This window comes from Dama dama, chromosome 23 (assembly GCF_033118175.1).
Source record: "Dama dama isolate Ldn47 chromosome 23, ASM3311817v1, whole genome shotgun sequence".
In the NCBI taxonomy this organism is placed as follows: Eukaryota; Metazoa; Chordata; class Mammalia; order Artiodactyla; family Cervidae; genus Dama; species Dama dama.
The window spans coordinates 79,708,137-79,780,225 of NC_083703.1; the positions used below are offsets into that span (position 1 = coordinate 79,708,137).

A 72,089-nucleotide genomic window follows, 5' to 3' on the forward strand; every position below is an offset into this window, starting at 1 on the left:
GGCCTCGGGTTTGCCCTCATCCTGCTCTTGGAGCTCGGCCGCCGTTCTGGAGCCCGAGGCGCCTGCTGGGGCCCGAGGGGCCCCGTGGTGGAGAGCTGAGCGCGCCAGCCCACGGCCAGCCTCCCGGCCGACTTGGTCACAGACTCTGCAGAGTCTCGGCAAACCCACCAAGCCTTTGGTCACCAGAACTTTCCAGGTACAACAGCCAGTTTGTAGGCTCGTGAACTGAATAAAAAATCTTTTAAACCACTGAGTTTGGGGGAGAGGTTGTTAGGCAACAGACGCTCACTGATGTGGTCAGTTAGGTTCTTGCCTGAAGAGAAACATTTTTAGAGTTCAATAGTCTGGGGACCAGTCTTTTTTCTCTTGTGTTGGTCTTACTTTAAGGCCCAGAAGCTTTAAAGTCCTCAAGTTCAGGCTGGGGTTTTTCCTTCCTTCGGTGCTCAAATATATGTCTAACATTTGCATTTTGATCAGTCTTTCTATATTTCCCTGCCAGATTTTCAATGGAGGAGGAGAGAGTGTTTTATAATTATTAGTATTATTTTATTGTCACATATATATCTCAGTTAATGCCGACATGATTGTTCTTGCTGTTGTAATCTGAATTAGGAATTTTCATGGCTGGGTATTGATCATTCATGTAATTGTACGACGCAGGAAAAGCAATTCCCTCTCTGCCTTTGAGAAATCAAAGCAGTGAGGAGAAAGGATGAGGCAAATAAAAAATCAAAACATACGTGGTATTTTAAGAGGCACCGTCTTTATTATTATTTTTTTCTCCTGAAAAAGAGAAGCTATTCTTGTTTAGGGAGTTTCTATTATAATAAATATCAATAAAACTGTTTGTTAGGGAGTTAAAAAAATACATGCTTATTTGAAATGATTTCCAGGTAAAGTTTTATAAAATTACTCTTGCTTTATTATATTAGGTACATTTTGTTATATTAAAATATAAATTATATTACACAGCATTATAAATTGTTATTAAAGTGATCTGTGGCATAACTAGCAGAGAACTTAAATATAACTGTAAAAACTGAAATAAAAATCTATTAATGCAATAAACCTACTTAATAAAAGTTACTTTCATATTCAAAAACAAAATATTAAGGCATGCTTCAGATCGGAAAGTCAAAAATGAGGGAATAAATTAGTGAAGGTTAAGAACCTTGTAGCAGCTGACTAACAAAGCTCTAGGGGATTATAAAATTTCATGCTCTTGTAATAAAAAGGATAAAGGATTGGCTAGAAGACCACTAAAAGTTAAAATAAATGAACATAAAGGAGATGAAAAAGTCTGACATGACTGAGACCACTAATGTGTAAAGACTAAAGAGATGGCATTAAAGTGTTAGAGGCTGAAATTAAATGTAAAATGAATTCTGGTAGTAGATTAATAGAAAATTATAAAGGTAAATGAGTTGGGTTTCATGGTTTCAGAAAACTTTATATATCTCATTATTTTTCTTAGCACTTGAGGAGAGGCAGAGTAAGACAAATTAAAACCTGGCATAAACCATATTGGAGTGGGTGGAAGTGCCAATTATCCCCCAATACTACTCCCTTCTTATTCCCTAATAATTGACTGTAATTGTTCAGTGGCACACATAAGCCCCCAATACAGCAAGATTTCCCAGTTCCCCATGCTTCTAGGTGGAACCGTGAAGCTGAGTTCTTTTCCGATTAATTGTAGGAGAAAGGATTTCTGAAAAATGCATTTAAAAGAAAATGATGGGTACCTCTTTGCCTCCCTCCTCCCCCTGTTTCTTCCTGATTGTGGGAATGTGGGTACAATGGCTGGTGCTCCAGCAACAATTTTGGACCATGAAGTGATTATGAGAGAGGCAACTGTTGGTAGGAGAGAAACAGAACAGAGGGAGCCCTATCATTATGTCAGCCCGCAGCCTCCTAGTGCTAGACTCAAGAAACTACCCCCCAGTGTTATTTAGGGTTTCCTATCCCTGTAGTCAGAAGCTCATCTTCACTAAGCTAGGGTAGTTTCCTGTTGTCTCCAGGTAAACCAGTGAGAGCTGGTACTGAGCTGTGCAGTCAGCAGATGCACAGGCCAGTGGCAGAAGCCAGCATGTGTGATACCAGCTGTTGGAGTTTGGTGGGGGGCCTCTGGGGGGGACCGCTGTTCTCATTGGCGCTGATGCTGGAAACGAATAGTATATCTCAGCCAGGGTCTGCTGGAAAATTCAGCAAAAGAGCCACCTGGTAACAGTGCTGGGATTTATCCCAAAGCTGGATTTGTACAGAAAGAACACTATGATTCTGCTTGCATTACAATTAATATGAATTTTGAAAAGTAGTCATATTTTCCTAAGATCAAGACAATGTCAATGAGTGAAAACAAATAAATTTCACTATTGTTTATTTGGGGTGACTTTTGAGGATAGTGGGCTGTGTGGGGGGAGGCCGTCTCACGCCGCCCGCGGCCCCCTCCCCGGTTCTGCCCCGGCCCCTCCTCTGCTGTGTAAGCGTATCTTCTCTTCCTCCTCTTTGCCTTGACCTTTCCCAGCCCAGTCTACCGTAACTGCGGAAATGGCACTCGTTGGCTCTTAAGGAAGACGCCCTGTACCTTTGCTATAAGGTAGCACATGCTCTTGACCCAGAGTAGACTTTCCAGACTATTAGAACAACTGCTGACCTGTGCAGAGATTCTTCTCACGGTCTGAAATGCATGAGGGCGGAGCTTTCCCAGAACCACTGGAGCAAAGTATCTTCTGGCCGTTGTTTTCTTGTGTTCTTCAGGAAGCCGTCACACTTCATGCCTCTCCGCTCTGTAACCCAGTTTTTACTCAGCATCTTAGGCTGCGCTGCACATTTTCTAGTCTGGGAAGATGGCAGTCAGCAGAGCACACAGAAGCAGTAACCAGTTCACAGTCTTGCAACTTGCCTGCCCCTGAAAGGTCCTCAGTGAACAGCCTTTTATAACCTTCACAGAGGTCTGCTTTCCATTTATTAAAGTAGATTCCCTGATAGCTCAGCTGGTAAAGAATCTGCCTGCAATGTGGGAGACCCCGGTTTGATTCCTGGGTGGGGAAGATCCCCTGGAGAAGGGAAAGGCTACCCACTCCAGTATTCTTGGTCTTCCCGTGTGGCTCAGCTGGTAAAGAATCTGCCTGCAATGTGGGAGACCTGGGTTCGGTCCCTGGGTTGGGAAGATCCCCTGGAGAAGGGAGAGGCTACCCACACCAGCATTCTGGCCTAGAGAATTCCATGGACAGTCAGTCCATGGGGTCACAACGAGTTGGACACAACTGAGTGACTTTCATTTTTCTTTTCCCCTGAAAGGTCCTTAATGAACAGTCATTTATAACCTTCACAGGGGTCTGTTTTCCATTTATTAAAGTAAATTCAGGTATAGAAGGGAGCCACATAGTTGCAGTCCAGGTTTCACATGAGTCTCTTGAGCTCTGCTCTTCTTACATACCTGGAAATGCTTGTGAAATTAACAGCAATAATTAAAAAAAAACCTACAGATTTGCTTCTGGGGACACATATGCTGTGGCCAAGAAAGCCCACAGCTGATGCATGTAGAAGGGCAACTGGAGAGAGAAAGAGGTGATTCTAGTTGGAAAATGGAATTTTTAAATAAACTGAAGAGTGGAGAAAAGAATTTGAATGATGGCTTGGATCTATGCCTTTGTTTCTATAAATGATCATAGAAAAATGATTTGGGAAACCTAGTCAGGGCAGAATTTATGTTCTAAAAAAGGGGACAGATTACTAAAAAGTCAAAGGATGGGGGATAAAGAGAGTATTTGGGAAATGGAAATTCACAAAGGAAATATTTTTCATCAATATAGGGTTGGTACCATTTGGGACAGGCTAGATTATGTGTGTTAGTTGCTCAGTCATGTCTGACTTTTTGCAACCCCACAGACTGTGGCTCACCAGGCTCCTCTGTCCATGGGATTCTCCAGGCAAGAATACTGGAGTGGGTTGCCATTCCCTTCTCCAGGCTATCTTCCTGACCCAGGGATCAAACCTGGGTCTCTGCATTGCAGGCAGATTCTTTTCCATCTGAGCCACCAGGAAAGTCCGTGTGTAATATCTAACAGCTCTCAAATATCAGTGATGTAACACAACAAAAGCTTCCTGTTCAGGCTGTAAATTCAGCAGGTTGTCTCGGGAGGGTGGGGAGGCTCTGCTCACAGTGTCGCCCATGGGCCTCAGTAGAAGGAAGCAAGACTTGTGATGCTCGTCACTGCAGCGGGGCGTCAGAGCATGTCTGTCTTAGTTTACCCTGTTGTAACCAAGTCCTATAGACTGAGTGGCTTATAACTGTATGTCTCATGGTTCCGGAAGTCGGAAGTCTGAGATCAGGGTGTCAGCATGGTCAGTTTCTAGTGAGAACTCTCTTTCAGGGTGCAGACTGCCCACTTCTCATCCCATCCTCACAGTGCAGAAACAGCAAGCAAGCTCTCTGGCCAGTAATCCTATTCACTCACCAGGGCTCGGGCCATCCTCAAGATCTAATCACCTCCCAAAAGACCCCACCTCCCATCAACAGTACCCTGGTGATTAGATTGTAACATAGGGATTTTTCGGGGACAGGAGTATTCAGTCCATAAGAATGGCCAGTCACTTAAGACCTCTTAAAGCTTCCACTTGGAGAAGGAAATGGCAACCCACTCCAGTATTCTTGCCTGGAAAATCCCACAGACAGAGGAGCCTGGCGGGCTACAGTCCACAGGGTGGCAAAGAGTGGGACAAGACTGAAGTGACTTAGCAAAGCTTCCACTTGCAAACATAGGTAACATTTGTAACATTTGTTTGGTAACTTAGGAAACATTTGTTCACGTTTCATTGGCTAAAGCAAGCCACCTGGTCCTCCCTGCCCCTGAGGGGTGGGGAATTGCCACCTTCCGGGGTGCCTGCAAAGCTGAGTGTCAGAGCTCAGAGGTGGGCAGCACCAGTGCCCACCGCCACCCGTGACTTGGCGCTCGGGGTATTGCTTCCCCCACGGCACAGGAAGCCACTTAAAAGGAGAAACTCCATACCCAGTCTTCTGAACCACTCACCTCCAGCCAAGTGCCTGGCACATAGTAGTTTTTCAGTAAATGTTTGTTGCCCTGAATTGATCTCCACTCTGCATACTTCCCGAAACCTCTCACGATTTATTGGTAAAATTTTCACCCTTAATTAGTGAAAAAAGGAACTCTTTCTATGAGTTTATAAATTATTTATCTTACAAAGCCCTTCTGAGCTCTTCAAGCACACTGTAAATAATTTACGTTCATACTTGTGTGATTTCAAGTTTGTTTACTAGTGTTATCTTGGAGATTAAAAAGCGACCTAAATGAAACCACGCTATCTTATTTTGCCGATCATTTGGATTAAGAAAAGAAAATGCCTTTCTCCTCCTGTGAAAATCTTTTGACTCGCCATTAGTATGGTATGAACATTTAGTTCTTTTCCAAAAGTAAGGAAATATTTCTGCTGATCTAAGTCACGACCCTTATGCATTTACCACTTACTGAATTCCTACTATATGCCAGGTGCAGACTAAGAGAGCCCATATTCCCCAGTATATTCACTGTGGACCTGCACTTCAGCATTATTTCTCGAATTTCCCCTTGGTATTTCCACGTAGATGGATAGGATACATTTCACAGACAGCTGAAACTTGACAGGTCCAAAAGGAACCCGTGATTGCCAGGCTTCCTCCTAACATTTCCAGAACTCTCTCCTCATCTCAGTAACTGGAAGCCCCATCTAGTCCATTGCTCAAGGCACATCTTTATGTATGTGTGCACGCGTGTGTGCTAAGCCGTTTTAGTCCTGTCCGACTCTGCAACTCTATGGACTGTGGCCCACCAGGCTCCTCCATTCACGGGTTTCTCCAGGCAAGAATACCTGAGTGGGTTGCCATGCCCTCCCCCAGGGGATCTTCCCAACCCAGGGATTGAACCCCCCATCTCTTATGTCTCCTGCATTGGCAGGCAGGTTCTTTACCTCTAGAGCACCTGGGAGGTCAACTTTAAGTATAGCCTTGGCTTATCTCATTCTCTGTATTTAGTGCTACCTTAAAAATACGTCCACAATCCAAAACCTGTCATCTCCACTGACACCACCAGAACCCAAGCTGCCATTATGGCTTGTCTGAGTATTTGTAGATCTAACTGGGCTTTCTGTTTTTGCCTTTGGCCCCTATACTCTATGCAGAGCATGCTAAAGTAGCCTTTAAAAATAAATCACTCCTCTTCTCAATACCCCCAGCGGTTTCCATCTCAGGCCAAGGAAAAGCCAAGGTCCTCCATGACCCACCTCCCATCCCCACAACTGCTCCTCTGATTCCACCTCCTACTGCTCTCTTCCCCGTTCACTCTGTTCCAGCCACAGGCAGCTCCTACCTTTTTCTCTGAATATTCCAGGCGGGCTCCTGCGCTTTGCACTTGCTTTTCCTCTAACTTGGACAATCTCCCTGGGAGATAACCTTGTGTCATATTCTTCCAGTCCTTTCATGTCTCTGCTAAAACGTCACCTGATCACTGAGGACTTCCTCAACCTTCCTACCTCATCAGATAACCCTGTTCCTGAATTCCCACCCACATGTCCTGCCTCCTTTACTTGGCTTCCTCTTTCTCTACCTCCCTATCATGGTTGCTTCGACTTTGTATTTCCTTATTTATTTATATGCCACCCATCTTTCCCCTTTCCAGAATATAAAATGCATTTGGGCAAAGACTTGGACTGTTTATTTCAATGCTATATAAACCCAGCCATCAAGTAAGAACAGCATATGGTGGATACTCCATGAAGATTTGTTGAACAAAAATGAGTTATAGATATTTTTGCAATTTTATTGTTCACTACTTATATCTCATCATTGGAGAAGGCAATGGCACCCCACTTCAGTACTCTCGCCTGGAAAATCCCATGGATGGAGGAGCCTGGTAGGCTGCAGTCCATGGGGTCTTGAAGAGTCGGACATGACTGAGTGACTTCACTTTCTTTTTTCACTTTCATGCATTGGAGAAGGAAATGGCAACCCACTCCAATGTTCCTGCCTGGAGAGTCCCAGGGCCGGCAGAGCCTTTTGGGCTGCTGTCTGTGGGGTCACACAGAGTCGGACATGACTGACGTGACTTAGCTTAGCTTATATCTCATCATTAAGAATTAGCTTCCCAAAGATACCACAGTGCCTTGAGGGCAGGGACCACTGTGGATTCTTTGACACTTTCCTTGTTTTCAACTGCAAAGATGGTCCTGGGATAGCTTATTGATAATAAGTTTGGTTGATTTCTTCAACTTTCCCCAGGGGGTTCCTGCAGAGCAAGCATCACCCAATAGGATCTTTGAACACTAGTGTTTGTGGCTTAGAGTCTTGTTCCTCAAAGGTATAGATGTAGCATCTCCGGCGTCATCCCAGATCTACTGAGTGAGAACCTGCACCTAAACATGGTGGAGGCCAGAGCTTCCTCTAGTTGAATAGTCTTATGAACTACCTGGGCACCTTGTTAGAATATGCAGATCCTGTGTTTCTCTCCAACTCCAAGTGAGGCTGGTGTTGCTGGATCCTGAGACACTTTGAGTCAGAGGGGCCTTGAGAGTTTGGGAAGAGCTCTGTGCTCTTTCAGTCTCTTAGAAATTCACAAGGCACATCCATGTCTCAGGCTCTGAGAAGTCCTGAAGTCGTGGCATTTAAAAAAGCATTGTCAAGTCTAGTGTCTCTTAAGCTTATTTTGGCAATCCCAGTGAACATCGTGAGGACCAGTATTTCGGGGCAGAGACCAGTATTTCGGGGCAGAATTTTGGAAATCCTTGCCCTAATCTCTACCCTTGGGTTTCTTTCCTTGGCTTCTCTCTAGATATCATATGATTAAAAAAATGTTTTAAAAATGATTCCAGTATAGCTTTTGTGCTAAAGCTGGAGACAAGGAGTCCAGTCTTTCCACCTTTCTCCTTTGATTCGAGGCTCACCTCGAATCAGTGGCTGTTTCCGGAATTGTTTCACATATACTCAATAGGTCTTACCTCTGTAGGGGGCCCTCCTCCCTTGACTTTTCCTGCTTTCTAAACATTCTTCAAGTCTCAGCTTGAGTGTCCCCTCTTCCAGGAAGCCTGCTCAGACTTCCAGGATGAATAAGCACTCCCCTACCCTCGGTCCACATCTTCTGGGAGGTGCAGAGTGTGGGATGGACTTCTGCCTAGCACTTATCCTGCACACTGTGATTGTCTATTTAGGTTTCTGTTCCCCCTCAGGATTCTGGGAGCTCCTTGAGGGCAGATCTGTATCCCCAGAACTTAAGATCTTCCAAAGTACGTATTAGGTGATTATCTGCATTGATCTTTAAAACCAAAGTTGAAAACATGAATCAAACCCATCCTCCACTAGGGAAGGAGAGGGTGGGATGATTTGAGAGAGTAGCATTGAAGCGTATTCATTACCATACGTGAAACAGGCCACCAGTGGGACTTTGATGTATGATGCAGGGAACCCAAAGCCGGTTCTCTGTGACGACCTAGAGGGATGGGATTCAGAGGGAGGGGTGTTCATGAGGGAGGGGAAACAAGTCTACCTATGGCTGATTCATGTTGATGTATGGCAAAACCCATCACAATATTGTAAAGTAATTACCCTCCAATTAAAAAAAAAAGAATCCCACACTAAAGGCAATACAAGTGAAAGTAAGTCAAAACACTGAGCAGGTTTATTTTTTAAAACAGCTGATGTGAAGAGCTCAGAGAAACATCAAAAGCCATTTTCTCAACAACATGCCACTCTTCAAGCCAGAAAATTTAATTTTAGGTAGAATAAAGCAGGGATGGATTGAGAACCATCAGAATGATTTGAATATAGAATATTTCACTTCAGGGGACAGAGAAAACAGGGAACAGACTCCAGAGTATAAAGTGTCTGGTATGTACTGAAGTCAAGGATGCAGAACACTGGGGACTTTATAAGGCACAAGGATATGCATTCTTAGTAATATGCATGTGTCTGAATGAATATTAGAAAGACATCTGATTTTCCTAGTTAAGTTCATACTATCATAATTTTCCTGATTTAGTGCTTTAAGGGGCAAAAAGTGAGTCTTGTCAAAGAAAAACTGTAAGAAAAATAGTACATGTGGTCTTTAGGTGGCTGGTATATTCATAATTGATGCTGGGAAAACATTATTTTAAGGACCTGGACCAGTGATTGAGAAACCAGTTCTCAAGCTTTTTGGATGAAGAGTTTGTACTATGGTACTTGCTTGGGAGAACTGCTCAGCTGACCATGGCCATCCTTCATGTTTGAATGTTTGTGAAGTTTGTGAAGTGGCCACCTCTGCAGAGCTGATTGGATCAAGGGTGTGCTCCTGACTTAAGCTGGGCCAATCAGATACTCCTTTAAAAGTTTAGGGATCCAGGGAGACCCAGTGAAGTTCTGAGTATGGTTTGGACTAAGAACGTGGATGCTTTGGAGTTGCTGTATTTTGCTATGGGATGGACAGGCTGGGTTAGTTGTAAGAGAGGAAGGCTGGGAGAAAAAATAATAGGAACACAGAGGAAAATAAAAATGAGAAGAAGGTCCTGGTCACTCTTGTTTTCCAGGTTCCCGTCCCTTCCCTGCCTGGCTGCGTTCTTGCCCTAGGGCTTTAGGAAAACTCTCGCAGCCTGATACTGAGCCTCCTGCCAGCCCATTTCACCTTCAGCACCATAGTTACAGGCTTGTTGGAATTATTACTGTTCTTTGTAACAAAGATCTTCTATCAGTGAATATCGAGCAGGTTGTTTACTTTCAATGGGCTGCAGTTGCTTCATCTGTAAAATGGGAGAAACTGGTGAGTATTTTCCAAAATGCAGGATATGAATCACTGGAGAATGATGAGATCTTAGGTATCATTTAGAGCCAATATCAAATAATATTGAATGACATAGTGATTCTTTTTCTAGTTGTCCTCCAATCCCCCTGACTATACGTCAAGAAGGAAGTCAGTTTGATTCTAGGATGTTTTTAGTACTTTTCTAATGCCTATTAGTCTCTCTTTTTAATGAAAAGAAAGAAGACATCAGATTGGAGCCTTCAAAAGCTGTAGTATCCAGCCAGAAAATGCTATCATTTTTTTTCTTGAGTTTATTTTTTAATGTTATTATTTATCATTATAACTCTTGTTTTAACCCTGGTTTTTCATTCATGGTAGTGAGACAAAACTTCCTTTAACAATAACTAAAAAGTGGAGTAAAAAGAACAGCTCTTCAATGCAACAGGATGATAATTATAAATGTAGAATGATGGAAATAGAAAATCACAGTTTGGCAAAACACCACAGTAATAATTATTGCAGGCAAATGTCATCAATGGACACTAAAATTAGTGGGCAAAAATAAGAGAAATTTGCATTGTCAGAGTCTCCCCACATGACGTTTATTAGGTACAAAGGAGAAGAAAGTAACTTGGCAGTGGGGAAGCTGCAAATGCTGCCTCGTACTCAGAGATCAAAGTTAATAGCATGTTACGTACCTCGTGATACAATGCATTGAGAAGGACACGATGCTATCTTCTCAAAAACGTGGAACTGAGAGAAACCTAAACTGAGGAAGGCTTTACAAAATAACCTACTGGTTGATGTTCTTCTAACATGTGAGGGTCATGAAAGAAAGAAAGTGAGATGCTTTCACATTGGAGGGAACTAGAGACCATGACAATTACATGGAATGTGTAATCCTGTGTTAGATCTTGGACCAAAAAAAAAAAAAAAAAAAAAAAAGATCTTGGACCAAGATGGACAGATGTTGGGGGGGGAGGACATTGATGATATTTGAAAGAGACATATACATTATTTAATAGTATTCTATCAATGTTAATTTTCTGCTTTTAGTAATTCGACTATAGTTGTGTAAAATGGAAGCATTTGGGGAAACTGGGTGAAGGGTACAGGTATACTATTTTTGCAACTTTTTTTCCTTAAGTCTGAAACGATTTCAACATTTCAGAAAATGTCGGAAATCCAAAACTCTAGAATTATACTTTCTCTAGATCAGTCATTCTCAGGTAGGAACAAATTTGTACCCAAGGGGTCATTTGGCAATGTCTGGAGACAATTTTGGTTGTCACCATTAGGGAAGGATTAACCGTCATCCAGTAGGTAGAGGTCAGGGATGCTATTAAGTATTCTACAATTCACAGGACAGGTGCTTACAGAAAAAATTTATCAGGTCCAAAATGTCATTAATTCTGAGCTTTATAAACCCTGTTCTAGAATGACTCCATTTTAAAATAATATAGAAAGACAGGAATGCTAAGAAAGTAGTAGTATAGGAGGTATGTGAATATTACTGTGCAGTTGGCATGCAAGCGTCTAGGTCTCATTAGAATCTGAGCTCTGCGTTTCTACTTGGGTCCAACACTTTGGATTCTGCGAGTTCAGGAGCAGTGCCATTCAAGGTCAGAGGTTTCAGGTGGGAAGTTTTGTGACCGCACACTGGGAGGGGTCATCGTTAGTAAACTTTTCTTCTGTTTCCCCGGTCCAAAATGAGCACATCAATCTGACCATTTCTAATGAGATGCATGTTGATACTGTGTGGACGACTCTTGCTGCCAGCCACTGCCTGGTGGGCTTAGCGAAAGAAACAATCCTTCATTAATTAACCTTCACTTTCTATGTAGATTCACTCATTGAGATGCAGGTAATTAAACCAAGGTCATTTCAAGGACTGACAGGGAAAAAAACAGCAGTTGGGAGGTGGTGGAGTTCTTCGGGTAGAGGACTTGGAATTCTATTTTTATCTTTGTGCAGAATTTCGGAATCCTCTCCTCTTGACTTTTAAATAATCTAACCTTTTTTTTGTGGAGTTCACTTAAGTGAAGTCTTAAGTTCACCTCAAAGCTATATCTCAAGAGTTTTAAAAGATTTAGGTTATTAGTACCTCTTGCTGGTTTAGAAATAAATATTAAGGTAAAGATTTAATTTTTAGGGGGGTTACAAACTGTGTAAAGGAAAGGTAGCAGAATTATGCTTAAGAGAAAACACACTTTTATGGAGTGCAATTGCTCCTGCCTCTTCATCTGAGTTACACACTTTGTGATTTTTTAAAAGAATTGCTTATAGTATTTGACCTGTATAGTACATTATAGTGGTTAGAAGAGTGGATTTAGAGTTAGGTAAGTGTACGTGTGTACTGTAGGTCTAGGTAAGTGTAGATTCATGTTGTAGTTCTTCCCTTAATTTTGACTTTTGGAAGTTTATTTCACTTATCTGACCTTTATTTCCGCATCTGCAAAATGGATTTGATGCTGGTTAGAGCCAACCTACTCCCAGTATTGTTGACAGGATTCAGTGAAATAGGACCAGTGCAGTAGCCAGCATCCTTGGGGTGTTCCTGTAGATGACAGCTCTCTCTAAGCAGTGCTTGTCATATTCCAGGGCTTTACTTGGACCAACTCATTTAAGCCTCCCATCAGCCTTCTGAGTTAGGTAGTATTATTGTGCCTGTTTTATAGACGAGAAAGCTGAGACAGAGAGGTCAAGTAATTTGCCCTAGCTAACAAAGCCACAAGTAGCAGAGCTGGAGTTTGAACCCAGGCAGTCTAGCTCTAGAGTTTGCCTTCTTACCGTGAACTGAACTGTCTTAGTAAATGGTTGGGTTTTGTTACCAATCTCATTCCCGGCCATGCCTAACAATACATTGATAAAGGGAACCCACTCAGGATTACTTTCTTCTTGGGAATAAAGGTAGTTCTTGAGGGTGCAGGCCTAGTGAACTCTTTCATGCCAACAAAGCAAAATCACAAATGCCAAGAAAATCCCATTTTTATTTTGTAAAAATATCTAGTTGCCGTTGAGAAGCATCGCCACCTGGTGGTAGGCTGAATCATGGCAAGACCACATTGCCGAGACATGTATGAAATCTACTGTGGATTCCCTTTTCTGTTCCGGCTCCTAAAATTCACTTAAAAAAAGATGTTTGCCATGTCATAGCTTCAAAGCCATTGCATATTCTGACATCAATGTATTTGGAATTGAGGTGTTATATTTAAAGTTTCAATATTATAATAGAAACCAATGATGTTCAGGCATATTCATACCTCTTAAAGTAGATGATAAAAATTTCTCAGCTTGCCTTGCTAAACACTTTATTTTTAGTTGTAATGATGTAATGCTTAATTTGTAAGACATATACAGCATCAGAAGTAGGGCCATTCAGTATATCTAATATTGCCTACAGTTATTAAAGTCAGTTTTTATCTGTCTAAACAGGTCATAAAAAAAGTAAAATCTGAAATAAAGGACTCTCTCCTTAGGATTATATTTAATACATGTTCAAAATTCTGATTAGAAATGAGTGCAAGCCATGAGTGAGAGGTAATAACTTAAAAGACAGAAAAAAGTTTTAGCCTGACTGGCATTTGTGTTCTAGTCAAGGTTGGTCAGCCTTTAAATGATGCAGTGTTTTTCATTAACTTACACCAAGACCGTAGCAAATTGAAATTTCTCCCCACACACCAGATCATACCTAGCTGTTTTCTAAACCTCGAGGCTCATTTCTGTCCCCTGACTACTCCCAGCTATATGTAAGCTGAGGAAATTAATCTTTATATACTACACTTTTATTTCTTTTATTTTTTCTGTTATTCTTACTTCTTTCTCTAATTCTTGCATTTTGTGACATCACAGGGTACAAACACAGCTGAAGGTTAGAAGTGTGAATAAATCCTTTGGCTCTTGTAACATAAATGTAAATTCCTTGCTTTGTGGGAGAAGTGATATTTTATCCTTCTAAAAATTATTTTATTAATTTGAACATTAATAAGGGTTAATAAATTAATAAGTTAATTAACTGTTTTGTAATAGGTAAGGTCATGGAGACATATTTAAAAGCCACTGTTTTCTTCATCATCAGTGCTGTGAGATCATCTGTGTATAAAGCTTGACAGTTTTGGGTCTGTTTGTGTCTGGGCTCATACAAATATACACAAACTTATGTACACATACGTAACTTCTCTGTGCCTTAGTTTCATTATCTGTAAAGCGGGGGACAGATAGATCTCCAGTTTCTTTTCTATAATTCTGGGCCTCAAAAGTTCTGAAAATAAAAAGATTTTCATCATTCATTTGGAAGCAAAATCTGCCCTATATTGATATGAGGCTATTTATGGTCATTATTTATACCATTTAGCATGAGTGTTCAAATGTTTTGATGCAGAAACACCAAGTTTTTAAAATTAAAAAGTGTTGTCCAAGACCCCTCTGCTGGTGTTAGGTAATTCATGATTGTGCTTCTGGGGGAGGCAACCTCCAAGAGGGTCCCTGGTCTCTGGGCTCATGGTGATCATGCCCTTGTGTAGGCTGGACTTAATGGACTTGCTTCTGACACGTGGCATTAGCAGAGGTGATGGACTGTCACTTCTGAGATTAGATTAGGTGGAATGTCACTTCCCTTTTGGGAAGCAGACCTCCTTTGCCTAGATTGTAGAGTTTTTAGGGTAAACAAATGAGATAAACTTGTGAAATACTTAGAATCATGCCTCGTTGAAGTGGTCAATAATAAATATTAGTTATCATTACTCTTCCCCAAATTTTTTTTCCTACTTATTTATTAAGTGAGATTAAACCACTGTTTCAGCTACTGATTGCTATCATTCCTTTTACGGGCATGTTAGTTGCAGCTTGCCTTTTGTCTTTCTTTCCGCCCTCCCCCCCCCAGTTTAACAGTGTTTTACATAGAGTGTTCCAGGTCAAGATATATAGATTTAAGTCATTGAAAAAAATCAATCAAATTCTCAACTGATCAATATTTGCACAGTTTCTAGGTCCTTTTTTTGGTTGTTGTTGCTATAGGCAATGCCTCAAAAAGCATCTTGAGAATGTTTTCAACTCAGCTGAGTAGAGAGAATCCAGTTCTTAAAAAAATTAGGTTTATAGGGAATAATTTACGTACAGTAAAATTCAGTTCTTTTCATGTTCAGTTCTACGTGTTTTGACAAATGTGTACAGTTGTGTAACTACCACTGTAAGCAAGCCCTGCGACAATTCTACCATTCCCCAAACAAACTCAATTTTGCCTAATATCTTTTGTTTAAAAAAGTAGCAACTAAAAAATAATATCAGTGCAACATTTATGCTCTAACCATGTAGACTGCCCTCCCCCACCCTAACATTAAAAGAAAGATCCTGCCAAACGGGAATGGCTCTTCAATTACTCTCAAGTTTTTAAACCTTTGCCAAAAGTGTTTGAGCTTAATTAAGTTAAAATATTTCAAAGGGAGCCCAGTTGTAATAATTTGTTTATAATACAAGCTTCCCTTTGATCATGGATGTTCACTTTTATAGAAACCCTGTTATCATTCTTGGGATAAGGGATAAAGTAAATTAACTTTGTGTTGGAAAAAATACAGGAAATTAAAGAAGTACCTGAGGTGAACTGCCTTATTAATAACAGAAAGATGTGACTTTACAGAGCCAGTGGGTCAATGGAGTAGAAACAGAGTCTGTGGGGGAATAGTGTGACTTACTTAGATATTATGGAGACAGTTTATTAAAAAGATCGCTTTAAAAAAATGTGCTTAATATCTCTCTCTCTGGTCTCAGTGTGAACCCTCCTAGTTCCTGCAAAAAGACAAACGCTGCCTTGAGAAAGTGAATTTAGTGAACAGTGGTGCAGTGCTCTCTCTTAATTTGGCTGGAAGGAGCAGGCGAGGACTTTACATCTGTGCTGGCGGGATCGCATGCCAGAGGAGATTCAGTGCCATTTTTCCAACTTTTCCTTTCAGAAGATCCTTATTTGCTTTGAAGAGTAGGCACATATTTAATCTAGTTGTGTTTAAAAGTCTGAGTTTCAGGCTCTCCCTGTCCTTCCTGCCAGTTTCTCCCTCTGGGGGGCTTAATTTTGTTTTCTTTTTGACAAATCATGAGCATTAAAAAAGATGGCTATATTACCGTTAACTAAAGAATAGTTGGAATGCTCAGAGCATTCTGGGCTGGAGTGAGCAAGGATTCGCATTACAGTATCAGCAAGGAGGTGTTTTAGAGAAAGCAGATTTTTTTTTTTTTTTTCACTTTTACTAGAGAACTTGGGCTTCTCTGGTGGCTCAGTAAAAGATCAGCCTGTAATGCAGGAGACCTGGGTTCAATTCCTGGGTCGGGAAGATCCCCTGGAGAAGGGAATGGCTACCCATTCTAGTATTCTTGCCTGGAGAATTCCATGGACAGAGGAGCCTGATTGGCTGCAGTCCACGGGATTGCAGAATTGATCGCAGCCGAGCGACTAACACTATCATAGCTTGAATAACAACTCCACCACTTAAAAGCTGTGAGCTCATCAGAATTTTCCTTATCCTCTCTATAACTTGGTTTTCACATATATAAAATGAGATTCATTTATTCTTCATAGGAATAATGAAAATATCAAGAGAATTAAGGTGAGGAAAGACTTCGAAAACCATAAAGCACCATGTAGATGGTAGAAGAAACATTTATGGAATTTTTTTTTTAAACTTAACATTTGTGGAATTTCAGTCCTGGGACTTGGGTTAGATCTGGGGTCTGTCCCTCATCTGCTATTTAACCTCCCCAAGTCTCATATTCTTTACAGATGAAATGGGGATAATACCATCTCATTAGATTATTGAGACTTTATTGGAGTTGAAAGTGAAAGTCACTCAGTCGTGTCCGACTCTTTGTGACCCCGTGGACTTTACAGTCCGTGGAATTCTCCAGACCAGAATACTGGAGTGGGTAGCCTTTCCCTTCTCGAGGGGATCTTCCCAAACCAGGAATCAAACCGGGGTCTCCTGCTTTGTAGGCAGATTCTTTACCAACGAAACTATCAGGGAAGCCCTCATTGGAGTTACTGTATGTTAAAGTGCTCTGTAAATTCTAAAGCAGGAGTTAGAAAACTTCTCCTGAAAGGGTCAGTTAGTAAATGTTTGAAACTTTGCAGATTTTATCTTCTCTGTTGCAACAACTCAATTTGGCATTTGTAGTACAAAAGCAGCCATAGAAACTACATAAATGAGCGTGGCTGTGTTCCAGTAAAACTTTACGAAATCAAGTGGAGGGCCATATGTAGCTCACTGGCCGTTGTTTGCCAGTTCCTGTTCTAAAGCATATGATGTGGCTTTGTTGAGCTCAAATAATGCATTGGAAGTGGTAGATAACTACCATTCATTTATGTAGCCCCTCAGATTGCTATAAGGGAATGAGGTGGGGTTATAGGTCAGTAAAATGTGATCACAAAGGGGAAGATGAACTACTAAATAAATGGTGTGGGGGCTTTGAAGGAAAAATTTAATTGGATCCACATCTCCAATTATAAATTACAAATGATTAAACATTTAAATGTAAAAAAAACCCACACACAAAGCTCTAGAAGATATCACGAGATAATTGCTTTGTGAACTTGGGCTAGAGGCAGAGCTTCTATATCCAGAACCCATAAAAAAAAGATAAATTAAGGATATTGCTAAATATGCATTATCAAAAATTCTAAGATAGAATGGCAACAAGTTCCTATTATATAGCACAGGGAACTATATTCAATATTCCATAATAAACTATAATGAAAAAATATGAAAAAGAATATATATATATAGTTGTTTATATGTGTGCACCTATGTATATGTGCAACTATATGTATATACACAACTATATATATGTATATATATATACAACTGAATCACTTTGCTATATACCAGAAACTAACACAGTATTATAAACCAAATATACTTAAATTAAAAAAAAGAAAAAAAATCCAAAGGCAAGGTAAAATGGTGAATATTTCAACTTAGGACACAGGCCAAAAGCTAACCTCCTAATATATGAAAAGCTTCTAGAAATTGAATAAGAAAATGACCAATGACCTAATAGGAAAATGGTTAAAAGATATGAACAGTCTGTTGACAGAAAAAAATAATGTGATAAAGGGAAAGCTGAGAGAACAGAAGCTAGCAGAAGTCTCAACACTGTGAAGCCCCCAAATTATTTGACTCTGGAAGTACCATGTCCCCATTCACTGCTGTGTGAGATAAAAATGTGCATTATTTGAGCAGTTGCCAAAAGCATCCTATTGATACAGAAATTAATGGCCTGGAATCTCTTTCCCTAATAGTAGGAAGTTAGGTAAAGTCTTCTTAAATTTAGATTCCAACCGACTTCCAGAGAGAAAGAAGTAGACAGTCTGGAATTTGCTGAGTTTAAATCCTAAAGCGACAGTTTTAGGATTTGTCCCTAGTGTGAGTGAATTTTCTTGGAAGGAATGCATTGATTATCTATTGTTGCATAGCAAATGACTCAAAAAGTTCACGGCTTAAGACGGAGCAGAACACATCTATTACCACTCTCAGTTTCTGAAAGTCAGAAACTGAGCTGTGGTTGAGCTGAGTGGTTCTGGCTCAGAGATTGTCATGAAATTATAGTCAAAACGTCACCATGGCTGCAGTCACCTGAAATATGGCTGGGACTGAGGGAGCTGCTTCCGTGCTGGCTCACTCACGTGGCTGCCGGCTGGGAGCCTCAGGTTCTCAGACAAGAACCTCCCTTTCCCCACCCCTTGCCCCCTGAACACACACCCAGGGGCTACTTGAGTCTCCTCGCAGCATGGCGTGTGGTTTCCCACAGAGCAAGCATTCCAAGAGAGCAAAGCAGAAACTGCAGTGTGTTTCAGAGTCTTGTCCCAAAAGTCACATACCTTCATTTCCACAGGATCTTTCAGGTCAGCCAGGTCAACACTGTTCTGTCTGAGGAGACCACACAAGGAGGCAAGGCCCACTGGCAGCCATCTTGGCAGCTGGTTACCACAGGGGGCCAGATTTAGTTTTTCTCACTGCTGTGGGTTAAGCTCAGTTATAGGAAAATAAAGAAAATTATGGGTATATCTTTGACTGTAAAATCTGTACAATGAATTTCTCTCAATAGGTTTGTGTTAGGAAGTAGGTCACAGATAGGAAGTGAGTATATCTTCTAATGAGATTCTACTGTGAAATTTCTCTAAGTTGTTGTGATTGGATTCATATGTCTTGCTAGGTAAGCAGGGATAAGCTTTGCATCATGTTTATACTTATCTGGTGATTATTTTGTCAGGTTTTCTCAATATCTTATACTGTGGACCTTAGAATCCATAAGCAAAACCAGAAGTCCCCTCTCCCCCACTCACAGTTTCTGGCATCATGGCCACAAATAAATGAATAATCAGTTAACTCATGAAATCCCCACATAATGGAGCAGGGTCCAGGTAGTTTATCTGGAGAAATTTTCACCACAGGTGGTACTGCCTCATAGTGCGGTTGTAGAAAATCTCAACGACACTCTTGTGAATCACCTAGATTTAAGCATCAAACATCATAGTGAACTCACCGGAAAGAATTAATTGCAAAATATGCCCCCAAGTAGCTCAATAAATGAACTTGCTATATGGGATGATAGGTGTTAAACCAATTATATTGTAGAGAGCATCTGTCAAAAATAATCATTTTTGTTTTTAGGGTCGTGAATCTTAAGACATTTCTAAAAGTAGTTAAACAGCAGGATCAATAGTCTGTTTAGATGGGTTCTAAATTGTGTTGAGAAAACTATCATCAAAGAATTAGAGGACCCTTCTCCCCACTTGTGCTGTAGCATCTATCCATTCCTTCAACAAATAATTCTGAAGGACCCACTATTAGGTGTTTCACACAGGAGTATGCAGATAGACAACTCTCAAATGGCTTTACTTAGAATAAAGAGGAAAACATTTATTTTAAAATAAATCTTTAAAATAAAAAAATTTTGATTCTTCATGAGATCATTTCTGACAATCCTGTTTATTGATTTTTAGGATAATGCATACATATATCTCCATATACATAAACACATATGTATTTGCAGAGTAGTATTTCTTTGGGTTATTATGAGCAGGTATTCAGTCAGTTCAGTCACTCCGTCATGGCCAACTCTTTGCGGCCCCATGAACTCACTCAGCACGTCAGGCCTCCCTGCCCATCACCAACTCCTGGAGTTTATTCAAACCCATGTTCGTCGAGTCGGTGATGCTATCCAACCATCTCATCCTCTGTCGTCCCCTTCTCCTCCTGCCCTCAATCCCTCCCAGCATCAGGATCTTTTCAAATGAGTCAGCTCTTCTCATGAGGTGGCCAAAGTACTGGAGTTTCAGCTTCAGCATCAGTCCTTCCAATGAACACCCAGGACTGACCTCCTTTAGGATGGACTGGTTGGATCTCCTTGCAGTCCAGGGGACTCTCAAGAGTCTTCTTCAACACCACAGTTCAAAAGCATCAATTCTTCAGTGCTCAGCTTTCTTTATAGTCCAACTCTCACATCCATACACGACCACTGGAAAAACCATAGATGGTTGACTAGATGGACCTTTGTTGACAAAGTAATGTCTCTGCCTTTTAATGTGCTGTCTAGGTTGGTCATAACTTTTCTTCCAAGGATCAAGCATCTTTTAATTTCATGGCTGCAGTCACCATCTGCAGTGATTTTGGAGCCCAAAAAATTAAGTCAGCCACTGTTTCCCCATCTATTTGCCATGAAGTGAAATAGGAAAAGGAGTACGTCAAGGCTGTTTATTGTCACCCTGCTTATTTAACTTATATGCAGAGTACATCATGAGAGACGCTGGGCTGGAGGAAGCACAAGCTGAAATCAAGATTGCTGGGAGAAATATCAATAACCTCAGATATGCAGATGATACCACCCTTATGGCAGAAAGTGAAGAAGAACTAAAGAGCCTCTTGATGAAAGTGAAAGAGTGAAAGAGGAGAGTGAAAAAGTTGGCTTAAAGCTCAACATTCAGAAAACTAAAATCATGGCATCTGGTCCCATCACTTCATGGCAAATAGATGGGGAGACAGTGGAGACAGTGGCTGACTATATTTTTTGGGGCTCCAAAATCACTGCAGATGGTGATTGCAGCCATGAAATTAAAAGACGCTTACTCCTTGGAAGAAAAGTTATGACCAACCTAGACAGCATATTAAAAAGCAGAGACATTACTTTGTCAACAAAGGTCTGTCTAGTCAAGGCTATGGTTTTTGCAGTGGTCATTATGGATGTGAGAGTTGGACTGTAAAGAAAGCTGAGCACTGAAGAATTGATGCTTTTGAACTGTGGTGTTGGAGAAGACTCTTGAGAGTCCCTTGGACTGCAAGGAGATCCAACCAGTCCATCCTAAAGGAGGTCAGTCCTGGGTGTTCATTGGAAGGACTGATGTTGAAGCTGAAACTCCAGTACTTTGGCCACCTGATGAGAAGAGCTGACTCATTTGAAAAGATCCTGATGCTGGGAGGGATTGAGGGCAGGAGGAGAAGGGGACGACAGAGGATGAGATGGTTGAATGGCATCACTGACTGAATGGACATGGGTTTGGCTGGACTCTGGGAGTTGGTGATGGGCAGGGAGGCCTGATGTGCTGAGGTTCATGGGGTCGCAAAGAGTCGGACATGACTGAGCGACTGAACTGAAACTGATGGGACCAGATGCCGTGATCATAGTTTTCTGAATGTTGAGCTTTAAGCCAACTTTTTCACTCTCCTCTTTGACTCTTTCACTTTCATCAAGAGGCTCTTTAGTTCTTCTTCACTTTCTGCCATAAGGGTGGTGTCATCTGCATATATGAGGTTATTGATATTTCTCCCGGCAATCTTGATTCCAGCTTGTACTTCTTCCAGCCCAGCGTTTCTCGTGATGTACTCTGCATATAAGTTAAATAAGCAGGGTGACAATATACAGCCTTGATGAACTCCTTTTCCTGTTTGGAACCAGTCTGTTGTTCCATGTCCAGGTCTAACTGTTGCTTCCTGACCTGCATACAGGTTTCTCAAGAGGCAGGTCACTTTCATGAAAATTAGAAAAAAATAGGGAAAATACAATAAATACCCATGATATTACCACATAGCCATTGTTAATATTTTATTTCAGTCCAAGTTTTTTCTCTCATTATAGAAATGCATAAAATTTAATGAAATAGGCATCAAACTAAATTTTTTTTTTTTTTTAAGCTGTTTTGAAAATCTAGCAAATTATCCATGATAATTTTCCAATGTCATTAAATAGACTTAGAATATTTTAAATGTTCTCATTAACTAATTTTGTTGATTGTTGCCAGGTTCTTACCATTAGAAGTAATGTTGCAATAAACATTCTTATGAATAATCCTTGTGTGTGTTGGGCACACACATGTTTCTAGGAGTGGATATAAATATTTTAACATATTTTAAGAAAAGTGATACTTAATTATAGTTCCAATTTATGCTTCCACTAATGGGGCATGAATACTTGTCTCACTATGGCACCCTTAACAGTAATAAATATCATCTTTTTTGTTCAGATTTGCTAATTTTTTCACATTCTTTTATTTTGTAATTATTGACTACAGATAAGGTTGAGCTTTTTCATGTTTATTTGCCACATGTGTTTTTTTTTTTTAATAAATTGTCTGCTCATGTTCTTTACTCATTTTTCAAAGGGGGCATTCTTTTTCTAGTTGATGATAAGGAAGAGTGGCCTTTATTAAGATTATAACCTTTATCACGATATTGCAATGCCATTTAATACCTGGAAGTTTGCCTTTTATTTTTGCTGATGATATTTTTGACATATACTACTGTAATTAGTTGAATCACACAGTTATAAATTTTAAAATTAATATAAATTAAATTAAAAGTAAAAAAAAATACCAACTTTGTTTTACTGAGTGGGTTTAACTTGAAACTGCCTCCTCTTCCCAGTTTCCTAAAATACATTAATTGGATTCATGCTAAGTTGCTCAACTGTGTCTGACTCTTTGTGACCCTGTGGACTGTAGCCCACCAGGCTCCTCTGTCCGTGGGATTTCCCAGGCAAGGATACTGGAGTGGGTGGCTATTTCCTTCTCCAGGGGATCTTCCCGACCCAGGGATCGAACTTGTGTCTCCTGCATAAACAGGCGGATTCTTTATCACTGAGCCACCTGAGAATCCCCATTGATTGGATCAGTGATATAAATGTTGCCTCACTGTGCACTAAACTTATACATAGGCTCTAGCTGCCCATGGGCTGCCTATCCAGATCCAGTAATAACCGTCACCTCGAATTATTCTTTGAGCTTACTTATTACTCTTCTATTAATATTTCAAGAACATGTTATCTTTACTCATTGCCTTGTTTTCCTAGACTGATTTTATTGGGCTCAGAGATGTGTTGACATTATGCTGAGAATGAGGGAATGGATGAGGAGGATGTATGTAGCTTGGAGTTGGAACTGAAAAAGGCTTAACCATTCCCCGGGTCTCAGCCTGTCTCTTGGCGGGACTGTTAGCCCCCTCCACCTGTGGCTGCTCACTTACTATGATTCACTTCCTGTCAGCTGGTACAGGCGTCCTGCGTTAGGTCTCTCTTGATCTGTGTTGGTTGAAAGAACTGATTGCAGCAGGAGATGAACCTCGGGTTCAGGAGAGATACCCAGGAAGGAAAAGGCATTATGTTGGACCAGGCTGATAGCCACGGAGAAGAGCACTGGACCAGACTCAAGGTATATTTTGAAGATTTGAGATATTTCTTGGAAAGATGTGCTGGGAGATAGGAAATGAAGGATTTAGAAAAGGGTTGAATCAAGATTAAAAAAAATCTTTAAAAATCTAAAGTAATGCCTAGTCAGTGTAGAAAATCTGAAGATATAATAAAAGCATACAAAAACCTCTTATCCCATTAAAACGTGTTTTAGTATATTTCCTCTTAAGCTTTGATATATCGATGAAAATAAAATGAATGGTCTGACTCTTGGTCTGGATTGATTTAAACCAGATTTGGAGGGTGGATTTAGGATGACTTTGCCTAAAATAAAGGCTGTGTACCATTTACAAAATTCATTTTTGAAGGACAACTCAACAAAGCCAGTGGTCATGGTTTAGGAAAGTTGAAACTATGGCAGAATGAACCATTGAGTGAGCATTGACTAAGAGAGATGTGTATTTATTAAGACACCACGGGCGGAGAACATGGAAATATGGGTCCCTTGCTGAAGGTCTCAGTTACACACGCTCCTGTGCTCCGTGTTGATTATTTCGATTTCATTTTCCTACGTGGGTGACTCAATGGAATGCTCATAGGTGAAGAGAAGCAGAGATTTCTTCATTTAGTGTCATTGGTCTAACACTGTGTGTCAGTATCTGTATTGCAATTTGCTTACATCTGTGTGTCAATAGCTATAAATCTATTTCCATTTTTATATCAAGTAGAGATAGTAGTTTGTGTGTGTGTGTGTGTGTATTTTGAAGCCTGCATTTTACATCAATGTTATATCACAAATGTTTTCTAATTATTGCTGGCACATTTTCAGAATTTATTCTGTAACTCATCAACTTACTGAACTTTTATTTCTAATTGTTTTTTCATTGATCCTCTTGAGTTTCCTAGAAGATGGTCATATAATCAGCCAATACTTTTGTCTTATCTTTTCCAATAATTGTACTTAGAATTATCTTCTAGTCTAACTTTACTAGCTGAGTTTAAAGAAAGTTTAATAATATTGGCAAGAAAAGAATCTTCTTTTATTTTTCTATCCCACTTCTGGTTTTAATAGGATGACTTTTAGGGTTTCTAAAGTATGATCTTGTCTGTTGATTTGAAACATTCCTCATGCTTCAGAGGTTCACTTTTATCTCAAGTTTGTTGAGTTTATTGTTACTGTTCATTCAGAAGTTAATTCTGAATTTTATGTAGTGTCTCTTCAGATTAAGATAATTGGGATTATGTTTTTCTGGTTTATGTTTGTATTATAAATTTACTTTGAGCTCCAATAATAATGCTTTTAGGAAAACAATATTTTTAAAAAATATGTAACATTTATTTATAAAGTACTTCTTGACTATCTTATACATTCTGATCCTGTGGTGAATGTTTGGAATATAATAGAGAACAAAGAAATGGTTCTTTCCCTAATGAATTTAATAATCTAGTGGGGAAGACAGAAAATAAAGGGTGTTTTTTGAAGTTTTCTGTTTTCTTGGATGTTATTTCAGGTGGCCAACATTCTTTTTAGAATAGAGCTCTAATTTTAAAATGGAAGACAGCAGGATGATAAGATGTAACACAGAGGATCTTGCTTTTAAAGAAAGTAGTTTTCAGGAGGAACTTGCTTTGTGATGGAAAAGACCAATTTAAACATAAATAAAAATATTTTCAGAGATATATTTATGACTCCAGGAAAGGCAAAACAACCCAAAGTTCAACTTCACTGATGATCAAGCCTCGTTGAGTATGACCAAGTTAGTGTTCTTGTTTTTATGTTTTGGCTAACTCAGCTTATAATCCTGTTAAGAGTAGACATGTCTCCAGAAAAAAAGAGGTTTTAGTATTTTTAATGCAAATGATTTCCTATTCAGGGATGACTCTCATTCCCAGACCCTAATAAAATAGACATTGCTGGTTGTCTGGATATTACCTATATTCCCTTCCTTTGTACTAATAAAATTCTGATTTTCTTTGGAGAAGAAATATGCCCAACTAAAATACCTAACATCCAAGACCTCCTTGAGGAGAGGGATGGCCAGTCCACCCAGTTTTATCTAGTGAGATATAGGCAGTAGGCTTTGCTGAGAGGCTTTGCAAAAAATTTTTTAAACCTGATTGGCAGATTCTTTATAAGCCCTTGCCCCTATTCTCTTCCTAGAATACAGACATGATGTCTGGAGATTCAGGAGCCTTGGCGGCAAAACATTCATTCTAAGAACGAAGGAGCCAGATGTAGAAGCCTTGATTGTTGCTGATAGACACATGCAACTGAAGCAGCGTAGAATTGTTTACCATTGAATTTCTGGTTACCTGAAAAAAAAAAATAGACCTACACATTGTTTGAGTTTTTTGTTACTTGCAGCCAGACACTTTTCTAACCACAGGGTTCAAGTCAGACTTTGTTAACAAAACTGGTCATATAGAAGCGTCTATTTTCAAAGACTATGTCTATGAAACCTCTCTGTAAGATGTGGGAGAGTATGGGAAGACCTTGGGAGAGTGTCTGGAATAGAAGGAACCCTCGGGATCCACAGCGTCCATTCTAAAACAACAACTCGCCTCTAGCATTTAGCACTTAGCTGCTTTTCAGCTGCTGGTCCCAAGTGAAGTGGCCTCGAACTTAGTGCCTGGTGAACAGGCTTCTATCGCCGATCACACAGCAGTTCACCTGTAAGTCCTGATAACCTCAGCTCCAAAGGTTCATTCCATTTAGAAGGAATTTTTTTGTTTGCAGTTTAAATGATATAAATACTCAGTGAACTGTAGGCACTTCCTGCTGCTTCTGGTTTTCATCTCGAAAAAGCAAGAGACTGTGTCCCGTACTGCAGAAAATTAAGAGCTCATTTGTGCAAAAGGAGAAGCTTGCTCTTCAGAGTTGCCTGTCATTAACTGTCATTTTATTATTGAACGCTGGGCTTTCCTCCTGGTTAGTGGTGAAGAATCCGCCTGCCGTGCAGGAGCTGAGGGTTCGATTCCTGGGTCGGGAAGACTCCCCGGAGAAGGAAATGGCAACCCACTCGATTATTCTTGCCTAGGAAATCCCCTGGACAGAGAAGCCTGGTGGGCTATAGTCCGTGGGGTTGCATAGAGCCAGACGTGACTTAAACAACAACAAGGAACGCAGATGACTTTAAAGAGTTGCCCTCAGTGATGGATGGCAGCACCCTAGGTCTTGGCCTTGTGAATAGGGTCAAGATAAAACCATCATAAAAAGCAAAATTCAACAGCCTGTATTAAAGAGAAAACAAAACAAAACAAAAAAATCATGAATGATCACTGAGTCAGCTTCATAGACATTTTAACACTTGCTATTGGTGGCCAGGGTTACGGAAACTAGGTCTCTTAATTGTACTTGCCCACGATGAGGACAGATCTAAGTCTGCATAATCCTGGCTCTATGTGAATCAATGCTCCATGTGAATCAATAACAAGCTTGTGGGATAGGGTTTGCACTGGCAAGACATTTCTTAGCTGAACATCTGTTTCAGCCAAATAAGGAAATTTCTTATCAACAAAATGTAACCATGACCCTGAGAATCTCTTTATCAATTCTTTATCTTTCTACAGGCACAGACAGGAAAATTTTTTAAGAGAAAGATGAGAGAGATCCAGATGTTCTCTCCCTAGAATAGTGTCTTATAAAAATGTGTTTAGATTACTGGCAAATCACAGTGCAACCAAAGGTCTCTCAACTCATCACAAGAGCCAGACCTTCAAGATGATACTGGAAATTTCTCAAGGCTGTTGGAAAGAACCGCGCACTGAAAATACATGTTTGCAAAGTAAGAGGGGACTCCTTTCATTGGGCAGATGCTAAGTGTAGACATTCTGCAAAACGTTTTCAGATATTTATCCGCACAGCAGCGCTGTGAGGGAGGTACCAGGGTCTCTCTCTTCCGGATGGGGAAATGGAGGGTCAAGGTTACAGCCAGTACACAGCTGAGCCCGTGTCTGTGAGCAGCTGGGTGGATTGCAGGATCTGAGTCCTTCCATTGAGCTGTGCTGGCTTAGTCTCATCATAGGTGGCACAGCTTGGTTGGGGGTGTGTGACGTGAACACATGTGATGTTAGAAAACAACACAAGACCAAGGACACAGGAGTGCAGCCTGTGGTTAATCGGCAAGTGAGAGTTAGCATCTGTGAATTTGTCGTGAACCAGAGCAACCTGGGAAGGCCTGGCCTCTCTGCAGGACTTAGGTAGGTCCACATGAATTGTAGACAGGCTGAAAGATGTGAATCTGGTAGGCGATAAGCCCAAGGTATGCTCATCACATTGCTAGTAGATTCATTTGACGATGGAAAGTTTCGATGGAGGCTTGAGGGTAGGTTTCAGTGGGCCGTGAATTTCAGGCTGTTGTACATTTTAATGCAGGTCAGTTTCTTTCTGCCCTTCCCTCATTTCCTACTCCTCCAATCCTCTCCCACCACCTTGGGGGGGTCTCAACACTTATTGTCAGGGGTTATGAAGTTCTACGTGAAACTTTAGTTTTTATTTTCTAAATTGTAATGATAATTGGAAATTATTACAAGCATATGTAGAAAATCAGCCCTCACTGTATACTGCAAGTGGAGGATAAACAATGTTACCTCAGTTGAATGCATAAGGATCTCGCATTTGTTTGCATAGAGGAAATTCTGGCCATTTGAGTCTGTACACAGCACCCAGTAGGATGGACAGGCCAGACTTCTACAGGGTGAGTGTCCTGCCTGTGCGCGCGGATTTTGTTATGGAACTTGTCAACTTGAAACCCTTCAGTTTGGACAGCGCAGCCGTTAACACCCAGGAAAGAAAGAATCTGCTTCTGAGACAGATGCTGATGGTGCCTTGCCCGTACCTGGCTGGCAGTCACTGTCCTGGCCTGTGCCCAGGTGTCCAGCTACAAGCACTTCTGAGTCTTTGCCTAACGGCTTTCTCTTGGCAGGCCAGATGTGTGGAGATAATTTTGGGAGCAGCTGTCCACCAATGACAAACGGGAATTGGAGGATAAATATCCTAGTTGCCTCACTTCTTGGTGGGCCAGTTCTGAGGTTTCCATGGCAATGAGCTCCACACCTGTCTATCACGGCATGGTGTGTTGACCTTTCCTTCTCTATATCATGTACCCACATTGCTCACCAGTGGTTAACTAAGATCAGTTTTGAAATAAACCCCTGCATCTGAATCTTTGTCTCAGATTTGCTTCTAGGAAGCCAAGCCTGATCCTGCTTGCAAAGCATGTGGAATAAATATTCATTTGATGAAGATTCCTGGAACAGCACAGTGCTAACCTCATCTTTGGGCTTTCCTGGTGGCTCAGCCGTAAGGAATCCGCCTGCAATGCAGGGTTCAATCTCTGGGTCAGGAAGACCCCCTGGAGAAGGAAATGGTAACCCACTCCAGTATTCTTGCCTAGGAAATCCCATGGACAGATGAGCCTGGCAGGATGCAGTCAGTGTGGTCGCAGAAGAGTTGGACACAACTTAGTGACTAAACAATAGCAGCAAATCTTATCTTTAAGGGAACAAAATAGTTCTGCAGAGTTATCAATATATGCCTTAATGCAACGGGCATGCAAGGGTTATTCTTGGGCAGATTTTGGTTCTGATGATCCTGAATTAGAAATAAAAAATTTCAGTGATTAATACAATTTTAGACAGTTTTCTTGTGAGAATCACTATTCATTACATTAAGCATTATTCCTTACATTAGCATTATTGAAACTGATATAGAAACAGATTAAATATACAAACAAACCTGAGACTATATCCTTCTGCTATTAAACCAAATATCAGTGATTTTTGTTCCAGCAAAGTACCATCATCTGTCACATTAAATTAATGTTGGGAATTTAAATTTTATTGGTTTTGTAGTTGTGTTTGAATATAATTTGAAAATTTATTCTGGATTTATAGTTATATCAAAACTGTCACTATAAGGAGTTTATAACTAGTTTTATGTTTATACATATTGAAGTTAAATTATAATGAATTTCAAAAATTACATCCAAGGTCCATGAGAATATCTATATTTTCCTTTATAAAGGAGATGACTTGAGCCTAAGGAAAAACTCGCGAGGTGATTGGGAGCCCTCGGAAGATTTTGATAATAAGGTGACCTTGTGAAAACGATGTTTCAAGACAAATTAACAGAAGATGAATTTAAGTAGATGTCAGCAGTGCCTAGATTATAGTAGAGGCACAATACTATTTTCTGAATAAATGAATTAAAGTAGAAATCTATTGCAGCAAACTAGACAGTATAAATACATATGTAAAATCTTATGGTTTAGTTGCCAAGTCGTGTCTGACTCTTTGTGACCTCATGGGCTGTAAACTGCCAGGTTCCTCTGTCCATAAGATTTCCCAAGCAAGAATATTGGAGATGGATTCCATTTCCTTCTCCAGAGGATCTTCCCAACCGAGGCAATTGAATTTGCATCTCCTGCACTGGCAGGCGGATTCCTTACCACTAAGTCACCGGGGAAGTCCATATACAACCTGTTGTTATCGTTCAGTTGCTAAGTCATGTCTGATTCTTTGTGACCTGGGGGACTGCAGCATGCCAGGCTTTCCTGTCCTTCACTGACTCCCGCAGTTTGCCCAAATTTATGTCCATTGAGTTGGTGATGCTATCTCACCATCTCATCCTCTGTTGCCCTCTTCTCCTTTTGCCTTCAATGTAGAACCTAGGCTGCTGCAGTGAGAACGTGGAGAGTTAAAAGAACTTCATGACTTTGAAGAAATGTTTTATTGGAGTGTAGTCGGCTTACAGTGTTGCGTGCGTTTCAGGGGGACAGCCAAGTGAGTCGGTCGTTCATGCTTCTGACTCTTTGTGCACAGAATGTGCATTAGTTCCAGGTCTGCTAGGGCAGAGCCCCAAGACAAGAGTTCACGGGCAAGTGATTTATTAGGGTTGTGCTCCTAGGTGACACCAGTGAAGGAGAGATTTCAGACAAAGTCCCCCGGGGTGAAACCCCCCAGAGTGAAATTGAGGTCTGACCGCACAGGGGAACCACGGAGCGTAGCTCAGACCTCCACGTCGATCGCAGTTTGAGTCGACGGAGCCAGGCTTTCACACCCCGACACCAGCCGGTCATCGCCGAAGGGCTGCGACCTTCCAGCGCATCCAGCTTTCTGTGGTCAGACAGCTATCTTCCGAGAGGGAGAGGGGACAGCCTAGCAGCTGCAGCACCCAGGGCTGGGGAACGATGCGCAGAGAGGGTCAGAGGGCATATCTGTGTGCAGGGCTGACAGTCCATCACCACGAGTGAGGCATCGCGGTGAGCGCACTGACCTGTGAGGTGATAGTGGACATCACACGAAAAGGGGGCCGGGGGACCTCCCTGGTGGTCCAGCGGCTCAGAGTCTGCCTGGCAACGAGGGGGACTCGGATCCAATCCCGGGTCAGGGAACTGAGGTCCCACAAGCCACGGGGCAGCGGAGCCCGTGCACCAACTACTGAGCCTGTGCGACCCAACCAGAGAGTCTGTGCAGCGCAGTGAAGCCCCACGGGACCCAGCGAAGGTGCTGTGTGCCGCGACCAGGACCCAGTGCAGCCAGGTCGGTAAGCAAGCAGGCAAACATTCAAAAAAGTAAGAGGAAAGGACTCTGGGAGGGGTCCTGGGAAGGAGACGATGAGTCGTGATTGCTGGGTGTTTGGGAAGAATGAAACACTCAGAACCCCAACCCCCTCGCCCCCTGCTCTATTCCAAGCCGTCATCATTTCTCCGCCGGATCGCAGCCTCACCAAGTTACTTTCCTTTGCCCAAATAGGCCACGTGTGCGTTTACGCCTCTGCGCCTCTTTGTTCCCTGGCTGAGAGGTGCCCTTCTCGCCCTTCACCATCTTTCAACACCCATTTCACGTGTGACCCGTTCTGTGAAGCCTCTGCCAGCGTTAGTCAGTGCCTGCTGTGTCTTCCCACAGTCCTCGGGGCTCACGGCTAGCAGAGCTCTCAGTGGTCCACGCTGGTTGCCTATTCACGTCTGTCTCTTTGGGCAAGTGGAAACTACATCTTATCCTTCTTGTGTCAGCTGTGTCTACCAGGGATCAGGATACTGCTTTCAACTGTGTTCTTCAAACCTCATTAACTGTAACCCACAGGAAGAAACGCATTTTATACCATGACCTACTCTATATGTCCATAACACATATACACACAGAGTTGAAACAGAAGTTTCATGGAACAAAATTTACCATAATGGAATGCCACACACTCTTGATATTTTGTATTCTCTTCTATTCATTATTCATATGTTCTGGCCAAAGCCCACCAAGCCAATTAACTTACTAATGACTCACGACTCTCAGTTTGCAAAACTCTGCTTAGCATAAGCTCACGAACTGTTTGTTGATATGAATTGCAAAACATTGGCTTATTTTGAAGCAAACTTCAGATATCATGTAATTTGATCCATAAATACCTTGGTATGCATTTCTTAAGCATAAAACTCGTTAGCTCTTCATACCTAAAAATACAGTATTTGTACCTAAAATGTATGGTAATTTCTTGGTATCAGGTATCCAGACAGAGTTCAATTCTCCCAATTGTCTCATAGTTTTTAAGAAATTCTGGGACATCCCTGGTGGCTAAGACTCTGTGCTACGAATGCAGGGGCCCAGGTTTGATCCCTGGCCAGGGAACTAGATTCCACATGCTGCAAATAAAGATTCCCCATGCTGCCACTGAGACCCAGTGCAGCCAAATACATACCTGTTAAAAAAGAAATTGTATCTGATTCCTGTTTTTCTTACATTTCTTTTTATCTATTAGTCATTCCTCTCTCTTTCACCCTCATCACAACACTTTAGGTCTTTTATAATATGGGTTTGCTGTATTATTTGAGTATATTTAAACCTACTAGACAAGACAAGAAAGCAGATGGGATGGATGAAACTCATAAGAAATTGTAAGCATTGATGGTAGGTAAGCTAGTGGCTTATGAAATGTCAGTGATACTCTCAGGCTGTGTTAAGAGTGTAAGGAAGAGCTTGTGGAACAAAGGTGGAATTCAGGAGATATGCTAAATAACAGAGTAAACTAGTAATCATGAGAATGATACAGAAGAGCTGGAATGCTTGATGGAACAAGCAAGAGCTTTACTTATAGCCAGAAATGGATGGAAAGACCAAGTCAGAGTGAGAGATCATGACATCTCTGGGCTGACAGCTGTGTCCTCCTTAAATCAGCCCCCACTGGAGGCCTCCGGATGCTCCTGTTCTGCACTCCAACCTAGAAGTGCAGATAAAACCCTTAGTGACTCAGCAGGCTGATTGGCTAGAGATAGCTGTGGACAGGTGTATTTGCCAGGATAGAGCAAGTATGTGCCATTGGTCCCAAGCATCTTCCATTTGTGGTCCCCTTGCTCAGAGCTCAGTTCTGGTCCTTGTAACCTCGCTATGGCGTTTGCAGAGGATGATGCAGGAGGGAGGTAAAGGATGCATCAATGAATGATTTCTGATCTCTGACTAAAGTGGTGTGGTCTTTCTGCATGCTTGCATTTTTATCCTAAGTGTGACATCCCATTTATTTCCCTTTGCTTCTTTTTCTAAAAACCTAAATTTTTAAAAAAGGCTTTCTTTTTCAAAGAAGTTTTAGTTTTGTAGCAAAATTGGGAGAAGTCATGGTGATTTCCCATGTATTCCTTGTCATCATGCGTGCGGAGCATCCCCTATCATCAATATCACCCACCAGAGTGGTGCATTTGTTACAACTGATGAGCCTGCCTTGACGCATAATTTTTACCCAGAGGCCATAGTTTATATCAGGGTTCACTCTTGGTGATGTACATTCTGTGGGCCTGGACAGACGTCTGATGATGTGTATCCGTTGTTATGTTACGTATCAGTATGGTTTGGTAGGTTTTAGTTGCTAAGTCGTGTCCGATTCTTGCAACCCCATGGACTGTAGCCCACCAGGCTCCTCTGTCCATGGGATTCTCCAGGCAAGAATGCTGGAGTGGTTGCCATCTCCTCCTCCGGGGGATCTTCCCGACCCGGGGATGGAACCTGCATCTCCTGTGTCTCCTGTGCTGGTAGGCGGGTTCTTTACTGACTGAGCCACCAGGGAAGTCTGTATTTGGCAGTGTATCAATTTATATATTTTTATATATAAAAATCCTCCGTGCTCCATCTATTCATCCTTCTTCACTGCCACCCTCACTTGTGGATATGTGTTTCCAATTGATCTATTAAACTGTGATCCCAGCATCTTAATTTGGTCTGTGAACCTTTCTGTTCTGTGATGACTGGGTTAGCTTGCCTGGCAATGTGCTTGGAGATTACCATGGCATTCAGGCAGTTTCCCACAAATCTTTAATACAAGCTGATTTTAAGATGCTGATTGTAATTCCTTTTTAACGCATCTAATGTGGACCCTGGTGGTTGCTGATCTAATTTCTTCATTATCTGCATCTCCACTTCTCTTCCGTAGAATCCTGGTTTTCTTCGGATATCCACACCTTCCCCACTCAACAAGTTGCCTTAGGGGAGGCCAACCCCATTCCAGTTCCTCAGTAAACCTGATTGGTGTAAGGTTTTCCATTCAAATCCCACCTGCCAGCAGGTGACTCAGGAATGCTCACTTGATGTAATTCTGGACAATGAACTCTGGGAAGTCTGCTGGGTTGTGGGTGGGGGAAGTTTCTGGAAAAGGGTTCCCCAGTCCTATTGTAAGACACACTTCACAGGATAGGAATCCTCTCTTATACCTCTACATATTAAGCCAGGAAGTGACACACGGAATCACTGGGTGCATCTTGTCGACAGCCCCACGTGCGTGCTGAGAAGTGAGAAGTGGACAGATTCTCCTCTGTTATCAGAGACATCACTGCACAGACTGGAGCCGCCCTAGACCCGACCCCACCTCTTCTCTCCTGTCGTTAAGTCTTCTTCATTCTTGGAACCACCTTGGGTCCAGGTTTTTATTTCTTGCAAGTGAGAGCACATTTAACCAAAATACCTCCCCATAGCTATGGTTTAAATGACTTAAGCTGGCCATTTCTTAATATATGATTGTAGCCTGTCTGTACCGGATCTGGGAGTTTATTTTTTAAATTAACTAGTTGATTTTTAATTGGAGGATGATGGCTTAACAATGCTGTTCATTTCTGCTGTACCATAGCGTGAACCAGCTGTAAGTATGTGTGTGTCCCTTCCCTCCTGAACCTCCCTTCCCTACACACGCCCATCCCACCCCTGGGTCATCACGGAGAACCGCGCTGAGCTCCCTGGGCCAGACGGCATCTTCCCACCAGCTGTCTGCTTTACACATGGTCGTGTATCTGTGTCAATCCTACTCTCTCAATTCATCCCACCCTCTCCTTCATAGGAGTTTATTAAAACACGTATTCTGGGGCCCACTGTAAACATACTAATTTGGAATTTTAGGGAGGCACTGGCACTCTTATACACATGAAGGCATCAGACATTATAGCATAAACTTGATGAGGCTTGTTTAAAAATTTATGTGAAACCTGCAGATAAAGCTAAGGATGACTCCATGTCCTTGCACCATGACTGATCAGACTCACCCAGGAGTTAACTTAACACTAAGGAGAGTGCGCCTGTAAGTTTGACTTGCTGTTTGCTGTTTGGTTGGAACCAGAAAACATAAGTTGTGTGTTAACTCACAGACTTCTGTCTGGAGAAAAGAGAAACCCAGGCAGTTGTGGCTTGGTGACCATAGGACATGGCCCAGTTTTGAATCTCGTAGCAAATTCGTTTCAGCTCCTTTCGAGCCACTTACAGCATAAAGTGGCATCCCTCACCTCCTCCTTTGAACCGCTCTTGCCATCACTTTGATTCCCTCCTTAATAAGTCGAGTCAAAATTTTGACACGTAGTCATGTGGCAATTGACATCTGCTTACCCCAGACGCCCACTCCGCCCTCCCTCACCCCCGCCCCCTTGGCAACCACAGGTCTATTCTCTCTGTTGAAAAAGATGGTGATTTAAAACACAAAAATAGTAAAAGCAGAGCAATGCTGGCTTCTTAGAATCTAGCTGGCTCTGCCTTCCCTTTCTTTGTTTGAGAAAGAAATTTTCAGTTGTTGGAGAGGTGCGTGAGACAGCTTAGTATTGCCTGAGGTTTCTCCTTGATGTAATTGGGAACGAGATAGAGAACCAGAAACAGGGTAACTTTTCTCAGTGCGGGAGTCGACGTGTCTCAATTCGGTTGTCCAGGCTGACTCTTTTAATCACTGGGCATGGCAATCGACTCCAGTATTCTTGTCTGGAGAATCCCATGGACAGAGAGGAGTCTGGCAGGCTCTGGTCCATGGGGTCACAAGGGTCAGACACGACTGCAGTGACTTAGCGTGCATGTGGAGTCCGCCTTTGGAGGCGCCCCTCGGAGGCAACATTACGCACTCAGCCCCATTCCCAGCACAGAGCAAATGCTCAGCGAAGGTACCTTTTGGTCATAGGAATATTCATCATAAAACAGAACACATTCCTTTGTGCACCTGCCTGGATGGGAAAGGTCTGGGAATCGTCTGCTGAGTTATTAATTACTCATAGATTTCATGTGTGTTTTCACGAGACTGCTGTTTTCCTATTCCGTCTTAGAATATGCTTTCAGAGGTTCGAGAGCTCCTGGGCGTCTCGTCTTTGTATCATTTGGCTCCTAGTACTAAAAGCCACATCCTGTTATGTTTGGTTGCTAGGTGGAGAAATGTTATCATGGGCTTCAGCAATAATTTATCCACAGAGCTCAAGGAGTTGTCATGTTCTCCTGACAGTGAGCTGCGGCACTTTATCAGCCGGCCTGTAAATCAGGCGTGTGTGGGTGCGGGTGCCAGCTCTGTTTGATCTCTCTCAGACACTGTAATAATCTGCTTTTGTCTGATTGATTCCTTCACATCCCCACGCACATTGCAACAGGGAGTGGGGTGCCCTCTGTTTATCTCGGCTGGTCATCTGCAGGAGGCCAACAGGGCAGAAAATACTCTTCGTGCCGAGATGGAAGAGGTTTTGGAATTAGGGCCTTTCCATCATATCCCTGAGCTGGTTTCGTTCAATAAATCAATGATAGCAGAATTGAATGCACCATAAATACCTCAAACCATATCTCTTACAAGAATGTAAGAGTAATTCATAGAAACAGGAAAGGTAACTTTGCAGGAAAGAATTACGACCCCAACAAGCCGCAGCCGTTCAGGGCTTTTTACTGGCTGTGTTCACATCTCGCCCTTTGAACTTTTGAGGGGGAAGGAAAAAAAAATGCCACTGGCTGGCGTTTGCTTCCGGAAAGCGCAGGGGGTAAAATTGAGTAGAAGGGATCCTGTCAAGACCGATGGCTGCTTTTCAACCTGAAAACGAGTTTTTCTCAGTTTCTGTCGGCTCCTGTTACATGTGGTCCCTCTTTACCAAGGGATACGTCACATCATCCACATGGACCGCGCTGGGCTCTGCTGTCTGATGGGTGACGAGTCTCGTTTCTGCTGCCCCCACGCCAGGCCCTCTTGTATGAGTTTTGCCAGCCGTCGTGATGCTTTGTGAGTCTCTCGGGTTAGCAAACCTGATCCCCATTTTCTGTGCTCCTAATTGCTGACAGGTATTATGGGGGTACGGTTTGGTACCCCTTGCCCCCAGGAGTTGGGCTGAAACCTGTGAGCTAGTGGCTGCCTGGGGCATGGCAGTGGCTTGCTGCGCGGCACCCCGGAGAGCTGTCCCAGACGTCCGCGCCTGCCTGAGTCGAAAGCAGAGGTCAGGCTGCATTGTAGACGTGATTGACTAAATCCCATCTGAGAGGAGGATTCCTCTTTCCCCTCTCAGATGGCGGATGGCGGCAAGATGGAATTCCAGAAAGAGGCCTTTCAGCTCAGAAGTGGATATAGCTCTGGGGGGTAAAAAAAGACAGCTTGGGTAGGCTGTTCTCATGCAATCCAAGACACACACTGTTGTTCTTATATTCACGATGGGAGTCAATACTATTAATGATGATTTATTCTAATATGAGTATTAGAAGCAGCGGTTCTAACTTGGTGGTTAGAGTTGGAGTAGGTAAACCACAGTCAGTGGCAAATCCAGCCTGTCACCTGTTTCTGTCAAGAAAGTTTTATTAGAACATAGCCACATCCGTTTATTTCCATATTGTCTGTGACTGCTTTCTGCTCTAATAGCTGAATTGAGGAGCTGTGGCAGAGACCATGTGGAAAGCAGAAAATATTTACCATCTGGTGGCCCTTTACAGAAAGCATTTGCAAACCCCTGGGCTAGAGGGTTTTTCCTGGTGCCAGACAGCCGGTTCCAATCGTTTACCAGCTGGGTGACCTTGGGCAAGTTACACAACCTCTCTGATCCTTGGCTTCCTCACATAGAAAATGAAGATTATAATAATATTTATCTTAACAAGTTGGTGGTGGCCTGATGAGCAGCTTAGCGCCAACAAGTGGGTAACACTCTCCCTTCCGAATGGCTGGTTGCCTGTGCCCTTGTGCCCATCTTGAGCAGATGCAGCCGGCCTTCACCTGGCGTTTAACCCTGATGTCCTACACGTGCCGCGCCAATGCATGTGCTAGTGTAGGTTTATGGAGTGGACGCGGGCAGCGCAGAACTTCGGAAAAAGAACAGGGCAGAGTGATGCCTTTTCAAACAAGGCTTAGCCTGTACATGGACTTCAAGATATGTTCCCAGAGTTAGAAGATTTATTCCAAGGTCTGCACAAAACTGAGTTATTCTGGTCATTCAAATGAGAAAGATGTGGCCTCAGTGGTGTTACAGGATGATCTACAATACATCTGAGAGTGTGTGCTCACTCTTTAAAGAGGACTTAGATGTAATTTAAACAAATTGAAGGTTAAATCACCTATGTGAGACCCTGGGCTCGGATGACCATGTCCAGCAAATGTTCCCTGAAAAGGGCAAGAGGCATATGTTTTAGCCTCACATCTACTCAGCTCTGCCACTGTAGCATGAAAATAGCCATAGACGATAGGAGCACAGATGGGCAAGGTGCTGTTCCAATAAAACTTTATTGATAAAAACAGATGGAGGGCCGTGGGCCCAGAGTTTGCCAGTCTTGCTCTGCCATCTCTCAATAAAGCTCATAGTTAGTCCTATGAGAACTAATTGATTAATCTTAGTAAGGATTTATGTGTAGGTATGTTGATAGCCACATCATGCGCCTTTACCAATGAGGAAGTTGAGGGACAAGGGAATTAAGTACTTTGACCAAGGTCACACTGCTAATAAGTGATAAAAATAGGACTTGACCTGAAGCTGTCTACTCTAGAGTCAGTACATTTAGCCACTATTCCACCCTACCTCCTTTTGTCTTAGTGCAAATAATGCTGTTTCTTGTAAAAGAGTCACTCCCACCTTTCAATTTCTTTCATGTACCTATAAAGACTCGTTTACAAGAGATAATATTTAAAAATTTTCAAAACGACCCTTGTTGGGTCAGTAACCAAAGCAGAGACCACTTTGTCTTTATGGATGCTAATGGTTTGCGGTCACTGCCTGGGCATGTAACCAATGCAGAGCCAGAAAATTCTGCACTCAGAAGGGGACCCTGTGCTTGAGGTTTAATGCTCTTGGCCTCCATATTCAAATCCCTAACTTTATCTTTATTTTTTAACCATTTGTTCATTTTTATTTGGAGGATAATTGCTTTACGATATTGTGTTGGTTTCTGCCATACATCAACATGAATCAGCCACAGGGGCACACAGCTCCCCTCCCTCCTGACCCTCCCTCCACTTGACCCCATCCCACCCCTTGGGTGTCACCGGGCCCCAGGCGGAGCTCCCCGCGCTGAGGAGCAGCTTCCCATTCGCTGTCTGTTTTACACATGGTGTGTATACACTTCAGTGCTCCTCCCTCAATTCCTAGTTTTATCTTTAAGTCTGTGTCTCACAAGTCTGACGGGACCCCACTTATGTGGAGGGACTCGGTGCTTCGGCTCACACCAGCTCCTCCCTCTGCTGCCCATCTGCCTCCCTGGGTGGGTCCTGGTGGCCCACTTCCAGGCACTGCCCGACGATGGCTGCCCCCAGCCCTGGTGGGGCCTTGACCTCACGGACTCACCCCGCAACTCTCCCCTTGCTCACAGGAGCCCAGCACATTACGGCTGATGGAGAGAGGGACTGGAGGAGAGGCGGTGGCTTCTCTTTGGTTTGGGGGTGCCCCATTTTCATTGTTCATTGGACCTCATGAATCACTTAGCTGGTCCTCTATGATTCTCAATAGTAGCCTCACCTGCAAGAATCTCAGGCCCCGCCCCAGACCTGCCAACTCTGAATCTGCATTTTTACAAGACCCTCAGATGGTTCCTGTCCTTTCAAGTCTAGATGCAGAGCCTCAAGTATGGTATCCACAGGGGCCCGATTGCCTGCGAGCTTAAAGAATCATCCCAGGTGAGTGTGAGGCTGAGCCAGCTCTGGGATCCACTGCATGTTTCCCAGCCTTCCCTGCTGATCAGAACCACTTGGGGCAAGTTTTTAAAGAGCAGGAGCACCCTGGCTCCATCTTCTATTTTCTGAGACTCTCCGAAGGAGGGCCTTGAGAACATACGGTTTTTAACTTTTTATTTTATATTGGAGTATAGCTGATTAACAGTGTTGCAGCAGTTTCAGGCGGACAGCAAAGGGAGTCAACCGTATATATACCTGAATCCAGCTTCCTTGGTGGCTCACAGTGAAGAACCTGCCTGCAATGCATGCGACTTGGGAGATGCATGTTCCATCCCTGGGTCAGGAAGATCTCCTGGGGGAGGAAATGACAACCCACTCCAGTATTCTTGCTGGGAAAATCCCATGGAGAGAGGAGCAGGCCATGGGGTCACAGAGAGTCAGACACCACTGAGCAGCTGAACACGACATGACAACTCTGTGCTCAGTCGCTCAGTCGTGTCTGACTCCTCGTGACCCCACAGACTGCAGCCCGCCAGGCTCCTCTGTCCATGGGGCTCTCCCCGCGAGAAGACTGGAGTGGGTTGCTGTGCCCTTCTCCAGGGGACCTTCCCAACCCAGGGATCCAACCCAGGTCTCCCACATCACAGGCAGATTCTTCACCATCTGAGCCACCAGGGAAGCCCAAGAATACTGGAGTGGGGAGCCTATCCCTTCTCCAGGGGAACTTCCTGACCCGGGAATCAAACTGGGGTCTCCTGCATTGCAGGTGGATTCTTTACCAGCTGAGCTACATGACAACATTCTCCCCCAGACTCCCCTCCCATCCAGGCTGACACGTGACACTGAGCAGACTTCATGTGCTATACAATAGGGCCTTGTTAGTTTTCCACTTTAGGTATAGGAGTTTGTGCACGTCAATCCCAAACTCCAGAACTATCTCTTCCCCTCCTTTCTCTCCCTAGCAACCATAAGAGAGCATATATTTTTCACAAGCACTCCAGATGACCCTTCTTACCCACTAAGTTTGGAAAACTCTTCGTAAATGACAACTAAGACCTAGAAGCATCCCAAACACCTCACTTGTATCCATATCTGCCACTCATCTGTAGGTCCTGGCTTAACCTCGCTTATAATTTATAAGCATTTTAACTAGAGCTGCTTCATCTCAAGCATCTGCGTGTTTGCAGGTAGCAGTTAAGAGCCATTTCAGGGGATTACACTGAGAAGGCCAATGTGTGTGTTTGGGAGGCCTGGTATCATAAAGATATCAAGATAAAGCGAGCTAGCCGGGCCCCCGAGGGTTACTTTGGGTAACCTCTGTTGACATCAGGAGGGCTGAGAGGAAGACAGAGAGCTGCGTTTTCACCCGGCAGTTCTGTGCACGCTGAATGTTCTCGGAACCCTCGGGCCACTGTGATGGTGGCAGCCAGAAGGTCACCAGGGTGTTAGATGACATAAGGGATGAACCAAGAATGGTAGGTCCTCATCCTATGTGGAAGCATGGGGGGTTTGCATCTGGGGAATAGATGCGGTGGCTGCCACTGTGCCCCAGGGAGGACGTACAGGCTGGAAAGAAGCTGAGTCCTGCAAAGAAGCTGGTCTTTTTTGTGGGAGATGTAGCAGGCAGTGACTCCTGCCCCCCAACAAAGTCAGACTGAAATAGCTGGACCTGGGTCTTTGCTGGCGGCCCAGTGGTTAACACTGCTTCCACGGCTTCCCCGGGGGTTTCCCAGGTGGCTCTAGTGGCAAAGAACCTGCCCGCCAATGCAGGAGACGTAAGAGACACAGGGTCGATCGCTGGGTCAGGAAGATCCCCTGGAGGAGGGCCTGGCAACTCACTCCAGTATTCTTGTCTGGAGAATCCCATGGGCAGTGGAGCCTGGTGGGCTACAGTCCATAGGGTTGCAAAGAGTCGGACCCTACTGAAGCGACTTAGCGCGCAGTACGCTTCCACTCAGGGGGCAAGGGTCTGATCTCTAGTCAGGGACTAAGATCCCACATGCTGGGCAGTGTGGCCAACATTTTTTTTTTTTTTAATTAAAAAAAATTAGCTAGACGCTTTCTGTCCGAAGCGCAGACTGTATGCAGAAACCCTGTGTACAGAGCCCCCGGGGCCGTGGCAGGACAGCTGATGGCAGGTCCCTCTGAAGGGGATGAGCCTTCTGTTCAGGCCAGCGGTTGCCATGTGGCGGTGTGGCTGTACAGTCCCTGGGGTTCAGCTTTGTGCAGGGAAGCTCAAAATCTGGATTTTCGTGTTAAAATGATGATTCTTCAGCTTAAGGAGAGGCAGTGGCAGGACCTGGATCAAGTCCTCAGAGGAGACTGTCTGGAGAGGGGCCATCTGAGCTGAAGCGCGCATGGGGTGAGGGGATGATGAAGCCGTGTGGCTGCGTGGGGTGGGGGCCGGGGGAAAGCCCGTGCAAAGGCCCCGGTTTGCCCCAGGAACACTGGGGTCCGGTGTGACTGTGCACAGTGAGTGAAGCTGAAGAGAGGAGGCCAGAGACCTCAGCGAGGGCCCGGCGATCCTCCCATTTTAGAGAGGCCTTTTACAACCCTACATTTAGTTTTCTTATCAATGATCACATCACAGTCAGTCATTGAACCTTTCTGTGGCTCCCAATTACTTTCCAAGTCATGTGACTTTAATTTGGAACCTTTAGGTAGCAACCCACTCCAGTATTTTTGTCTGAAAAATCCAGGGACAGAGGAGCCTGGAGGGCTGCAGTCCAAAGGGTGGCAGAGAGTCAGACACAACCAAGTGACTAAGCGCACAGGCTCACGTAGCATCTGCCCATCAGTTTCTCTTTGCTTCGGCACTGCTGGTTTCTGAAGTCTTAAAAAAAAAAAAAATCCACCTGCTTACTATCATTAACACTGCTGTTTGGTACACAGGGAAGTTGTTAAGATAGTAAATCCTAGAAGTTCTTATCACAAGGAGAAAAATTATTTTCCTTTATGTTTTTCTTTTTATTATGTCTATTCAAGAAGATTAATGTTAGCTAAAACTATATTGGTAATCACCAAATTAGGACAGGGATGCCTGGTGTGCTGCAGTCCGTGGGGCTGCAAAAGAATTGGACACAAATGAGTGACCGAACAACAACAAATCACCAAATTTAGGATCTGAGAAATATAAATAGAAAAGTAGAAAATATGATCCAAAATCAAGGACCTATAGAAAAGAATTTAGTAAGCATATCGCCAAGCTCAACTAAAACTGACCTTTAAATTTGACTTTGAGCTCCCTGGTGGCCAAAGCAAAAAGGATGTGGGTGGCACAGTTGGTTTCATAATTGTCATTACCAAGAAATTCTAAAATACTGCCAATCCTTAGAAGATAAACAGCAGCTTACAATATATGCAATTCAAACCATCATGCTGTGTACTTTGAACTTATACTATGAATATGTCAATTATTTCTAACAAACCTTAAAAAAATTTTTTTAAAAATCCATCTTTGTGTTGTCCTAGGACCTTGGCACACATCGTGTGAAAGAGCGTTCCTTTCTCTCCCTTGACCGTCTCATACCCACTCACCTGACACTTCCTCAAGGGAGCCTTCTGTGACCGTCATCGTGAGACTGGATCAGGGTCTGCTGGGACACCTTCTCAAGGCTTTGGATCTCCTCTGGAGCCCTTCTTACACCTGCGGATAACTAACATATTGAGTCCTTGGTTTAATGCCTATGCCCCCTGATAGTTTGTAAGCTTCCTGCATCACTTATTTTCCAGTATCCTCAGCTTGTAGGAAGGTGCTAGCAAATAGCACTCAATAAATCTTCATTTACCGAATGAACAGTTGGGTATTCTTAGGCAGTAGCTGCACCCACCTTCCCTGACCTGCACCCACTTTCACTTATCTGCATACACATATGCAGATAGCATATGGGTGCATAAAGGTGGGGGTTTGCAATTTTAGAGACAGGAGCATGGCTTCTGGCAGACGGTGTGGAAGGGAGGCTGAGGGGGAACCCTTGGGAAAGTTCCCTGGAGGTGATGAACTTAGACACAGATGGTAGGATTAGCTCACCTGTCCTGTGGGGCTCAGATGAGGCTGGATCACTCGGGTCAGGAGTGAGATGGAGGTAACATTTTCTGATAGGAAACAGAGAAGGAGTCTAAACGACGAGAAAGAAGAGAAGCGTTTGTCCCACTGCAATTCCACTGCCGAGAGGAGAGACGCAGCAGCCGTGGGCCAGCCGGAGCGATGGTCCAGCGTCTGCTTTGGGTGGCAGCAGTGCTGTTTCCTAACCTGTCCCAAATGCCTCCTTGCTGAAGAACTGACCTTTTAGTTTACATCTGAGTGATGCTGGCTGCAGTGTTTCTGATAATGAGAAGGCGAGAAGAAGAATGTCTTAAACTCTTCCTATCATGTTTAATGAGAGGGAAGTTTTTCTCTTCCCTTTCTTAATGAAATGCTTCAGAAATGACTTTTAAATCAGGAGGGGGAAGCCGATCACAACTTGTTCTGTGATTCCGTGTCCCCCAAGCTGAGGCGAGCCAGAGGGATTGTAACACTGACAAGAAAGGACTTTCTGTGACCGGCCCTGGGCATGTTTGTACTCTGTCTTCCTGCAGAAGTGATGTCTTCTCCCAGCCCACAGCTTGCATATTTGCATTTTTTTCCATCGCCCCAAGATGCTCCACGCTGCTTACATCACTCCATGGCTGTCAGCATCTGTCCTTCTTCGGGGAAATGGCAGAGTGAGGTTTAGAGAGAAATATGTCTGAAAGGCTTGCATCCTAAATGGTCCAAGAAGCACATACATACTTTTAGATAATCTAAAATCATGGGCTATTTGACCTTCTGGATATGTGGTCACTGTTCTCATCTAAAAGGAAACCATCAGAAAAGTATCCGGGGCTTAAAATATTCACTTTTTTTTCATGCAAGATTATCTAAAGTACTACTTTGACCAAAAAACCTGATTTTCTCTGGATTTCATTAGAGTAAAAATAAAGGTGTTTGTTTTTTTTTAATTTCTTTCCTCTTTCCTCTGGGTCTGTTCCCGATTAACCTCATAAGCACTTCATAAATCTTGCATCTGGGTAATATAACACTGTACAGAGCTTTTAAACCAGAACATGCTGTTTTTTGAGTGATCTGGCACTACTGAATCTTGGGAAGGGGCAGTTCTGTGGAAGGAAGAGAGCCTCTGAGACCTGGCTGGGGTGGAGCCTGCAGGACATGTTGTGGGATTTCTGGAGCATCTCCAGGGAGTTCTCGGTCATGCCATGGTGCTGAAAGAGGCTTGAAAGTCACACGTGACTTTGAAAGTCACAGAGACTTACTTCCGATTCCTATTTCTTGCCTTTCTAAATTTTCTGAGTCCTATGAAATAAAAGTGTGTTTTTAGCCCTGTTCCACCTCTCCCTTAAAGCCCCCACAGAGGTATCTCTTACTTCCCCCTACATACCAAGAAATTTAACTTATGATTTAAGTTCAGTGGGTAGTATCTAATCAATAAAGAACCGCTTGATGAAGGTAAAAGAGGAGAGTGAAAAAGCTGGCTTAAAACTCAACATTCAAAAAACAAAGATCATGGCATCTGGTCCCATCACTTCAGGGCAAATAAATGGGGAAACAATGGAAATAGTGACAGACTTTCTTTTCTTGGGCTCCAAAATCACTGTAGATGGTGACTGTAGCCATGAAATTAAAAGATGCTTGCTCCTTGGAAGAAAAGCTATGACAAACCTAGACAGCACATTAAAAAGCAGAGACATTACTTTGCTGTCAAAGGTCCATCTAGTCAAAGCTATGGTTTTTCCAGTAGTCGTGTATGGATGTGAGAGTTGGAGTTTCTATGAGAGAAATAGAGTTTCTTTATAAAGAAAGCTGAGCACTGAAGAATTGGTGCTTTTGAACTGTGGTGCTGGAGAAGACTCTTGAGAGTCCCTTGGACTGCAAGGAGATCCAACCAGTCAATCCTAAAGGAAATCAACCTGGAATATTCTTTAGAAGGACTGATGCTGAAGCTGAAGCTCCAATACTTTGGCCACCTGATGCGAAGAATTGACTGATTGAAAAAGACCCTGATGCCGGGAAAGATTGAAGGCAGGAGGAGAAGGGGATGACAGAGGATGAGGTGGTTGGATGGCATTACCGACTCAATGGACATGAGTGTGAGCCAGCTCCAGGAGTTGGTGATGGACAGGGAGGCCTGGTGTGCTGCAGTCCATGGGGTTGTAAAGAGTTGGACATGACAGAGCGACTGAATGACTGAACTGATACCTTGTAGCATCAGTCAAGAAAAGCCAAGAGCATTGATTGCATTAAACCAATTCCCTGAGCGCTTTCCACAGAGTTATCAAGGTGCAAGAACAAGGCATGTAGGTAGAGGAAATAATTAGGATTTGCTTTGTAGCATGGATCCAGAGGGAACTGAATGCCATGTCACTTTTATACAGGTTGTCCCATGCATTGGCCGACATGCACCGTGAAACCCGTCTGTCTAGATTGGGGAGTGTGTGGATGAACTGGCTGAACTCTCAGCCAGGAACCCTGAGCTCTCGTGTGATTCATAAGGACACATTTGACCTCTTATGTAGATGAATGGCTTGGTTGACAGGGACTGCTTCATTTCAGAGTCGTGCTATGGAGGTTCGTAGCCAGCGTGTTACATGTCTGGCTGGGATTGAGGCTGTGCTTCTCTGACAGGGCCCAGAGCTTTTAACATGCCTTGGACAGAATATTAAACACCTTGTCACACCTCAATCTTCTTAATCATTACTAATGATGACAATAAAAATAATGATGATATTCAGGGCAGAGGCACACAAAGGCAAGGCAGTGAGTCGCCAAGTTGAGCGGGGTGTCAGGAAAAGAAAGCCCAGGCCGGAGGTGTGGGCCCGATGTGTAATCCAGACAGTTCTTCCCTGTGTTTTCAGGTTTTCCTGATTTGTGAGTGAGGCTGCTGTCATTGTTGTTGTTTAGTCGCTGAGTTGTGTCCGACTCTTTTGTGACCTCATGGACTGTAGCCCTCCAGGCTCTGGTGTCCATGGGATTTCTCCAGGCATGAATACTAGAATGGGTTATCTCTTCCTTCTGCAGGGGATCTTCCTGACCGAGGGATGGAACCCGTGTCTCCTGCGTTGGCAGGCGGCTTCTTTACCACTGAACCTCTGGGCTTCCTGGAAGCTATTGTACTGATTCTCAAAGTGCCATCTCCTAACCAGCAGCATCAGCATTAACTTTACAGGGAACTAATTGGAAATGCTGGTTCTTAGGCTTCACTCAGACCTATTGAGGCAGAAACCTGGGGGTGGGGGGAGGTCCCCAGCAGTCTGTTCTTTTTTTAGCAAGAACTCCAGGTGATTGTGAGTATTCCAGATTTTGAGAACACCTGGAGCTTGGACCAGCTCTCCTCCGAAGTGTGATGGTGGCAGAACACTGACCAGTTGCCCGTCCGTGTTGCAGCCACACCTTTCGCATGTTCCTCCTTCTTGGAGGTAGTTTATGTCTTCAGCACTTGAATATTTGCTCCAGTTGCATCTTGCTTTGGCCGATGGAAAGCGGCTGGAACGGTGGGTACTATTGCCAGCTACTGAGCTCTCCCACTTCTGTCTCTCTACACCTCTCTTTTCAGTCTGCTTTTCTGTCTCCCCTGTCAGTTCCTCACATCCCTGCCACAACCCTGAGATGAGCCTGGGGTGGATGCGTGCACAGCAGGGAGCTGAGTCTTTCGTGTAGTGGCTGTCCCAGCCCCCAGCCCCCAGCCCCCTGCTGGCTGACCCGGAGGCGTCAGCAAGCTCAGAAGGCGCACTCAGCCAGACCCCAGAGCTGTGAGCTACCACCAGTGGGCACGGCTTTAAGCCCCTGGGCTTGTGGCTTTTTTGTGATACAGGATTTTCATGGAAACAGTGATATAAGATGGAGATTCTATAAAATCTGCAATTCTAACTGTTCTTATCTTAATTTTATGTCAGCAACCCGCAAATCACAGATGGCCAATTCAGGTGTGAAAATAATTTTCCTGGACTAAATTTGTTTCCTCTTCTGAGACCCCATGCCCATTGTGAGGTAGGAAATTATTTAGTTCCTGGGTAATTCCAGGTGATCTGGGTCCATATGTCTATGATAGATGTTATGTCTGTGTGTGTGTGTGCTAAGTCACGTCAGTCGTGTGAATTGACCAACTCTTTGTGACGGCCTATAGCCTGTCAGGCTCCTCTGTCCATGAGACTCTCCAGGCAAGAATACTGGAGCGGGGAATAGCCATTCCCTTCTCCAGGGGATCTTCCCGACCCAGGGGTTGAGCCCAGGTCTCCTGCATTGGCAGGCGGGTTCTTTTCGAGTAGCGCCACCTGGGAAGGCCGGGTGTTATGTCTGTTTACCTCTATTTGCAGTCTTTCTCTCCTTCTGGTTGCACAGGGGGATGGTGCTGCCCCCTTCCCTGGAGTTAGCTATGACCATAGAACTGTCTTTGGCCAATAAAATGTGAGTAGAAATGGGTCACATTTTTTGAGTGTAAGCATTCAGGAGTTGACATACAATTATCAACTTCCCAGTTGGTGCTGGTGGTAAAGAACCTGCCTGCCAGTGCGGGAGGCATAAGAGACGTGGGTTCGATCCCTGGGTCAGGAAGATCCCCCGGAGGAGGCTATAGCACCCTGCTCTAGTATGCTTGCCTGGAGAACCCTGGACAGAGGAGCCTGGCCGCCGTAGTCCACGGGGCTGCAAGGAGTCAGACACAACTGAAGCAACTTAGCACGCATGCTCATGGGATTATCATGTACTTCCTTCCTTCAACTGTGAACGGATATGGTAATACATAGACAATGCAAAATCAAAGTGTCTATGAATGCTCTGCTACCATCAGGAGGTCAGCTGCCCCAGAGAGTTGGCTGGACCTGAGGCTGGCTTTCCATGAACAAGACATTGACCTTCTTGTCTAACCGTTAAGGTTTGCTGATCCGAGCGTAGCCTAGTTTATCCTGACTGACACACCAAAGTTTCTTTGTCACTGAACTTTCTTAGGATCTTCTCTGCTTCAGGCTCTTTCTCCCAACGTATTAGGTTTGCTCAGGTCACCATGACAAAGTGCCACTGACTGGGTGGCTTCAACAATAATTCATTTTCTCATGGTTCTGGAGGCTAGAAGTCCAAGATGGAAATGCTGCCAGGTTTGGTTTCTTCCGAGGCTTCCCTCCTTGACTTGCAGGTGACTGCCTTCTTGCTGTGTCTTCACATGGCCTTTCCTCTGTGTGTGTGAAGTGTACATGTATCCGGAATCTTGCTTTATAAAGACACCAGTCAGAGCAGATCAGAAGCCACCCCGACAGCCTCATTTTTGAAGTCATTCCTTTAAAGACCCCATCTCCAAATATAGTCACATTCTGGACAAAGACGACGTGGTACATATACACAATGGAAGATCACTCGGCCGTAAAAAGGAGGGAAATTGTGCCGTTTTCAGAGACGTGGACGGACCTAGAGAGTGTCATACAGAGTGAAATAAGTCAGAAAAACAGATATGGTATATTAATGCATATATGTGGAATCTAGAAAATGCTATAAATGATCGTATTCGCAAAGCAGAGACAGAGATGTGGGCACGGAGAGCAAACGTGTACACAAGGCGGGAAGCGGGGGTGGGATGGATTGGGAGATTGGAGTTGACGTATATACAGATACTGCGTGCAGAATGTATTAATATAACTAAAGAGAACCTACTGTATAGCGCAGGGGACCCTACTCCATGCTCTGCAGTGACCTAAGTGGGAAGGAAATCCAAAAAGGAGGGGATGTGTGTAAACATGCATCTGATTTACTTTGCTATACAGCAGAAACTGTATAGCAACATTTACAACATTGTAAAGCAACTATATCCAATAAAAATTAATGAGAAAACCAAATATCATTTCATTCTGAGGAGCTAGGACCTCAACATATGAATTTAAGTGGACACAATTCATCCTATAGCACCCTAGAGATGCATATACTTTCTAAAGGGACTTAGAGAGGACTCCAGAGTCAGTGCGTGGTTGGGGTGGAGACAACAGGTTGAATGGGCTCCCCATCGTCTGCTCATGTTGTCGGTGAATGAGCGATCCGGCTCTTGGCACCTCATTGTCTGATTCATACACCCTTTCCCCGCATTCTGCTTGTCCCGGCTCACACGGCTGGTCCCGCTGCTCTGCCGGCCTCGTGGCATCATTCCTGGCCGTGTAGAGAATGGCCTGACACCTTGTCTTTCAGATCCTCTATGATCAACCTAGTTGAGAACAAGATGTGTCAAGCTCTACTTTGAATGCAGAAGAGCCATGAGTTAGGGATAAACTGCTAGGAATTAAATGCATCTCATATCAAAATGAGGCCTTCCTGGTAGCTCAGATAGTGAAGAATCTGCCTACAGTGCAGGAGACCTGAGTTCAGTCCCTGGGTCAGGAAGATCCCCTGCAGAAGAGAATGGCAGCCCACTCCAGTATTCATGCCTGGACATGGACAAGTTGGATATTGCATGGACAGAGGAGCCTGGCGAGCCACAGTCCAAGGGGTCTCAAAGAGGTGGACACGGCTGAAGCAACCAACACTAACAGTAATATCAAAACGCTTACCCTTGGCTTTAGAAGTTTGCCTAATGGGATCTTTTCTTCTGACACCAACAAATATGATTGTGAATTTCACCTTGAAAGAATTCAACTCTCATGGTGAAAACTCAAGAGCATTGGTTTATAAGGCAAGTACAAGGTTTAGAAAGAGGGAAGGCTGTTTGATTTTAGCTGACCATTGGAAAAATTAAAATAGTCCATCTAGATGCAGTGTTAGAAATATAGTGCAGAAAATGGAGTATTTCCATATAAAAGCAACAGTGATGTTACTGAAATATCATAAATACTCCCAAGCAGAGCAAGAACATTTTGAGAGCAGAAATTAATTTGTGATTGATATAAAGTAGGATGAATAGAGATTGATCTATAGCATTTGTCTGAAACCTCATAAACGTGCATCCAAATACTGGTTTTCCCCAGTTTCATTAGTTGTGAATCACTATGTGAAGAATGTGTGTCCAAGTTAAACATGAGGGCCTAGGAGTTATCTTAAATTAAAAAAAGGTGAATCCTCTTGGAAGGCTTTTTTCTTATGATCATTTGGGTCTAGTACGTTGAGATTGGGGCAGTTCACATCCCGTTTCTCGTTTTCCCTCATGAATCTCCACTTTCCACTGTCTTTTACTTCTTCCCTCTAGTCCTTCCCTTAGTCCAAGGACAAACAGGGGTTAGTCCTTGTTTCCATCTCTCACATTTTTTTTTCCTGTTTTTGTTGTTGTGGTTGTCGTTGTTCCTTCTGTCCTGTCCTCATTTTCCTCCTCTTCATAAAGAAACTGAAAACAAACCAAAGCAAAATATATTTTAAACACAAAGGATGGTGTGGAGCCCAATACTAGAGGTGAGGATCATGCAGAGACTAATAATTATCCAAACTGGCAACAGATGACGCATGGCCAGGATCAGCTGTCACAATGGTGCTCAACTAGGGACACGTCTTCCTCTTAGCGCAGGGGTCCCCAAACTCTGGGGTCTAATGCCTGATGGTCTGACCTGTAACTTATGTAATAATAGCAGACATAAGGCACACAATAAATGTAAGGTGTTTGAATCATCCCAGGACCATCCCCGCCTCCACCCTGGTCCGTGGAAAAATTGTTTTCCACAAAATTGGTCCCTGATGCAAAGTTTGGGACCGTTGTCTTAGGGGGACACTCGGAAATGTCTAAAGACATTTTGGTCATCATAATTTTGTGGGAGGGTCAGCTCACCCCGCTAGCTCCGCCACAGTACAGAATTATCCAGAGCAAACTGTCGATGTTCCCGAGACTGAGAAGCCCTGAGCCCTAAGCGTGTTTGCTCTGATCCTCTCAAGGTTTATTTTTTCCTTTTAATTTGAATGAGCTGCTAGCATCTTACATACAAAGCAGGAAGCAAAGACTAAAGAAAATAAGAAGAATCTGGCAGCGCTGAGTCTGTGTCCCCCATGGTGGAGTAGAAGCCACCTTCTTAGAAAGGGCACGTGCCCCCGGGGGACCACAGTCTCCCCATTTCCAACTGTATAACACAAGCGCACTTCATTTATTTGTTGCTTTCCTGGACCTTCTGGAAAATTGATTTTGCAACTTTAGTCCTATGGTGGGCAAACTATGGCCTGTAGGCCAAATGTGGCCCAACACCTGTTTTTATAAATAAAGTTTTATTGAAACACAGGCATATCCATTCGTGCACATTTTTCCTATGGCTGCTTTTGTGCTACTTCAGGTAGTCGTGACGGAGACCACGTGGCCTGCAGAGTGGAAAATATTTACGTTCTGGCCCTTGACAGAAACCTGCTAACCCTTGACCTAGTCTGTTTATTTATTGTTAGTGCTAATCTTTGAACTCAGGCTTCCTGTCTGTGTAATTAGTCCAAACAGGAAATGACAATGTGTTTAATCACATAAACTAAGGTAAATTTCAATTAGAGACTGAAGTTTAGTCAATATTTTCATATATTGACCATTGTAATAATGCAGTTGAAGTCAGGATCCTCAACTGAAACATGAGTAAGTTTTCTGAATAGAATTAGTGACACAGGCTAGACTAAAGTTTGCACTGACTATTCTTTTCTGTTAGGTGAGTGACACATTTATTAATACATCCATCATGATTGGCTTAACATAAGGCTTTGTGTGGGTTTTTTTTTTCTTTGTGTTTTATAAACAAAATCCCACCTGCTCTGTGGTCTTTCTTAGATGGTCAATCTTAGAAGAAATGAGAAATGAATTTTTTTGTTAAGTTTATTGCTTCACACTGAATAAGAAAAGCATTTAAACTATACTCTGTTCATTTATTCATTGGTTTAGTGTAGGGGTCAGCACACATTTCCTGTAAAACGCCGGATAGTAAATAGTTTTGGCTTTGAGGGCCCAGTGATCTCTGTTGGAATAGAGTGAAAGGAACTGTGGGCAGTAAGTGAATGTTGATGGCTATGTTCAAATAAAACTTTATTTATAAAAGCAGGCATCGAACCAGATGGTTGTTCATGCCTCCCTGCTGATGGGAGGACTAAGCAAGCCAGCCACGGGCCCCTTCTCACAGTGAGTGCTTGGCTTAAAATAAAAACTCAGAAGCACATTCTTCTACAGCCAAGCTGTGTCCCCAAGCTGAGGGCAGCCTGCGGGCTTCTTGCTTCCTTTCATGGGACATTGTTAGATTTTTTTTTTTTTAAATTAGTTGTCAGCATCGTAAACTCACTTAATTTTGTATTTTAAAAATTTCCTATGAAAATGAGAAGATCTAGCAGAATACTTTTTTTTTTTTTTTTAAAAAGTATAAGTATGTCCTATGAAATGTTTTGGACATACTTATCCTAAAAATATTTTTATTTATTTTTTTAAATTATGGGTCATGTTTATACTAAAAATGATTTGTTGCTTACAAGAGATTCAGATTTCACTGGGGAGCCTGTGTTTTATCTGGCAGCCATCCTCCACTCCTCCCTGTCCCCTGCACCTGTCAGCTCCCTTGCCTATGATCTCTCCTCGACTTCTTGGGGTATCAGCAGAGATGGCCCCAGGATCTGAGACAAAACTCCAAGCAGCTTGAGTGTAGTCACTGAAGTGGTTTTCACTTCCTGTGAAAGTTCATGTTTAATGAACTTCTTTCATGTGCCTACCTGTGTAGAGTAAAGTCATGTAACGCTGTCTCAGCCCCATGTGGGTGAGTTCTCTGACCAAGTGCTTCTGTGCATGAGGGAAGTCAGATGAACCCAGAGCCCCTGGGAGCGTGTTGCTTTGTCTTGCTGCCATTGGAGTGCTTTCAGATAGAGAATCAGGTCTGATAACATCCCCAAGGAAACAGCAGCTGTTTTTTAGGGCCAGGACAGGAAGGATGGGGATGTTTGCTTTACATCAGGTTGAGAGGCCTGGCCAGGAGGGCAGGTGCTCTCCAAGAGAGAGTTGCTTAAGCCTTTCTGCCTGATGGAAGGCAGTGGCGACACGTCTCACAGGATTGCGTGTGCACTCTGAAGATCCTCCTCTGGCTTCCTTCACTGAAAACACGCGAGGCTTCGTAGGAGAGGATGAGAGATTAGCTAGAACAGGGATTCCCAACCTCGGCACGCGGGGTCGGGTACGTCTTTGTAGAACGAGTCTGTCTTGTCCACTGTAGGATGTTGAGCAGCATCCCTGACCTCCATCTACGGGATGCCAGTAGGGTGTCCTGCCACCCCAGCTGTGACATCCAGAAGCTTGTCCCCTCATTGCTCGGTGCATCCTGAGAGGCAGACTCACCCCCAGGTGAGAATCACTGTACTAGAAACTTCACCATGAAGATGCATTAGGTCTCAGATGCCTCAGGACCAGGCCTGGCTTAAGTGAGAGTCAGGCTTAACGTCATGGTGGCAGGGTTGGTGGGGTTCCTAGGAGGGATGCCTAGAACTGCAGAATTTAGGTCCCAACTAAATGGTTCAAATTCATTTACAAAAGTTTTTAGCCAAATTAAACTCCTCTGTGGGCAGAATCTGTGTGAAGAGGATCCAGTTTGCAACTCCTGAAATGGAAAAGCTAGCTTAGTCATTTTGTGGCTTGTGGTGCTAATGAGTATGTACCTAAGTATGCTGAAAGGTCAAGGTATCTCCTGCTTTGTGGCCACATCTCTCCTCTCTACTTGGGGCTTCCCAGGTGGCTCAGAGGTAAAGAATCTGCCTGCAATGCAGGAGACATGGGTTTGATCCCTGGGTCGGGAAGATCCCCTGGAGAAGGAAATGGCAACCCACTCCAGTCTTCTTGCCTGGGAAATCCCATGGACAGAGGAGCCTGGCGGGCTGCAGTCCATGGGGTCGCAGAGTCAGACGCGACTGAGCACAACACACACACACTCCTCAACTCATCCCCACTCCCTGTTGGCATAGACTGCTGTTTGTCAACCAGGGCGAATTTGCACCCCTTTGCTAGGGGACGCGCAGCAACGTTGGGGGTATTTTTGTAGGGGACGCGCAGCAACGTTGGGGGTATTTTTGTAGGGGACGCGCAGCAACGTTGGGGGTATTTTTGTAGGGGACGCGCAGCAACGTTGGGGGTATTTTTGTAGGGGACGCGCAGCAACGTTGGGGGTATTTTTGTAGGGGACGCGCAGCAACGTTGGTATTTTTGTAGGGGACGCGCAGCAACGTTGGGGGTATTTTTGTAGGGGACATGCTGCAATGTTGGGGGTATTTTCGGTTGTCACAGCTGGGAATGGGGTGTTACTGGTACCTTGTGGGTAGAAGCTGGCGATGCTTCTAACCACCCTACAATATGCAGGACAGTTCCCCTCCATAGTGAATCTCCCGGCCCCAAATGCTCGCAGTGCCGAGGCCAAGAAGGCTAGCTGCGGTAGATGTGGATGCACGTGCCCACCTGATGACCCAGGCGAGCTTTTCCTCCACTGCCCCGCCTCCCGGGGGTTAACTGGAGTCTCTTGAATTGGAAGCTGGGCAAGTGTCCGTGTAGGGACCCTGTGGGGGGACTTTGCCTTTTCTATGCATTTTGCACTCGTGCCCAGAAATAGCGAGACTGCAATTCTGTACGGATGTGGGTTCTTCTGTAACCTTTCCCTTCCTTTTGGGGGGATTTGGATATTTTTACAGAACTTCATCTGGGTCTCAGTTTCTAACCTGATCCAAATCTCTGCTGAAACACCACCAGATAAAGAGATTCTGCTAACGTATTTAGGACATAGAGTGAAGAAGCTTAACAAGTCTGGGGAAGAAGAGGGGAGGAGAGAGAACCACAGGAGCAAAAAACAGCCCTGCTCAATTTCAGTAGACGACCTCGCGTCATCTTAGCTTCATCATCAAAGCACCGTTTCCACTATTTATTGTGGCTGCAAATGGGGAGCAGCCTTTTATAACCGATGTTTGAGTTGAGTCGCTGATGCAACCGCTCCTTCTCCCACCTTTACCTTCTGTTCCCTTTGAAATATCGTTTGGCTCCATTTTTCCCCGCCGGCTCCTCTCCGTGTCTCTCTCTGTGTGTGTGTGCGTGACCACAATTGTAGTTTCAGTAAATAAAACGGCTGCTTGATAACGTGGAACGGCCCAGCGCTTAACTGCCCTTGGAGATCCTTTACATCAAACCAGCGATCAGAAAGTGGTGCAGATAAAATTTGTCATCAGGGATTTCCTACAAAAGAATTACAGTGGAGAAATGGCCTGATCGATACTATGGATTTTCACTGCAGGGGCTGGTGGTCCAATTGCCGTGAGACACTCATACAGATAAAAGGGCACGCCGCCACGCCGCGCAGACTGCTGACTCAGCAGAAGCTCGGCAGTTATTTATAAGCCCGAGTGATACAGAATTATCACCTTGCAGTGCCCTGTGCCTGCTCCTTCTGAGATTGCCTCCCTTTATGGGATTGCTAAATGCAGGTGAATGGAAAAATGATGGCTAACAGCTGTCAAAATGCAACAGAATGAAGTACTTAAATCTTTTTTTATCCATTAAAAGGGTAACAATCGTACATATATCATGACACAGACATTGCAATGATATTTGGGGGCTGGTAAACGAGGGGGTAATAAACAACATGTGTTCTGATCAGAATGGCAGAGGAAAAAATAGTCTTGGGGTGAAGTCTGAAACCTTATCACCACTTCAGTGGTTGGACGTTAGCTAACAGAAGGTAAACAAAATTACCAAATCACATTTGTGCCCCCATTTTGGAGAGACCCGCTTTCCCCTTGTGTTGGCATTTGGAAGGCATTGAGCTATTTCCTGAAACACTTAACCAGATTCACAGCATCCTGAAATTAGTTTATGCATGCCAGGTTAATTAAAGTGCATGTCAGGGTGACAGTTTATCTGTAAGTTTCTAAAGGAAATCAACCCTGACTATTCCTTGGAAGGGCTGATGCTGAAGCTGAAGCTCCAGTACTTTGGCCACCTGATGTGAAGAGCTGACTCATTGGAAAAGACCCTGGTGCTGGGAAAGATTGAAGGCGGGAGGAGAAGGGGACGACAAGAGGGTGAGATGGTTGGATGGCATCACCGACTCGATGGACATGGGTTTAAACAATCTCCAGGAGATGGTGAAGGACTAGGAAGCCTGGTGTGCTGCAGTCCACGGGGTCACAAAGAGCCGGTGACTCCGTGAGTGAAGGACAACAACCGCCTTGAAGGTCTAGGGTCCAGTGAGAACCTCCTCTTGTGCTGTTTCTAACCTCCGTGCCCTGGATGAGTTTCAGATGCGCCGTGGACAGACTTCAGAGGTGACGGGATGTGCTTATATTTTCTCTCATTCAGAATGAGCTTATCCCTAGAGAAGTGCAGTCAGCCAGTCATCCCAGTTCTAGAGTTCCTTAGCCACCACTTAACAAAAAAGTGAGTAATTGCCCTGATTTTTGATGAATGTTTCCTTCAGGAAGCCCTTGAAAAAATTCCACCAATCAATCTAAACCATCCACACAATATTTATCTTATTTTTCTTTAATCAAGTGAGGATAAACTTCTAGAAAGATTTGAAACACCACTTTAGGTGGCTCTGTAGAGTCTTGGCTTGTCTGGAAAGACTTGGCATTGTTTCCGGTGCTCTTTTCCCTAGTGTGTTTTATGTAAATTGTCAGTGAACCATTTTGGGGGAGAGGCTATTAAAAGAAGAATGTTTTCCTTAGTCTCTTCAATATTTAAAAAGTATCACAAAGCACTGAGAAAATGAACAAAGTATATATACTATCATCAATAACAAGGCAGGTTGACATTAATGAATTCTCCATTTCTTGAACACCTGCAGTGAGATGGGCCTTGTGCAGGATGTTAAGAAACACAGTGAGTGAAACAGGCTTTCCAGGAGGGAGCGTATGGAAAGAAGGGCCAGGGTAAATATTTATTGAACAAATACTTTGTGCCAGTCAGTTGGCATATGTTGTAATGAATAGTAAACAGTTACAAAATGCTTGGCAGATTCCTATGTGTCATACAGACTCATGTGATCCTCGTAACAGTTCTGTGAGCTGGTTTTATTATCATCCCCACTTTACAGATGAGGAAACTGATGCAACACAGCGGCTGAGCAATTTGCCCAAGGTCCCTTGGCTAGGCCGGAGAGGAACCGACACCCAACGCAGACGGTCCGACTCAAGATTCAGGTTCCTATTGGCACGGCCACACAGCGCCTCACACGTTGGGAACGTCCTCCTTTTACTGATCTAAAATTGTCTTTCAAGGCAGGCGTTCCTTTTGAACAAATAAGAAGAGTGAAGCCCATAAAGATGGAAGACTTGGCCCAGTCGGCTGGTTGCAGAGTTGTGGTCTGAGCCCAGGCATTTGTGGTTGTTGTTGAGTTGCTCAGCCCTGTCTGACTCTTGGCGACCCCGTGGACTGTGGCCCAACAGACTCCTCTTTCCATGGGGATTTCCCAGCAAGAATATTGGAGTGAGTTGCTATTTCCTTCTCCAGGGGATCTTCCCGACCCAGGGATCGAACCCACGTCTCCTGCATTGGCAGGTGGATTCTTTATCACTGAGCCCCCAGGGAAGCCCCAAACCCAGGCCTGCCTGTCTTCAGGTTTCCCACTAGCTTACACTGGACCTACCGAGCAAGCAAGGCTTCCGAAGCTTCTCAATTCAGAAAGCAAACTCAGGAAGTGCAGGCCATAACACGTAGTCCAGGGAGAAGAATTTAATTTCAGGAAGAATGCCACTGCCTGGAAGGAACATTAACAGAACTTTCATACCCTGCTCGTCCCTGGCCAGCACTGGATAGGACTCAAAATGTAACCTGCACCTTCCGGAACTGTCCATGGGGAAATCATCTTTGTGCCTGTTTGAACTGCCTTACGCTGGTAGAAATCATTGCTACTATCATCACAGGATTGTTGTATGGAAGTTTCCTGTCACTGGCAATAAACATAGATGAAAGGAGGGGGGGATGAGAAAACAAAAGGGAAAAATAGAAGCAAAAAATGCACCAGAGTGAAAAAAAAATCCATAAACGAGTTTTTTTTTTTTTTGTCTCTGGTTGCTCTGATGTGCACAAAGGAAATAGAAGGAATGAAATCACATCTCAGGAACACCAACATAAATTCCCCCTTGCTTTGACAAGTACGTAATTTTCTTCAGAGATGCTCTTCACGTCTGGAGAGTTATGAGGCAATTTCATTCCCATCTGACAAATTTACAAAGAAACATTAGAGAAAAGGGATTAGGAAAGCGAGAAATCTTTATAGACTTTTTCCTCGGGCTGTATTTCCCTTCCATCTTTCGGTTCTTCCTTGAGGATCATGCATGAGTGACTCACACAATATGGACCTCATAACCGAGATGCTTAGGAGAGAGGCAAAATGTGAGATGTGCTCTCAGTCAACTAATTGTATCCACATTGTTGGGGGGTGAGACGCGGGACTGGGGATGAGGGCAGAGAACAGGTTTATTGACAAGCATTGAGATGAAGTCTCTGAAGTATGGATCCAAAGTGGTATTTGTAAAATTAGGGCTTTTTTTTTGTTTTTTTTTAAATCAGTTCTTATTGGAGTGTGGTTGCTTTACAAGGCTGTGTTAGTTCTACCCCACTGAAGGAGAATCGGCCGCACGTACACATACACCCCCTCCCTCTGGGCTTCCTTCCCGTTCTGGGCCCTGCAGCTCCTGTTCCCTGCAGGGTTCCTTGTGCCGTAGACAGGATCACACTAGTTATCTATTCTGTGCAGAGTGCTGGATACATGTCAACCCCCGTCTCCCATTGCATCCCACCCCCTTCTCCCCCTTGGAGTCCATATGTTTGTTCTCTATGTCTGTGTCTCTATTTCTGCTTTGCAAGTAAGATTATCTATACCATTTTCCTAGATCGCACATATATGTGTTAATATGTGATATTTGTTTTTCTCTCTTTGACTTACTTCACTTTGTATGACAGTCTCTAGGTCCAAGTACATTTCTGCAAATGGTGCAGTTTCATTCCTTTTTATGGCCGAGTGATATTCCGTTGTGCACATGTACCGTATCGTCTTTATCTGTTCCTCTTTTGCTGGATATTTAGGTTGCTTCCATGTCCTGACTATGGTCAGTTGTGCTGCTGTGAATGTTGGGGTGCATGTACCTTTTTGAGTTATGGTTTTCTCTGGGTATATGCCCAGTAGTGGGATTGCTGAGTCATGTGGTAGAAAGAAATGTAAAGAAACAGAGAGAGGTTGAGAGAGGGAGGAGAGAGAGTGTGGAGAGAAAGACTCGGAAAAGAAGAGAGGGAGTATAGCTGAGGGAGAGGGAACCGAGTGCTCTACCAGGATTTTTTCACATAATGGAGATATGCATTCCAGGATGACTGCAGTAAAAGCTGAATAATATTAATAGCAAAGTACACTTTTTTTTTCTCCCTATGACTTCATTGTATCTAAGAGGAGTTTGCGGTTTTGGATCTTTTAAAATATCTCCACGGCTAATTTAATATGCTACTTTCCTTTATTTTCTAATAAACCACACTCTCTTTTATTTTTAAAATTATGAAAATATGATAACAAGAGACTTGGAAAATACAGAACGAAGTCACATATAGTTCCACTATATATTGCAATTCTTTTTAAAAAATAGATAAATTAAGATTTTTAGTTGGAGTTTCAATATTAAACTCTCAAAAATTAAGATCATGCTACTTTTAGAGTGACTAACTGTCCAGTTTACCTTGGACTGTCCTGGTTTCAGGATTGAAAATCTCATATCCTGGATATTTGGTCACTACAACTGATGATTCTGATTCCCACATAAGTTACTTGAGTTTTGGCATTTGTTAATTCTCTTAAGCATTTGCAATCTTGAATTTTTCACTTTCTAGCTCTATTAACTTGTGAAGTTGGTGTCCATACATACAGATACACACATGCATATATGTATGTATTTCAAGCATTTTGAGGTTCTGGTAAGAATCTTCAATTAGGGTCACCGTGGGGCTTAGAGTTTTGATGGAGAAATCATAATAATGCTCAGAAGTTCAAGAAACATGTTCCTTTCCTGGAGCTGAGATTAAACATAATATAATGCAGGTGCTGTCAGACTCAGAGCCCAGATGACAAATGTTTTATAACTGGGACTTAGGGACTGAAGGAAAGGAAGAGATACGTAGCTTCCAAGGCCTTCACGAGAGCCACAAAGCTCTCGTGATACTGTGTGTATAATTTGGCAGGAGAAAAGCGAGGTATTTGTGTGCGTATTAGTATTGTATATTTTTTAGAGTCCATCTGAATTTATGGCAGCTTTGTTTATGATTCATTGGTCTTATCAAATGAGTAAAATGGAACCTCATTTGTGTAATTAATTTCAGCTTTCTGTTCTTAAAGTTTTCCCACTGTGGTCACTAGTCTAGTCATTTACATTTTTAAAAATTCTATTTTTGGCAACATGTGTTATATTTCTTTGTTAAAGTCACAAAAAAACTTTATTGTTTACCTTAGTAAGAAATGGTGATTCATATTGGAATGGGATCTTCAAAACCTTCAGAGTGGAATAGAGACCAAGCATTTCTTGTGCATGAAAAATCCACGGAAGTCTTGCATTGGGGGAGTTTAAGTTTAATATCTCAAACCCAAATGTTGACGTTTACTGTGAATTTGATCTCTCTCGAAGCTTTAACAGTCAGACACTCCGTTTGGTATGTCTGCTGAACATAAAAAAGGGGGATTCTTTGAACTGAAAGTAATTCTTTTTGCCCAAACTTAGAGAGATAAGCAATGTTAAGGGCTATTCATATGTATAAAGTCTTGATCCAGAAGACGATGAAAGTTGTGAGGTATCTGAACTGCCTGACCTTCAGAAAACCTACCCCACACAAGTTGGGGCATGGTTTGTCCTAATAGAGCTGACGGAACACGCAGATGGCTTTTTGCCTATAAGCAAGCTAAGTACAGTGTTGCCAAGAAATGAGATTGATCATGATGAGAGATATAAAAATTTAAAATATCCCCTGGTGGGGAAAATTTTTTCTTTTTATTTCAGCATTTGAATCTTTTAAATACTCTAACTTTGGGGGGAAAGTTATTGAGACATAAAAGGAATATTTGAAGTGCTTTGGAGTTTATGATAACCACTGTATAATACATTATCTTGAAAGCCTTTATAGTACGCAGTTACAAACTTCCAGGAAATCTATTAAAATGCAGCATTAATTAACATAAACTTTTTATAGCGTTACTAATATTCTGCAAACAACTAAGAATTTAAAAGCTTTTTTTTTTCTTTTTTTTTTACAGGCATGTCTTGCTGCCTATATACCACAACCAGAGTGAATTATAGGAAACACTAAAAGAAATGAATTTTCACTGATTGTCCTGGATGGGAAATTGGCCTCAGTATTTGCCTTTCATTTGGACAAGTATAAAAGTGAAATTTTTGCCAGTTTGCTTAGCATCTTCTTTGTAAGCTCATGGTGGTAGTGGTTTAAATAGTAAGTCGTGTCTGACTCTCGCGACCTCATGGACTGTAGCCCATCAGGCTCTTCTGTCCATGGGATTTCCCAGGCAAGAATACTGGAGAGGGTTGCCATTTCTTTCTCCAGGGGATATTCCTGACCCAGGGATCAAACCCGGGTCTCCTGAATTGCAGGTGGATTCTTTACCAACTGAGCCACGTGGGAAGCCCTGTAAGCTCATACAACTCAGCAAAAGCAAGACACAGATGTTTCAAGATGCCTTCTTCCAGAGAGGGAGAAACAACAGCTTTGAACTAACCTAGAAATCAAAGCAGCTTCCTTGGCTTGTGTGAGATGGCGTTTGGCTGTGTCCCCTCAATGAATGTTGACCATCTCACTGGTGGGTGAGTCCAGGCAACAGACTACACTTAGGTGGTTACGGATGTGTCAAGTGGTTTCAGAGACTGAAGCAGTATTTTTATTTCCTGCTGTCTGGTTCCAGGTTGCACTGGCAAATCTCCCAAACCTGAGTCGTGACCATTTTTAGAGGGATGTTTTTTCATTTCTGTTTTGAATCCCAAAGGGGAAGAGACATTTCAGTCTCTATGCCCGAAGGGCACACTGGTCTCCATTCAGGAGTGGCATGAAGAAGAGCTGGTCCTGAATTACCCAGCCCTCACTGCTTTCCAACTCTTAGTGTTTAAATGTGTCTGCTCACAAGTGAGTTAGGCAGGGATTCTTAGCTGCTTCTCTGCGTCGTCTGTTCTCTGTAAATATTAGAATTGTGAGTCTATCCAAAGGTCCCTTGCTTTCCTCGGTCTTTGGTGTCATCTGGGTAGGACTGATGATTCTTCAATTTTAGTACCTAATTCAAACCACACTCTCACTTTACTCTGTCTCCTTTAAAAAGAAAATATTTCCCAGGTCTGTTCTCTTTGGACACAGAATCCTTCAAAAGTTTTTCATTGTTCTGCTTTTCCCTCTTCGCACATCATCACCTGATTTTTAATCCATACGGGACTGACTCTACCACGACGATCATAAAAACATATTATGAGGCATATACATTATTCTGAGTCTATGTTTCCTCCATTAAACCTTTGGTTTGCCTGTTCAACAGATATTTATTAAGTGTGTATTATGTGCCAGGTATTGCAGAAGTGCTGGTAGACATGTCTGCTGAATTTTCTCCTCCTGGGGTTTATCTTCTAGTGCGGCAGCCCTGCAAAGGGCAAGCAAGCGTATGAGTAACAAGGTGATAAGTCAATGGAGAAGATAAACTGATGATGTGATTGAGTGTGACTGATGTGGCACTTGAGGCAAGGTGGCCGGGGACGTCTTGTATGAGGAGGTCCCATCATAGCTGCAGCTTGAGTGATGAGAAGACAGGCAGAACTGGGGTCACTCTTCCAGGCAAACAGCAGGTGCAGAGGTCGTGTGCAAGCTCTCTTGGTATATGCTTTAGCAAGGTTCCTTGAGTCCGTGTGGCTGGTGCAGGGTGAAGAAAAGTATCAGAGAGGTGTGAGATAGGATCTATGATAATAGCAGCTATCTTTTGTCTACATGAGCAATGAAAATGCATTACCTCTGTGCCTTGCAAAAACCTTGAAGGGAGGAGAGCAGTATCACATTTATTGGGTGGTTAAACAGAAGGCCAGAGAGGTAATGAGACCTGCCCAGGTCACTGCTGGTGTCAGAGTCGGAATTCAAATGTATGGAGGTTTGTCTGATTCCAATATTTATTTTTTTCGAGAAATATATATTGAGTACTTATTTTGTGCCTTTGGCACTTTGTAGGACCTGAGGATAAAGTAGTGAACAAAATAAATTTCTTATCCTCATGGGACTTACCTCCAGGAGAGGGAATCAGAAAAGAACTAACTTCTTTTTTTTCCTTCTTTTCTTTTTTTTTTTTAAATTGAAGTATCCTTGATTTATAAAGTCTTGTTAATTTCTGATATATAGCAAAGTGATTTAGTTATAGATATATAGATTTCTTTTTGATTATAGGTTATTATAAAATGTTGAATATAGTTCTCTGTCCTAGACAGTAGGACCTTGTTGTGTATTTTATATATGGTAGTTTGGATGTGCGAATCCCAAACTGTTCATTTTTACCCTGCCTCTCCCCTTCGGTAATGATAAATTTGTTTCCTATGTCTGTGAGTCTAGAACTAACATGTTTACATGTGTAGTTTTTCAGATTGTGGCGAGTCCTGTGGAGAGTGATCAGCCAAGGTACAGAAGAGGTCTGGCCTTGCCCTTTGACACAGGATATTCAGAAAAGGCTGCATTGATGAGAGGATATCTGAGCCCAGACACGTAGGAAGTGAGAACGAACCACCAGGCTCTCCATGAAGAGTAGTCCAGGCAGAAGGGGAGCAAATGGAAAAACTCTGAGGTGAGTGTGGGTGTGCCGTGTAGGAGGAACAGTAAAGAAGCAGTGTGCTGGCTTCCAGGGAACCAAGGGGAGGGCAGACCTGCTGGTGAGAACTTTGGCTTTTGCTCTGAGTGAGATGGGAGGCATTGGAGACTTAAAGAAACAATGACATGATATAAATTTGGATTTAAGGAAGATTAATCTGAAAACTGACCAGAATTGAGGGGATAGGGCCAGGAGTGGGAAATCAGGGGGTCATTGCAGTACTTCAGGCCAGATATCATGGTGGCTAGGATCAGGGTTGGGAAAGTGAATTTGGTGAAAAGGGGCAGGTTTATGATCAATTTCAACAGTTGAGCCAACAAAATTTGCTGTTGATTGGACTGTGAGGTGTGAAAGAGTTTGGTTAAGGAAGACCACAGTGTCTGAACAGTGAAAAAGATGGAGTTGACATTTACTGAAGCGGGCATAATCAGAGGGGCTAGGCGTGTTTCTGGGGAGAGGGATAAGGAACTTGGTATGTAGCCTCTCATTTTACTCTGCTTCCCTACTTATATCGTCATGGGTACTTATTTCTGCTAAGTGGGTCAGTGGATGTATGGAGGTTATTTGAACAGGAGAGTGTCAGCCTTTCTTCTCCTTAAAACATTGTTAGTAAGCTGCGCTAGTGCATGAGTTAGCCGTGCTGCGTAACAGTCAGGCCCCGCATTTCAGTGTCTTAGTGTGACGTGAGTTTCTGTTAAAGCAGTAACACCGGTCGTTTGCAGCTCAGGTCAACTCTGCTCCATGAGCCTCATTACTCGTGAACTTTTGCCTGGACACACCTGCTCGTATCCTAGTAGCCAAAGCTCATGGCCAGTCCCAACAAGGATGAGGGAAGGACCATATACCCCCCACAAATAGCATGGCCTTCACTAATTACAGCTCCTGACGAATTAAAAACAGATAAACTAGGTTCAGGGTAATCATGCAGCAGCCTGCAAAAGGGGTGGGAGGTCAGAGCCCCTAAACCCAATGAGAAATTGTTTTTGCTTTTGTCACTGGCACCCAAACACATCTACTTTGGAGCAGCTTAGAGTTGGCAGTGAGCCTATTTGCTTTTTATTTCTCGTTGTGTGATCTTGAGCTCTTTGTCATTTAAAAATTTTTTGGGGGGCCTCTCCACATGGCGTGTGGGCTCTTAGTTCTCTGACCAGGGATTGGAACCGTGCCCTCTCCACTGGGAGTGTGGTCTAACTCCTGGACCACCAGGAAAGTCCCGTGGCCACAGCTTTACTCATGTTTTACCTTCAGTGTTTGGTGCAGGTCTGCAGACAGTAGGTCATTGTTTGTCCAGTTGGTTAAGATGCACTGCATCTGACTTAGAGTTCATTTCAAGGTTTGTTTCTTTTTAGAAAAGTAAGTAGACGAATGAAGAAAAGAAAAGGAATAAGTAAATTCCAAGGTAAGTAAATTCAAATACCTCCAGAGACCAGGAAGGTAATACAGATGTGCCTGAGTTGGGTTTAAGACAGATGGGCGTGCTAGGGTGTTTAAACAAACTAGAGAGAACTCCCACGTGGTAAAATGAAAAATATTAAAACAAAACCTATGCTAGTCAAAAAAGCCCAAACAAACTCAAGGGCAGATTTTCCCTGAGATCAGGCAGTTTGGCAATCTGGTAACAGAGCTTGGAAAATTTGGGCACGTCAAAGAAAAGTGCTTCTATTTGAGAACATATTTGAAATATGCCAAATTTTTCTCCCACCCTCATTTACTGGATAGTTCTTTGGTGGAAAAAAAAAAACCTGTTCATTTGAACCTGGGGCAAGAACTAGCTAGGGAAAGTACCTTTATTTGTTTTGCCAAAGATAAATCTCAAGACTTTTGTTTTTATTTCTCTTCTGTCTTCATGGACCCGAGTCTTCATGCAGAAAACCACTCGAAACTCCTGGAAAGCAGATTGGGCATGACCTTCACACTGTTTGGGTTATGGTAGCGGGTGGAGGTGGTGCGAGTGGTAAAGAACCTGCCTGCCAATGCAGGAGACAGAAAGAGATGTGAGTTCGATTCCTGGGCCTGGAAGATCCCCTGGAGGAGGAAATGGCAACCCACTCCAGTGTTCTTGCCTGTAGTATCCCATGGATAGAGGAGCCTGTTGGGCGATAGTCCATGGGGTCACAGAGAGTCAGACACAATTGAAGTGACTTAACCCAGAATACTCTACTCCAAATCTTCTTGGAACTTCCTGGAGATCATCCTCTTCAGAAATTCCATCCTCAGTATTATTCACCTTTTGCTCTTTATAATTATCAGACAAAAATTATGGGTGGAGAGCCAGGAAGAAATGGGGAGATATTTATACAAAACCCAGGGGATCAAACCAGTCAATCCTAAAGGAAATCAACCCTGAATATCCATTGAAAGAATTACTGCTGAAGCTCCAGTATTTTGGCCACCTGATGCAAAAAGGTGACTCACTGGAAAAGACCCTGATGCTGGGAAAGATTGAAGGCAAAAGGAGAAGGGGGTGGCAGAGGATGAGATGGTTGGAAGGCATCACCGGCTCAGTGGACGTGAATTTGAGCAAACTCCGGGAGATAGTGGAGGACAGAGGAGCCTGGCGTGCTGCAGCCCATGGGGTTGTAAAGAGTTGGAGGCAGCTTAGTGACTGAACAACAACAGTAAGAGTGAGTTCTGCCTCCGCACCTGAGGTGTTGGGGACATCCCAAGGCCTTGCGTGTTGGGACATCCCCAAGGCGAGTCTTGAAGCCCATGCCTCCCAGCGAAGCGTAGATCTTCTACATCACCCAGAGCATCTAAGGCTGGCTTGGTGGAGTCCTCTGTCCAGCAGAGCATTCCCGAAGGCCTGGTGGTGGCCAGTCCCTCTCTCACTGGTGCCCATGATGGCGCCTACTTTCTGAGTGGGACCTGCCTCCGCAGGCTTCCAGGGGGCTCGGCGGCCAGAATGCTCTCCCACCACGATACTTGGAAACTGGAAACAACTAGGACTTGGGTCAAGACTTGTGGTCCCCAGTGAATTCAGCTTGCAGACATATTTTGTTTGGCCTGCCCAGCAACGATAAAATTGTGTATACTTAAAAAACTAATTACGTGTGTGTCAGTATTTAAAACATGGGAGATTTTACTTGAAAATGAGAATTTCTGGCTTTTTCTGAAATCTGGAGGCTCTGTCCATATTGGGGCCACACCTGCCCAGCCACAGTTGGCTGAGAAACATCTGCCTATTTCATTAAGAGCCTGGCTTCTGTGTTCCCTCCCATCTCTGCTCAGCCTCTTGTGCTCAATTATTTCACCTGTCTGCCTGTCCTAGACCACTGGGACGGGGCTCCCAACCTACATATTTACGTGTAATATTGGTGGCTATAACATATATTGCTGTAAATGCCTTAGATATCACCTTTAATTTCCAGAGCAGTCTGCCCTTTAGATGATCAACTTCAGCTTTTTAAAACCAGAATTGTTAATTATCCTGGCAGTATTTTCTTTGCTTGAGACCAGATCAAGTTGCCGGTAAGGGATGTGACTATTTGGTGGGTTCATCTAAAAGATTTGCTTTCTCTTTTATCCCCCTTCTGCTATTTTCTCGTTACTCCCACCCTCCCTGCCAACCAATCCAGCATGCAAGAAACCCTTCAGGTGTTTAAAGGAGTTGGAAAATATTCCAGGAAGGGCTGAAAGTTTGCCACGTTGTCAGAGGATAAAAGCACGGTGTTCAATCCAAAAGCTTTGTGTAGTGTGTGTGTGTGTGTGTTTTTTTTATTGCAAGTTCCAAGTTAAATTTTTGGATGCTTATCTTCTCTACATTTTAATGAGAAGTTTTTGCTAAGGATTTTTTTTTTTAAAAACAAAGACGCAAAAGTTTAAACCCTTTGCACACTAGCTGTGAGTACTGAAGCAACATTCTGTTTTTATACTTTGAAAAACACCAGTGCTCACATAATCAGCAGGGGCAGGAATATTGGACAAGTAAATATGGAATATTGGGCTCACAGGCAATAACCGTGTCTATTAAATATGCAAACCGTGCAGCCTCGTATGGAATTTTTTCATCACATCGTTTTATAGGTATATGTGTGTGTAAGACTGGCTGTATAGTAAACTTTTATGAGTTAAATCATTTTTTCCATTAGTATTCGTTGTAATTACCAAGATGTTTATTGTAATTTCTGATTGATCTTCAATTGGCATGGCCTCATAACACTTTATCTTGAAAATTCCCTGCCTGTAGGCCTCTTAGTTATGTGGTGAGTGATTTATTTATAAACCTTCAACATACTCAAGAGTTCAATATCAAAAGGGACCTGCTTGTAAAGTGAAAAATTCTTCTATAAAGCAAATAATGTCATGGTCATTTTTGCATTTTGGAAGATTAGTCATATTGACCTATAGGAGAGGAATTTGTCCTCCTTCATAGCAATTCTATGTGTAGTTATATATTAATTTCTAAGTTTCTTTTATGTCTGTCATTTCTATGACAGCAGGAATCATGCCTTTGCGGGTTTTATTTTTCTTTTAAAAAATTGTGGTAAAATATCTATGACATAAAATTTGCTGTTTTAACCATTTATAAGAGTAGAGTCCTGTGGCATCAAGTACATTCCCATCATCCGTCTCCAGAATATTCATCATCTTCTGAAACTGAGCACATGTGTGTTCAGTTGTGTCTGACTCTGCGCCCCCTTGGGCTGTATTCTGCCAGGCTCCTCTGTCCATGGGATTTCCCAGGCAAGAATACTGGAGTGGGTTGTCATTTCCTCCTCCAGGGGGTCTTCCAGATCCAGGGATCAAACCCACATCTCCTGCACTGCAGGCACATTCCTTACGGCTGAGCCCCGGGGAAGCCCTCTGAAACTGAGACTCTGAACCTGTTAAATAGTAAATCTCCACGCCTCCCCCGGCCCCTGGCAGCCACTGTCCTCTCTCTGTCTCTATGAATTTGACTCGTCTAGGGACCTCATGTAAGTGGAATCTTTCCGTATTTGTCCTCTTGTGACTGGCTTCTTCCATGTGGCGTGTCTCCAGGTTCACCCACGTTGCAGTCTGTATCAGGATGTGCCTTTGTTTTTTATACCCACATACCTAGAATCGTGCTTGGAGTAGGTGACAGGAGACAACAATGCATGTTTGCTGAATGAATACAAGGAAGAAAGAATAAATCAATCCACTACATTATACCCTTAGAACCAGACACACAGTGGGTCCTCCGTAACTCTTTGAGAGATTAAAAGAACTACTTGTCTTCCTGAAGGCTGAAATGGACCCCAAAGAACAATCTAGATATTTTCTGAAGTATGAAACATTCCCCGTTTCCCCTTGCCTGTGTTCATGAAATCCAATGTACAAAAAGCAACTCTGTGGTGTATTTTCTTGGGCTTGCAATTTGGGTAGCTTTGTGCTTCTGCTAATTAACCAGTCGGTGATGTACGGTTTGTCTTTTCGTCTGCCTCTGAGCTTGTCAGAAGTCAATGACAAGCCCAGCAAAACTGGGGGGCCCTCTGATAATTAAGGCTTGGAGGGCTTCTTACCGACCCCATCACGTTACCAAGTGCTTCCTCGGCCTCAGCTGATGGGGAGCTGACATCTGACAAAACAGTGGCCTTCTCTCATCTACACAGCAGCAGGACACTTTCCCACCTTTTAATGGCTGAGCGAATCTCATCCCGAACAACTCGGACAAAATGAAAGTGTGTTGTCAAAGTTGTTTGTGAAGATGACTGTGTTTAGAAAGGAAGAAAAGTCTTGATACATTCAGAATCGCCAGACACAGACACACACACACACAGGGTCTGAGTTCTCAGCATCTAACTAGTAAAGTATCTAAAAAGTAAGCTATACAAAGTTGTATTTGAATACTTCAGTGGTGTAAGGAGAAGTGGTGTGGTGGTCTATCTTCTTTTCTTTGACAACGTTCACGCTTATAGGTCAGTTGAGTCTGTCTCAGTTTTAAAGGAACAAGGGTGATAGAAGAACATTGAAGTAATTTCTCTAAAGCTTATAGTATCCTCAGTGATCAGTGCAAACAAACAGGAAAACAATAGAATGGGAAAGACTAGAGATCTCTTCAAGAAAATTAGAGATGCCAAGGGAATATTTCATGCAAAGATGGGCACAATAAAGGACAGAAATGGTAGGGACCTATCAGAAGCAGAAGATGTTAAACAGAGGTGGCAAGAATACACAGGAGAACTATACAAACAAGATCTTCATGACCCAGATAATCACGATGGTGTGATCACTCACCTAGAGCCAGACATCCTGGAATGTGAAGTCAAGTGGGCCTTAGGAAGCATCACTACGAACAAAGCTAGTGGAGGTGATGGAATTCCAGTTGAGCTACTTCAGATCCTAAAAGATGATGCTGTGAAAGTGCTGCACTCAATATGCCAGCAAATTTGGAAAACTCAACAGTGGCCACAGGACTGGGAAAGGTCAGTTTTCACTCCAATCCCAAAGAAAGGCAATCCCAAAGAATGCTCAAACTACTGCACAGTTGCACTCATCTCACATGCTAGTTAAGTAATGCTCAAAATTCTACAAGTGAAACTTCAACTGTGCATGAACAGTACATGAACTGTGAACTTCCAGATGTTGAAGCTGGATTTAGAAAAGGCAGAGGAACAAGAGATCAAATTGCCAACATCCACTGGATCATCAAGAAAGCAAGAGAGTTCCAGAAAAACATCTACTTCAGCTTTATTGACTATGGATCACCACAAACTGTGGAAAATCCTTCAAGAGATGGGAATACCAGACCACCTGACCTACCTCCTGACAAATCTGTATGCAGGTCAAGAAGCAACAGTTAGAACTGAACGTGGAACAACAAACTGGTTCCAAATCAGGAAAGGAATACGTCAAGGCTGTATATTGTCACCCTGCTTATTTAACTTCTATGCAGATGACACCACCCTTATGGCAGAAAGCGAAGAATAAACTAAAGAGCCTCTTGATGAAAGTGAAAGAGAAGAGTGAAAAGCTGGCTTAAAACTCAACATTCAGAAAACTAAGCTCATGGCATCTGGTCCCATCCCTTCATGGCAAATAGATGGGGAAACAATGGAACCAGTGACAGACTTTATTTTCTTGGGCTCCAAAAATCACTGCAGATAGTGACTAAAGCCATGAAGTTAAAAGATGCTTGCTCCTTGGAAGAAAAGCTATGACCAATCTAGACAGCATATTAAAAAGCAGACATTACTTTGCCAACAAAGTTCTGTCTAGTCAAAGCTATGGTTTTTCCAGTAGTTGTGTATGGATGTGAGAGTTGGATCATAAAGAAAGCTGAGCGCCAAAGAACTGATGTTTTTGAACTGTCGTGTAAGAGAAGACTCCTGAGAGTTCTTTGGACTGCAAGGAGGTCAAACCAGTCAATCCTAAAGGAAATCAACCCTGAATATTCATTGGAAGGACTGATGCTGAAGCTGAAACTCCAGTACTTTTCTGGGCGCCTGATGTCCTCTGCTAGCGATCAGAAGTTGTTTTCTGGAGTTTGCTCAGCATTCAGCTGTTCTTTTGATGAATTTGTAGGGGAGAAAGTGGTCTCCCTGTCCTATTCCTCCGCCATCTTCTCCCCAACTCGAAACTCCAGTACTTTG

At 43.3% G+C, this 72,089-nt stretch overlaps 1 long non-coding RNA gene across 1 annotated transcript; it reads left to right on the plus strand.

Moving 5' to 3' along the window:
* The first annotated feature begins 23,353 nt into the window (after positions 1-23,353).
* Positions 23,354-44,012, plus strand: LOC133044507 (uncharacterized). Its single transcript, XR_009689955.1, has 3 exons — positions 23,354-23,448; positions 39,700-39,765; positions 43,234-44,012. It is a non-coding gene; the product is annotated as an uncharacterized LOC133044507 (long non-coding RNA).
* Positions 44,013-72,089: the final 28,077 nt, after the last annotated feature.